Source organism: Cervus canadensis, chromosome 10 (genome assembly GCF_019320065.1).
Source record: "Cervus canadensis isolate Bull #8, Minnesota chromosome 10, ASM1932006v1, whole genome shotgun sequence".
Taxonomy (NCBI): Eukaryota; Metazoa; Chordata; class Mammalia; order Artiodactyla; family Cervidae; genus Cervus; species Cervus canadensis.
In genome coordinates, this window is record NC_057395.1 from 20,916,401 (window position 1) to 20,988,489 (window position 72,089).

Genomic DNA, 72,089 nt, shown 5'->3' on the forward strand with positions numbered 1-72,089 from the left:
AACATGGAAATACAGACTGGTTCAAAATCAGGAAAGGAGAATGTCAAGGCTGTATATTATCATCCTGCTTGTTTAACTTATAGGCAGATACATCGTGAGAAATGCTACACGGGATGAAGCACAAGCTGGAATCAAATTGCCGGGAGAGATATCAATAACCTCAGATATGCAGATGACACCACTCTTATGGCAGAAAGGGAAGAAGAACTAAAGAGCCTCCTGATGAAAGTGAAAGAGGAGAGTGGAAAAGTTAGCTTAAAACTCAACATTCAGAAAACTAAGATCATGGCATCTGGTCCCATTACTTCATGGCAAATAGATGGGGTAACAATGGAAACAGTGACAGATTTTATATTTTGGGGCTCCAAAATCACTGTGGATGGTGACTGCAGACATGAAATTAAAAGATGCTTGCTCCTTGGAAGAAAATTTATGACCAACCTAGACAACATATTAAAAAGCAGAGACATTAAAATAAATGACCCAATCAAAAAATGGGCCAAAGAACTAAACAGACATTTCTCCAAAGAAGACATACAGATGGCTAACAAACACATGAAAAGATGCTCAACATCACTCATTATCAGAGAAATGCAAATCAAAACCACAATGAGGTACCATTACATGCCAGTCAGGATGGCTGCTATCCAAAAGTCTACAAGCAATAAATGCTGGAGAGGGTGTGGAGAAAAGGGAACCCTCTTACACTGTTGGTGGGAATGCAAACTAGTACAGCTGTTATGGAGAACAGTGTGGAGATTTCTTTAAAAACTGGAAATAGAACTGCCATATGACCCAGCAATCCCACTCCTGGGCATACACACCGAGGAAACCAGATCTGAAAGACATGTGCACCCCAGTGTTCATCGCAGCACTGTTTATAATAGCCAGGACATGGAAGCAACCTAGATGCCCATCAGCAGATGAATGGATAAGGAAGCTGTGGTACATATACACCATGGAATATTACTCAGCTGTTAAAAAGAATCCATTTGAATCAGTTCTAATGAGATGGATGAAACTGGAGCCCGTTATACAGAGTGAAGTAAGCCAGAAAGATAAAGACCAATACAGGATCTAACGCATATATATGGAATTTAGAAAGATGGTAACAATAACCCTATATGCAAAACAGAAAAAGAGACACAGATACACAGAACAGACTTTTGGACTCTGTGGGAGAAGGCGAAGGTGGGATGTTTTGAGAGAACAGCATCGAAGCATGTATATTATCAAGGGTGAAACAGATCACCAGCCCAGGTTGGATGCATGAGACAAGTGCTCGGGGCTGGTGCACTGGGAAGAGCCAGAGGGATCGGGTGGGGAGGGAGGTGGGAGCGAGGATCGGGATGGGAAATACATGTAAATCCATGGCTGATTCATGTCAATGTATGGCAAAAACCACAAAAATATTGTAAAGAAATTAGCCTCCAACTAATAAAAATAAATGAAAAAATAAAAAGCAGAGACATTACTTTGCCAACTAAAGTCTGTCTAGTCAAAGCTATGGCTCTTCCAGTAGTCACATATGGATGTGAGAGCTGGACTATAAAGAAAGCTGAGCACCGAAGAACTGATGCTTTTGAACTGTGGTATTGGAGAAGACTCTTGAGAGTCCCTTGGACAGCAAGGAGATCCAATCAGTCCATCCTATAGGAAATCAGTCCTGAATATTCATTGGAAGGACTGATGCTGAAGCTGAAGCTCCAATACTTTGGCAACCTGATGCTAAGAACTGACTCATTTGAAAAGACCCTGATTCTGGGAAAGATTGAAGGCAGGAGAAGGGGATGACACAGGATGAGATGGTTGGATGGCATCACCAACTCAATGGACATGAGTTTGAGTAAACTCCTGGAGTTGGTCATGGACAGGGAAGCCTAGCATGCTGCAATCCATGGGGTCTCAAAGAGTTGGACACGACTGAGTGACTGAACTGAACTGATGAGTTACTGATTAATCATTCTTCCTAACATGGTTTAAATTAATGTAGAACAAATACACAGGACAAGGTAAGAATTCAATCTGGTATCACAGTTTTAATGTCCAAATGGAGGATTCCTGGTATTCTGTGTCTGAGGAAGATGTGGCTTGGGCTTGAAGGCAAAGGGGAGCTGCACACTTATACCTTCATGCCCTCATCTAGAAAGTGCCTGCGGTAGGCCTGGGTTTGTAGAACTAAGCAGATGCAGTGGTAGTCACTGCCTGCCTGGCTCACATCCCATAGATGAGCCCCCAAATTTCTAGGCCTTTTGCTAAAAGGCCAGACCTACCTGACTTGCGTCATGTGTGCTTGCTCTAAGGAAGCAAAACCAATCAATGGGCAGCTGTGAGCAGGGACATGCTAGAGACAGATACAAGGACCCAGTGCACACAAGGATCCAGACCACAAGGAGGGCTGACTTAGCCCCAGCTCAACATTGACTCGGTCATTCCCCTCCCGCCCCCACAATGGAGGGATTAGGGAGGAGTCAGGGGAGAAAGGCAGAAGCTTTCTCTCCATACTTTCTGAGAGGGCAGAGTGTTCTAGTTAGGGTCTGAGAGAAGACCTGGTGAGACAAGAGCTGTTTTCTAATTAAGGGCAGACATGTGTCTGAGTAGTGCAGTGGCTCTTAAACTTGACTGAGTATCAAAATCACCTTAATGGCTCATTGAAACACAGATTCTTGGGCTACACCACCTGAGTTTCCAATTCAGTAGGTCTGGGACAGGGCCAAGAAATTGAATTTCTAACAAATTCCAAGTAATCATGATGCTGTTGGTCCAGTATGAGAGGTGTGATACAGGGCATTTCACAGTTCAGAACATCAGCATACAACTTCTCTCATCTAAATCTCATATGATTCATCATTGACAGGTGAAGGGAACCAAGGTTTGCGAGGACTGAGGGTCTCACCCAAGGTCACACAACGCTAACCTAAGACTGAGGCTTCACATCCAAATCTTTGGACACCAATTCAAAAATTCTTTTCACTGAGATATAATTTTTTACAGGAATAGAAGCAAGACAAACAGAGAAACCCAAGCATCCTTTTGTTGTTGCTATTCAGTCGTTAAGTCATGTCCTACTCTTTGCAACCCCATAAACTGCAACACACCAGGCTTCCCTGTCCTTCACTAACTCCTGGATTTTGCTCAAACTCATATCCATTGAGTCAGTGATGCTATCTAACCATCTCATCCTCTGTCATCTCCTTCTCCTCCTGCCCTCAATCCTTCCCAGCATCAGGGACTTTTCCAATGAGTCAGCTCTTAGCATCAGGTGGCCAAAGTATTGGAGCTTCAACATCAGTCCTTCCAATGAATATTTAGGGTTGATTTTCTTTAAAATTGACTGGTTTGATCTCCTTGCCATCTGAGGGACTCTCAAAAGAGTCTCCAGTACCATGATTAGAAAGCATCAATTCTAGGCATTTAAAAATCAGAGATGAGTATTTTGTGTACTTATCATTAACTTTTTTGGTAATTTCTCTAATTTTATGGTTTCTCTAATTTTATGATTGCTTTTGAAAATTTCAAAGGGTCTCACATATTTTGAGAAAAAGAAGGCAGGGAAATGGTATGTGTTTGCTTTATCTCCACCTAGACCAGCAGAAATAAAGAGTTGAATGCCTATAGAAACAGCCATGGTTGTGGTAACAACCACTATCTTGCTTGTAGACTAGGTAAAATTTGGCACCTTTGGAATAAGTAGTGGGAGTGTTGACTAGTTATGACTGGTAACTCTTTTAAGAAATGAGCACTTTTTTTTAAACAGATGAAAAGACTTAACCAAAATGAATTAATCTATAATAGAGCTATTCCAGACAATACTGGGGGAGACATTTTAAAGAATGAGGTCTGTCTGTTACCTTTCATATTGCTCCATTTGGATTGCAACCAGGACAACAAACTCTTCATTCGTTCTGAAATCCTCTTAATTAACTTTTTGAAAAACTAGGGCCTAAAACCAACTGGTATGAGGGATCAATGGAGATCATATACTGACAAGTTCAGTTTTCCATGTTTCCTTTCTCATGCTGTTTTCTCATGAGGACAAGAACCCTCCCAGGCATTTCATTTCCTAAGATTTATACCAGTTTTTATGATACACGATTATTTAGTTATCACAGGCACCTCCACTTTCAAGTAGGCCCTGATGAGATGTCTAGTACACCTCAGTCTAGTGTCACCATTACTTTGGCCTTCTTGACGATGACTTGTACTGCTAGGCATCTGCTCCTGCCCCATAACCCCATTTTATGAACCACAGTTGATAGCATGCCTGACCAACCATTTTTCAGTTCCTGTGATGTGTATATGTACCTGTTTGAGTATGTGTGTGTGTGTAAATCAGGGTGAGGATTGAAAATACAAAAGCTTTATTAATTTTTAATACCCATTATTGAATGATAACATACAGAAAAAGGACACAAATTATCAAGTGCAGACATTGATAAATTTTCACAAACTGAATACACCTGGGTAATCAGATCAATAAACAGTATATTACCAGCCCCATGGAAGCTCCTCTCATTACCTCCACAAAGGCACCCACTATTCTAACTTCTAACACTATAGATGAGTTTTAGAAATATATAAAAATGTATCCTATGTTTTATATTCTTTTGTACCTGGCATCTTTGGTTCAAACATATGGATGTTTATGAACTATCCATATTTTTATGTGCTGTACATGCTTATATATATGTGTGTGTATATATATATACATATATATCCACTCTCATTTATTTATCCATTCTACTGTTGATGGATACTTAGATAATTTTCTGTTTGGGGTTACTATGAAAAGCACTGATATGAGCATTCAAGTCTATGTCCCTTGCTATACTATGTATGTGTTTCTACTGTACATAAAGCTTGAAATGGAATTGCCAGATCACAGGTTTTGCATGGGTTATGCTTCAGTGCATACTTTCAAACAATTTTCAAAAATGGTGGCATCAATTTATACCACTGTGTGCAGAATGAGAGTTTTGTTTGTGCTACATCCTTGCTGGAACCAGGTATTGTCAGAGTTCTTCATTTCACCTGTTCTGGTGAGGGTCTGATGGTAACTCCTTTTAGTCATGGTCTGTAAATGTTGTATATTTGAATATTATCTTTGTGAAGTGCCAGTATTTCACAAAGGATACTTTTGTAACTGTCTTAACCTCTTTTTTCTGTCCTCTCTACCCTTCTCTCTTTGTAAGACTATGTCCTATTCCTATTTCTAACAACAGTAAATAAATAAATGGATATGGACACTGTGGCATAACCACACACTGAAATACTCCCTATCAATAAAAATAAATGCTATCTGCATACCCATAACATCACTGAAATTCAAAAACATTGTCCTAGGCAAAAGAAGGTAGATGAAAGGAAACATACTATATGACTCTATTTGTATGATATTCTAGAAGAGGCAAACTCATTAATAGAGACAGAAAACAGATTGGTGGTTTTCCGGGGTTGGAAGACAGTACTGACTGAAAGGGGGCCTGAAGGAATAGTTTATGGTGATGGAAATGTCCTGTCGTGACTTCAGTCGTGGTTAGATGGATGTATACATTTTTCAAAACTCTTTATACTTTTAAAATGGGTAATTTAATACAATTAAATTATACTTCAATAAAATTGATTAAAAAGAAAACTTTTACTGAGCCCTACCACGTGTAACCCATAGAATATTGTCAAATTAGGACTTTTCTCTGGCCATAATGATCAGTCAAGATGCCCAAAGATCCACATGTACCCCAGTGGAGAGCCTTGTCCCTCTAGAAGGAAATACAGGGTTGCCAACATCTTTTGAAATAACTGTTTTGATTGAAGACATCACAAAAGACTGGTTCTGGCTACTTTGGCCACCTCATATCCCACAAATGTTTCAGTTTCCGCTCACTTAAGGCTTCCTGCCAGTCACCCATCCAGTCAGCCAGCTGGCCCATCACCACATTTAAAATATACAAGGAGAACACAGGCACGTCCAACCTTGGGCTGAGGAGAAAAGCCTTCCCAGCTAGTTTTCCCAACATTTCACTTTGCAGGAGCCAAACTCTAGTTGATTTTCTTTTTTTCTTTTCTTTTGACTGTCAAGAGACTACCTGACAGGGACCACATTTCCAAAAGCTCCCTTCCCAGTAGAGAACCAATGCTGTGATATTTTAATAGCTTCTCTCATCCCCACTCCTGGGAACATGCTATTTTGTGATAACCATTAGTGATGGGCAAACTTCACTGGGTTTCCAGATTTGAGTCTGTGCCAGAAGTTGAAAATTCCTATTGATGACTGCAAATCATCCTCGTTTTCTCCTACTTATTTATTTATTTATGTCTTCTTTACTTTGTTTCTTCTTAAGGACCTGGGCCTACTCTCCAACCTTTTACCTACTTTTCACAGTAGAAAGGAAAAAGGGAAGGAGATGAGGTCAGCAGCATGAGTTCCCTCACATTTCTGCACCTGGCAAGTATACCATCACTCTCCATTTATGTGCCTGCCCTGGGGCAAACAGACTGCAATCAGGCCCAAATTATTAGCATAGCCAGAAAAAAATGATGAGACACTCATGGGCCCACAGTCGCACTTCGAGGGGTGCCCAATGAATTTGTGAGTGAGTAAAGAATGAGTCTTTTTCTCAGAAGGCCAAGAGACATAACTAACAAAGGCCTGCCAACATAATCTTAAAATAGTACTCTTAAAACTGAGTAGCCAAGACCACAGGAAAAGGGAGCATTAAGAAGTTACAAAAAGTGGGAGATGGGAGGGAGGTTCAGAAGGGAGGGGACATATGTATACATGTAGCTGACTTGTGTCGATGTGTCATAGAGACCAACAGGATATTGTAGAGCAATTGTCCTTCAATAATTGTATTTTATTCAATACTTCTCAATATTATATAATATTGTATAATCATATTTGATAATTAAAAAGTGCAAAAAATAAGCTGCAAAAATATGTTAATATTCTTCCTTGAAGGCAATAATTTCTGTTTCCAGAATATAAGAATAATTCATTAAATTCATTCTATTTAAACTCAAACACTCCTATCAGTTATCCCTGTCTATATTTTTCTCTTTTATAAAATGAGTGTTGATATTTAAAATTCCATGAGTTATTTTGTCAGGTAAGGATTCAAGCAGAGCATTGAATTTATAAATTAGTGATTATTTTCAGATCCGTAGAGTCCTGATCATAGGACTGGAATTCAAAGCCTGCACTTAATACTAGCCCTGCCAACCAGGGACTTAGAGGATCATGGAGACAGTGGGGACATGTAGTTTCAAGCCCTGCCCAGCTTCCATTAGAAGAATCCCAGAATACAGCATGTCCTGTGACCTTGTAGAAGGCTGGGAATGTCCAGGTCAGAGGCAGCAGCTGGCCTAGGAGGGCTGCCAGAATTTCCAGGACACTGATGCATTCAGAATAGGAGAAAAAGGAACATTGGAGGGAGTGTCTATCAGATGAAGGAGAAGGGAAAGACAGCATGGGAGCCCTGAGCTGGTAAATTCAGATTTGTGTATTTCACTCAGTCTGAAAACACCGATGAGTCACTTATGCTAATAATGTATTTTCTCTTTAACACATTTTCCCCAGTTGGTCTGAAACTATACTGTGTTTACTATGAGTAATCTCACACAGTCACAGCACAAAATTTGCTTTTCTGCCCAAGGAGCAGCCACTTGTTTTTTGAACCAGATTCCCTCAATGTGTAGCTAAATTGGGGAGAGTGTTTCTGCCATAGTTAAGGTCTTTCCACTGCTTTCTGTGAAACTTCAGTGACTGTACATGTTTCTTAAGGAATTTTTCTAATAGACCAATGAGATTTGTGTCCTATTAATATTCTTAATTCTCTTTAATCAATAATTTTGATTCTCCCTGAACCTTTCTCATTCTGTATTGCCATCTTTAGACAATCTCACATCAAAGAAAAGGAAAAATGAGTGAGAGGAAATAAGCTTTCAAAGTATCAACTGTTTTCAATCTGTCCTCTTATGATTGCATTGATTTTATTTTCGAAGTGGTTTGACAACTGGAAATTGATGGAATGTGATACAACAGTGATATCAGAAATACAGAAAATATCTAGGTCAAGTGAAGTAATCTCCAATGCTGACTTCATCGATTGGTAGTGATTGTTGACAGTACTGTACTCAGAAGGAACCTTAAGCCACTTTTAGACTCAGCAGGAAAGAAGGCCTGCAGTCCATTAATAATGTCTGCCACAGTGGTGTATTTGTGAGGAGTAGGGAAGGAGATGGGCAGCACGGTGTCAGCACAGACATGATGAATTTACCTTTCTTGATCTCTGCAAAATGTTCATTCAAACAATTAATATATCAAGTGGAGCTCTCTAGTAACTGACTACATTGAATAAAGACTCAAACATTTTATTCAGAGGACATAGTGGGTCAAGTACAACTCTGGGTACTTCTAATCCAATTATTCCTCATCTCTGTAATCATGTTTTAACCCTGACAGAAAGGGCCTGGAAGATTGTCTTCTAGTTTAAAGCATAAACAATGGAAACATATTTATAATTTTTTTCTGGAATTGCAAGTCTTTCTCATGTAAACACATTCAACACCTCCCTACTCCCCTGTCCCCTTCTATGTTCTTTCTCCTCTGTGTTCTTTGTGTGTACAAAATAGAAGTTGTGTGACTGATGCTCAGAGGAAGGTGTTTAAATGAGGAAATGATGGTGTCATTCTGATTTGAGTCTCTTGTTTACCTAGGAACCAGATAGAATATTGAGCAAAGAGATCTTTGGTCTCAGCCAGGACTGAGAAAGCAAGTCTAATTAATGAGTCAGAAGAGAAACAGTGACGCTTCTTTTGCATGCATAATCTGTGAGTGCATGGTCTGTATGAAAAGATCTTAGACAAGTCTTAAATCTTTTAAGCTTTAATAAATGTGGTTGTTGCACTAAAAAATATCTTTTAGTGTTAAATAGTCATTTTTTTCATATGTGATAAGAGCCTCAATTTTTCTAGCCATAGGGGATGTAGGCTAAAACAGGCCAAAGGATTATCTTACATTGGGATCATAAATAATAGCATGTTGTATTAAATATTCATGTGCACGCATGTGTGCTAAGACACTTCAGTCAAGCTAAAAAGTGTGCAGATATACACAATTGTGCTAAGAAAATATTTGCTTTTCAGGATTGTATTAGTCAGTTCTCGCCACCATAAAGCTGTGTAACAAAATATTCCGAATCTCCTGAGCTTATAATGGCATTTAAATTTCTCACTCTTGGATCTATAGGTCAGTTGAGACTGTTCTGCTTTAGGCTGGGGGTTAGCTTGGCTTGACTTGGGCTTTGGGTTGGGTTCAAATCTATTATATGTGTGACTTTTGAGGAGCTCAGTTATATGAGGTTGTTGCTACCTGGATAGTGTTTTTCTCATTGTGGTCACAGGACCAGAAGGGAATGAATGAAACCACCTTTTCTGTAGATGGCATGCAGTCATTTCCACCCAGATTTCACTGATTAAAGCTCATCAAGTGGCCAGCTCTACTATCAAAGGATAAAGAAATAAATTCCACTTCCAAAAAATAAAATGCAAAGTTACATGTCAAAGGATGTGAATATAAAATTCTAAAATAGGAAGGGTACGGGAACTGAGACAATGAACCAATTTACAAAAATACCAAAAATTTAATCTAAAACATCAAGTAGAAAATTATTACAGTGAGGTTTTAAAAAAAATCAGACTTTAAGGATCAGCAAGATATGAGTTTGGACCTTAGGTCCATTTGTTTCTGTGTAACTTCAACAACAGGGAAGAATGCTGGACTAGAAAAGTGCCCATCAGCAAGACTTTATAGAAATCCTTGTGTTCTGCCATGAATTGGACTTCATTTCTTTTTGCTTGTCTCTCTTTTTTTTTTTTTTCACTTAACTGACTGCTTTCCATATTTGGAGTTCAAATTCCTCAACTATGTCATCAGTTTGACTCAGCCAAAAGACACTGTGCCAGTTAAGGCATATATTTTTACAATGGATCACATCTGGTGCCAGTGGTCAGTCTGTGACTAGGGCAGGTGCATGCCCTTGGTTCAGTCAGCCATGGCTTGTGGGAAGTCACACAAAACATAACTTTCTCAAGGAGAAATGACTAATTGTCCACCAAGTCATACTTTTACAGCAAAGGTGCTGTTAGGCTGGGAAGTGCATTCTTAGAAAGAAGCCACAACTCCCAGTCTCTCTTGAGTATCTCTTGAACTGGGCCATGTGACTAAGATTCCCCAGAAAAATCACGTGTATTACTTCCAAACAAAAGAGTTAAAATTTTGGTCCCTTCTCTATGGTCTAATTTCCTGTCCAAGATCCCCAAAATGGCAGTCACAAGATGGAAAGAGCCTGGGTCACTGACTGATAATGTGGAAGGATTTCTGTGAGTAAGAAGCAAATATTTAGGGATGAACATTTGGGGCTTGTTTTGACATCAGTTAACAAAGACTATTCATTCTGCAGGTTGGAAGAGATCAGTTGTCCCTAAAAAGAGGCTGATGGCATAGAAGTCATTGAGATTAGGTTGTGGAATGGAGCAAAGCATAAAAGGCTAACAACTGAGCAAAGACTTCAGCTGGAGAGGTCTGAATGTTCAGGGTAGGATGACCTGGGGTGGCTTCACTGATACACACTCAGCCTAGAAGACTGAGTTCAATAAGGAATCAACTGTAACTATCCAAGAGCATGGCCTTTAGGAAGGATGAGCTCCAAATCCAAAATATCGTTCACACTAAACGCTCACGCGTTAAGAGAGCTTTCCTTGAACACAGCGAAGTGAGGATTTCCTTTGTGGGCCTGTTTCTCCCCTGGATATGGTTTCTGAAATATCTTTCTTAAGGACTAAGTATCTCTCTCTTTCTTTTAGTGACTCTTCTCACCCAAATCCACCAGTTTTAACAAACTTTGAAAATCCATCATCTCTTTGATGAATACACACTTCCCTCTTAGCCTACATTAGGAAGCAGTATTGGTACAAACCATACTTACACTCACGATGGTGAGGAGAGGAAGCTCTTCCCTCATTTCTCACTGTACTTTGACCCCAGTCTCAAGACTGGGACTGTTGCGGGGAGATAGTGGTGGCTTGAGTCAGATGACTCTGCTGAAGGAGGTCCATCTTGGACTGCAGGGTATTCCAAGGCCGAATAGAAGTTAGGAAGAAGAAAGCTCAGTTCCATGCAGCTCTTTGTCTCTCTACTCTCATTCTTCTTCCTGACATAAATCCAGTTATCTGGTTGCTGCCTGCCTCCCGCTGGCACGCTACCCATGTCAACTGAACTTACCCCATACCCCACATTTTCTCTGTGAGCTGCACTACAATTGCTTCTGCTTCTCTGGTTAAAGAAGGTTCCACTGGATCTACACTGGATCTACACTTCTCACCTCTCGTTAGTAGAGTCCAGCCTCAGTCTATATGTTGCCTTCACCCCATGTATCCAGTTCCTCTCCTTTCCTCTAATAGAGTCACCTTTATCCTGTGGGGCTGACTTCCTTCGGATCCCAATAGGCTGCTAGCTTTTTAGCCTCTGGTCCTGAGAACAAAAGCAGAGACTCCCTTTTAGATCTTCAACAAGAACTCTGCAATACCAGTAGTAGACTGGGGGCCATTCAGCTTCAAAACAAAGGCTTTATTCTGAATCTTCCTTTCTCAACTGATAACCAGTCTGTCACCACAAGAGGGAAGGGTGGGGGTGGCAAGGCATTGAAGAGAGAGGAGGAGGGTGTAGAGCAGCAAGCTTATTAACCTTTCCAAGAGGCTTGTGATTCAAGCTTGTGGAGCTTAACATTTTTTTTTTCTCTCCCAATTATTTTAATGATGCTGCAGAAAGTCCTAAATTCTGTGCTGAGACTGTGTTGCTACCACAGTCTGGGCTGATCACATGGTAACATTCCGACCCAGGCTGGGTCACCCCGTAAGAAAAATCAGCTTGGGAAAACCACTCCTCCTGCTGCTTACATCTCACTCACTCTCTTAAGGGAGGGGGGAAAGCCTCCTTTTTAAGAGCTTTGAAGCTTAAGTCTCAGATGTGAGCTTTTGCTTCAGAGTTTATTAGTTACTTTTTATCCCTATACACCACCCTCCTCCAAAAAGTTTATGTTCACTCAGGATGGCAATTATTTGACTCTAATTCAAACCATTTTTGTGTCATTTAGATCCAGGCACATTGCTTGATCTCAATAATAAGGGAGCATACCAAATATTTTTGTTGCTAGAGGAGCTATAGTCATATAAGCCAGTTCATCAATCATGTGTTTTTTCCTTTCACAGTCTTAATGTATTCCTCATTTCATTTTGACCAAGAAAATTAAGCCTATAACATAAACTTAAAAGCCAACTACTGTAGTCTGTACTTTGAACCCAGATACAAAAGAAAACATTGCTTCCTTTAGGTTTAGATCAAGATGTATTGATTTAGGAGGTTAACTAATACTTAGCAGGAGACTGATTAGAGGTTGGAAATGTGGGAGGCAGAAGGCAGGGGGAAGAAGAAGAAGAAATGGATTTTCTTCTTATATATGCACACATGTACTTATCTGCAGGCATTGCTAGATTTTAAGTAATCTACCATGAACATCTTCTTGACTGTGGGATTGTGAGGATGGAAAGCAGCTTTCTGCAAGGTCAGCCTCCCTCCCCACTTAACAAGAGCAACTAAACACGTTCTAGTTTGCATTGTCATCTCCACATATATGAGTTTTTTTAGTTTTATTGACATGTCATCCATACTGGAGAACTATATATACTAAAGGTATATTTTGATGAGTTTTCACAAACTGAACACACTGTGTAATGAGGCCAGATTATGAATGAAACATCAATAACACCTAGAAGCCACTCACAAACATTGCTGTCTACTTGCTATCTCACCAGGATATCCACTATCCTAATTGTAATACCATACTTTAATCTTTTTCTTTCAGGTTTCTATAAATGGAATAATATAGAACTTCTTCTTTTATGTCTAGGTTCACTCAATATTATGTTTGAAAATTTTACCTTTGTTACTATGTGTAGTTTCAGACTGTCTACTCTTTTTGCTATTGATATTCATTGTGTGAGTATACCAAAACATCTGCATCTATTCTACTGCTGATGGGTTTCAGGGAAGTTTCCATTTGGCTATTGTGAATAGTGCTGTTATGAATGTTCTAATACATGTCTTTTGGTAAACATGCAGTATGAAAAGTATGAAATCCATGAACAGTATGAAAAGGCAAAAAGATAGGACACTGAAAGATGAACTCCTCAGGTCAGTAGTTGCCCAATACGCCACTGGAGATCAGTGGAGAAATAACTCCAGAAAGAATGAAGGGATGGAGCCAAAACAAAAACAACACCCAGTTGTGGATGTGATTGGTTATAGAAGCAAAGTCCAATGCTGTGAAGAGCAATATTGCATAGGAACCTGGAATGTTAGGTCCATGAATCAAGGCAAACTGGAAGTGGTCAAACAGGAGATGGCAAGAGTGAACACTGACATTCTAGGAATCAGCGAACTAAGATGGACTGGAATGGGTGAATTTAACTCAGATGACCATTATGTCTACTACGTGGGCAGAAATCCCTTAGAAGAAATGGAGTAGCCATAATAGTCAACAAAAGAGTCCAAAATGCAGTACTTGGATGCAATCTCAAAAATGACAGAATGATCTCTGTTCATTTCCAAGGCAAACTATTCGATATCACAATAATCCAAGTCTATGCCCCGAACAGTAATGCTGAAGAAGCTGAAGTTGAATGGTTCTAGGAAGACCTACAAGACTTTCTAGAACTAACATCCCCCCCAAAAATGTCCTTTTCACTATAGGGGACTGGAATGCAAAAGTAGGAAGTCAAGAAACACCTGGAGTAACAGGTATATTTGGCATTGCAGTACAGAATGAAGCAGGGCAAAGGATAATAGAGTTCTGCCAAGAGAACGCACTGGTCATAGCAAATACCCTCTTCCAATAACACAAGAGAAGACTCTACACATGGACATCACCAGATGGTCAACACTGAAATTAGATTGATTACATTATTTGCAGCCAAAGATGGAGAAGCTCTATGAAGTCAGCAAAAACAAGACCGAGAGCTGACTGTGGCTCTGATCATGAACTCCTTATTGCCAAATTCAGACTTAAATTGACAAAAGTGGGGAAAACCACTAGACCATTCAGTATGACCTAAATCAAATCCCTTATGACTATACAGTGGAAGTGAGAAATAGGTTTAAGGGACTAGGTCTGATAGACAGAGTGCCTGATGAACTATGGATGGAGGTCTGTGACTCTGTACAGGAGACAGGAATCAAGACCATCTCCAAGAAAAAGAAATGCACAAAAGCAAAATGGCTGTCTGAGGAGGCCTTACAAATAGCTATGAAAAGAAGAGAAGCAAAAAGCAAAGGAGAAAAGGAAAGATATAGCCATTTGAATGCAGAGTTCCAAAGAATAGCCAGGAGAGATAAGAAAGCCTTCCTCAGTGATCAATGCAAAGAAATACAGGAAAACAATAGACTAGGAAAGACTAGAGATCTCTTCAAGAAAATCAGAGATACCAAGGGAACATTCCACTCAAAAATGGGCTCAATAAAGGACAGAAATGTTAGGACCTAACAGAAGCAGAAGATATTAAGAAGAGGTGGCAAGAATACACAGAACTGTACAAAAAAGATCTTCACAACCCAGATAAGCAGGATGGTGTGATCACTCACATTCACCTAGAGCCCAGACATCCTGGAATGTGAAGTCAAGTGGGCCTTAGGAAGCATCACTACGAACAAAGCTAGTGGATGTGATGGAATTCCAGTTGAGCTATTTCAAATCCTGAAAGATGATGCTGTGAAAGTGTTGCACTCAATATGCCAGCAAATTTGGAAAACTCAGCAGTGGCCACAGGACTGGAAAAGGTCAGTTTTCATTCAAACCCCAAAGCAAGGCAATGCCAAAGAATGCTCAAACTACCACACAATTGCATTCACCTCACACACTAGCAAAGTAATGCTTAAAATTCTCCAAGCCAGCCTTCAGCAATATGTGAACTATGAACTTCCAGATGTTCAAGATGGCTTTAGAAAAGGCAGAAGAACTAGAAATCAAATTGCCAACATCTGCTGGATCATCAAAAAAGCAAGAGAGTTCCAGAAAAACATCTATTTCTGCTTTGTTGACTATGCCAAAGCCTTTGACTGTGTGGATCACAGTAAACTGTGGAAAATTCTGAAAGAGATGGGCATACCAGAGCACCTGACCTGCCTCTTAAGAAACCTGTATGCAGGTCAGGAAGCAACAGTTAGAACTGGACATGGAACAACAGACTGGTTCCAAATAGGAAAAGGAGTATGTCAAGGCTGTATGTTGTCACCCTGCTTATTTAACTTTTATGCAGAGTACCTCTTGAGAAACGTTGGGCTGGAAGAAGCACAAGCTGGAATCAAGATTGCCAGGAGAAATATCAATAACCTCAGATGTGCAGATGATACCACTCTTATGGCAGAAAGTGAAGAAGAACTAAAGGCCTCTTGATGAAGTGAAAGAGGAGAGTGAAAAAGTTGGCTTAAAGCTCAACATTCAGAAAACTAAGATCATGGCACCTGGTCCCATCACTTCATGGCAAATAGATGGGAAAACAATGGAAACAGTTTCTGACTTTATTTTTTTGTGCTCCAAAATCACTGCGGATGGTGATTGCAGCCATGAAATTAAAAGATGCTTGCTCTTTGGAGGAAAATTTATGACCAACCTAGACAGCATATCAAAAAGCAGAGACATTCCTTTGTTAACAAAGGTCTGTCTACTCAAGGCTATGGTTTTTCCAGTAGTCATGTATGAATGTAAGAGTTGGACTATAAAGAAAGCTGAGCACAGAAGAATTGACGGTTTTGAACTGTGGTGTTGGAGAAGACCCTTGAGAGTCCCTTGGACTGCAAGGAGATCCAACCAGTCCATCCTAAAGGAGATCAGTCCTGAGTGTTCATTGGAAGGACTGATGTTGAAGCCGAAACGCCAATATTTTGGCCACCTGATGCAAAGAGCTGACTCATTTGAAAAGTCCCTGAAGCTGGGAAACATTGAGGGCAGGAGGAGAAGGGGACGACAGACGGTGAGATGGTTGGATGGAGTCACCAACTCAATGGACATGGGTTTGGATAGACTCCGGCAGTTGGTGATGGACAGGGAGGCCAGACCTGCTGTGGTTCATGGGCTCACAAAGAGTCAGACATGCCTGAGCGACTGAACTGAACTGATGGATTTTAGGAAAGTTTCCATTTGGCTATTGTTAATATTGCTGTTATGGATGTTCTAATGCATGTCTTTTGGTAAATGTATCTCCTTGCTTTGTGCTTCCCTGGTGGTTCAGGTGATAAAGAATCTGCCTGCAGTGCAGGAAACTTGGGTTTGATCCCTGGGTTGCGAAGATCACCTGGAGAAGGAAACAGCAACCCACTCCAGTGTTCTTGCCTGGAGAATTCCATGGACAGAGGAGCCTGGCTGGATAGAGTCCACAGAGTCGCAAAGAGTCAGACATGACTGGGTGACTTTCACTTTCTACACTTGTCTTCCTGGGCTTACTCCTAGGAAAGGAGTTGCTATATGTGCAATGTACATGTGATTAATTTTACTGGAAACTGCCAACTGATAATTCTTGCTAGCACTATATAAGAGTTCCAGTTGCTCCATATTTTTGTGAGTACTTGATGTGTTCAGTGTTCCTTTTAGTTCTTCTGGAGGGCATTTAGTGATATTTCACTGTAATTTTATTTTGCATATTCTATATCCATTAATTTTCATTTCTATGCTTCAGTTAATTTCCAACCATCCCTTAACCTTAGCAAGAGCTGACCTGACAATCCAGTCTCCCCTGTGCCAAGTCTCCCCTTTGCTATAATGATATATCCACATCACCTCTTCCACCCACTAACATGGACTTTTCCTCCGTAAAACTCTTACTGAATTTGTACATGGAGTCACCCCATGTATACTTGATTAACCACTGGGTAGTGTTAGGCTCTAAATGTTTCTCCTGTGTTAGTCTGTCTTTCCAATTGGTGGCAGAGTCCCTTAAGGACAGTGTCCAACTCAGCAGTCCATGTGTACTCGTACAAATCCACCGGGCTAAGTTCAGATGAATATGGGCTATGCCTTGATTGGACTGAACTTTGCACTTTTTGCCCAATCCTTATCATGCCCAAGAGCTTTATCTCAGATGGCTGATATTGATAAAACCACTCAAGACTCAAGTCATCAAATAGGACAGGAAGTTGAATAATACGATTTTTTTTAAATGGTTCTTGGAGTTAGAACTGTATTTGAAACTCACACAGACCAATTTGGTTCTTTGCAATCTTAAGAAGTTAGTTTATGATTCTGAACCTCAGTTTCCACATATACAGATAGAGGCTAGAAAGAGAAGAATAGAGAGGACTTAACAAGAATAGGTAAGTGTCTGGCATGTTGTAGGTGCTGGAAAAGTCCATTCTGTGCTCCCCACACTATTCTTCTTTGGAGAGGTCTCAATCTCTCAGTCTTTTAAGAGGATAAAATAAAATAGCTAAGTGGACCTTTAGTTTGATCTGGATTCACCAAGCCTTCTTTGTCAGCTTCTCTGAAATCAAGCAGTATCCTGAATTAGGTGGTAAATTTTGAGATAAATTTAATAACATTTTCCAAAAAATAATTTTTTTGAACTAAAATTTGGGAGAATATCTTTTCTGAAATATACTAGATCCCTTAACAGCAAAATAGTCTTTGAGGCAAGGCTAGTTACAGCTTTATATGCAATCTCCATCTTTCCGTTTGCTCAGCTTACTAAATAAAAGTACATTAAGTACAAATGATGCAATTGCCATCCATCTCTACCCTTAAGTATGTGATTAAAGTTCCAGCATGTCTACTTTCAGAAGGGCTCTTAGAAAACTGAATAAGGAAAGGGTTTGTCTTAGCACTTTCTTACTCTTCCATAAAGGTTTTTGATAGCTTTTCTCATTGGGCAGGCAATTTTTGGAGTCACATATTGACTTCGTTCCTTAAAAGTGACTTAGGACTTGGTCACTTTTCTTATAGAGAATTTAATACCTAGACCATGTGCAGAAGAGTAAAGATAGTTGGATAGTCAAGGGAACAATTAAGGGCTTTTAAGATACCCAGGGGCTTCCCAGGTGGTGCTAGCAGCAAAAAACCCACCTGCCAATGCAGGAGACATAAGAGACACGGGCTGGATCCCTCGGTTGGGAAGATCCCTTGGTGGAGGGCATGGTAACATTCTCCAGTATTGTTGCCAGGACAATCCCATGGACCAAGGAGCCTGGCAGGCTACAGTCCATAGGGTCACAAAGAGTTGGGCACAGCTGAAGTTACAAGTACATACACACATGCACAAGTTACCCAGAGTCCACCAATGGGAAGGAATTTTTACCATCCTAACTCTGAAGGTGAAAGGAAAACTGCACAGAAGCTATTGCATAACATAGGACCATATCCACTCTCAGAAATGAAGTCCAGAAGGGAGTCCAAGAACAAATGCTGTAATTTCCCCACCTTCAACCACCTGTCAGTACCTCTCAGACACCAGAAGTCCAAGGACACAAGGATGGATGATTATATCCACAGATATCACTTCATAGCATATAAAGCAGGCTTGAACAAAGAGGAACATGGATTGGAGGTGGGGTGGGGTAGGTGGCTGTGGGAACAAACATAATAGCCAACAAGCATTTGAATTTTCAATCTTAAATTCAATCTATAGAATCTAATTCTTTTTCCTGTATAAGGTCCAGACTAAGAAATTGTATGAAAACAAAATAGTCAAGAGTGGGGCAAGTGTGTTTGGTTCTTGGGCTTACATTGTGCTTTAAATTTGATGTGGTGAACTGGGAAAAAAAAATATCTAGATCTGGGATTGGCAGAATGCCTATTATTATAATGTGATTTTAGTGTTGCTTCAAATCCCACCCCGCACCAGAGAGAAAGGTCCCATTTTACCTTATTGATTTATATAATCTCATTTAGAGTTTGGTCTTTTCCAGTGTGTGCCTTTATTTCTTTCTCTTCAAAAATGTGTCTGGTAAATGCCAATGCTGATGTCTGTGCATGTGTATGTTTCACATTTTAGGGGCTTCAATTGTTCCATTCTAATAGTGTTCCCCTCCCCTTTGAACTACCTCTGTAGTCTATTACAAAATATCTGCAGGACTTGAAATGTATTAAAGTTCTCAGATTTTCCCAGTACAGTGTTTCCATCTGTTTTTTAAAAAAAGACATTGTATAGCTCTGGGAGAGTCACTTAAGAATCCCAGATACTGAGGCAGCACGTGCCCCTGTGTGCTGAGAAGCCTTGACTGACAAGAACAGCTTCCCTCTCACCTGGCCTCACTAAACCTGTCTGATACTAAGGAGTCAATGACTCTTTTCTCAACTCATTCTTTATACAAAATCCTGCAGTTATGCATGCAATTCACTGCAGGTAGTATCACTTACCCTTTAAAAGCTGTTTCCAGAAATCATTTTTTTTTTTTTTACAAAAATAAAAGCAGGGGCTTGATGGTTCAAATAAATCCTAATGATCTGAGGAGATAAATTCTTGAGCCCAGTCACCTCATATAATTTGGTGTCTAGATTCACATGCTGTCTGCAGAACAAGATGGAAGTGATGACATGCTCCACAAGACATCATATTCATACCACAGATCAACCACTGTCAAATTGTCATTTGCACCTTCTAGTATAAGTAAGTATAATTCAGGCTCTCAAACTCAAATGCCTATAGGAGCTATGAATGTAGCAAAACAGGCACAAGGAAACATTCCTCAACTTGCACAAAGGCTCTCGGTCTGTTTCTGTTTCTTAAAGTTGATAGAAATGTTCATACAAAACATATGATTTTGTGAATATTGTGAACGTGTTGATAAATGGCAATAGAAGCCAAGGACCATAGGGAAGTAGTGGGTTCTGTGAAAAACTGGGGAGTACATATCTTTGGAGAGACACCCCACTATGTTGGTCCAGCACACTGAGACTATGTGGAAATGAAGACCTGGTATTTTCAAATCTCTCTGTTTTAAAAAGCTGGAATTGTGAGTTTTTATGGAAACTTTTCTAAATTTTAGATATTGGCAACAAATTGCCAAAAGTTAAACTATACTTCATAGGCCAAATCTGATACTTTTTAAGCTAGGTATCACCTATTAGCCACCAGTTAGCAGCTACTAGACTCAATGAGTTCATGAATGAAGTCACTAGGCAGAGTTTTATATGGTATAAGAAGAGGGCTGGCTGCTCCAATTTCCTTCTACAAGATGAAAGTAAAGAAATCATAGAATGTTCTAGAAGTCACTAAGAAGGCTGTTGCTGTTTTTCAGTCACTAAGTCACATCCAACTCTTTGTGACCCCATGGACTGCAACACACCAGGTTCCTCTGTCTTTCCCTGTTTCCTGGAGTTTGCTCAGATTCATGTCCATTGAGTCGGTGATGCTATCTAACCATCTCATCCTCTGCTGCCCCCTTCTCCTTTTTCCTTTTGGAGCTTCAACTTCAGTAATAATCCTTCCAAAGAATATTCAGGGTTGATTTCCTTTAGGATTGACTAGTTTGATGTTCTTGCAGTTCAAGGGACTTTCAAGGGACTTTCAATAGACTTCCAGTACCACAATTCAAAAGCATCAGTTCTTTGGCACTAAACCTTCTTTATGGTCCAACTCTCACATCCATCCACGACTACTGGAAAAACCATAGCTTTGACTAGATGGACCATTGTTGGCAAAGTGATGTCTCTGCTTTTTAATAAGCTGTCTATGTTTGTCATATCTTTCCTTCCAAGGAGCAAGCATCTTTTAATTTCATTGTTGCAGTCACTGAAGTGACTTTGGGACCCAAGAAAATAAAATATGTATTGCTTCCACTTTTCCCTCTTCTATTTGCCGTGAAGTGATGGGACCGGATGCCAAGGTCTTAGTTTTCTTTTAATGTTTCCCATTGACAGCAACATAATGTGTGCTAAACATGAGAGAATCTTAGGATTTCACAATCCATTGATCTGGTAAGAAAATGTGTCTAAGTTATTGCTTATCATTGTGCAGATAAAGGCTTTTCAAATGAGGGCTCAATATAGGGGACTGGGTATGCCAGAAGATATTCTTCAGTCCTTTAAGGCATTTCAGACCAAGCCTGTGGCTCCTGATCCTAACAGGGACATTTTATAACCCTACAGCACCTAAGTCTTGCAAGGAAGCAGGGTGACTCTGAAAGTAGCCCATGTGCCAGTCTGCTGCCTCTATTTCCCCTCCTACTATCTCTGCACTGTCTGATTGGGGCTGTTATGGCTCTGTCGTTGACCTGCTGGCTGGAACTCACATCCTCTGGCTTTCTGAGATGGTCTGCATCCTGTTTGCTGCATTTGCTTTCCTCAGGTTCTGCTGTCAGTTTTTCCAACCAAAGTGCATTAACTTTGAACCCTTGACTTCTTTGCTAAGAGGATGCTGTGCCTGACAGCATGAGGCCAATTTCCCACCCCCTCCAAGAGTATCTACCTCATGGAAGGATACACAAAATTTTTCCCCTGACAACAACCCTTCTTGCCAGACACCATGCCTTGGAAACCCTGCCTGAACACTGCCCATGGTTTGCATTGAGTTACATTGGCTGACTGCTTCTGCACAAGGACATACCAGAGTCACAACATTGGAAATATTATTTTATGTCTTTCCTTTTGGTTTGAAAAAGAAATTTTAAAAACCAGTTCCCTAATGAACAGAAAGCATGACGTTATTGACCTGAAAATAAAAAAGGCAAATGCTTATTAAGGCATGTTGGTTACTATGTGTTAGAGGACAGGAATTCCCAGTGATGCAATCTGCCTCATCCAGAAAGTGAGCACAGAAAACCTTTTCATATGTGCTAAGTCTGCAGCTGCAATAAAGCCTCCGTGCAAACAGTCAGCTCTGCCTGCAGATTAGTAACCTGTCTACTGAGGTTCAGATCCCTGGGGATGTACTGGCATTTCCTGATGGAATCCAGCACACACGTTCTATATCCAGGTCCCCAAAATGATACTTTGCAAGAAAAAAAAAAAAAAAGCGGTCTATGAGGAGGTACTGCTACCAAGTCTTGGTGGCCCTGAGGTCAATACAAATATTATTTGAGGGAAAAAAAATCACCAATGTTAAAGATTAATTATCTGTTAAGTCATGGAGGTGAGAGTAGCTTTTTCTAATGGGTGATGAGCTTTTATGCATCACACATGAGGTATGAGTTTGAAGTACTGCACACTAGACAAAACTGAGAATGTACAGTGAAGAGCCCACAGAAAGGTAAATTAAAGAGAATTTGATTGCAACTGAGTATGTAATTCGGGCTTTACAAGTGGTGCTAGTGGTAAAGAGCATGCCTGCCAATGCAGGAGATGTAAGAGACATGGGTTTGATCACTGGGTCAGGAAGATCCCCTAGAGGAGGAAATGGCAACCTACTGTAATATTCTTGCCTGGAGAACCCCATGTACAGAGGAACCTGGAGGGATACAATCCATAGCATCACAAAGAGTCAGACATGACTGAAGCAGCTTAACGTGCATATAATTCACTTTCTTAGACAACTCAACTCTCACGTCCTTTAAATGAGCAGCTAGAATTACATCCATGTGTGCCATCTCTTCATGGGAAATAGATGGGGAGACAGTGGAAACAGTGTCAGACTTCTTTTTTGGGGGGCTCCAAAGTCACTGCAGATGGTGATTGCAGCCATGAAGTTAAAAGATGCTTACCCCTTGGAAGGAAAGTTATGACCAACCTAGAAAGCATATGAAAAAGCAGAAACATTACTTTGCCAACAAAGGTCTGTCTAGTCAAGGCTATGGTTTTTCCAGTGGTCATGTACGGATGTGAGAGTTGGACTGTGAAGAAAGCTGAGCGCTGAAAAATTGATGCTTTTGAACTGTGGTGTTGGAGAAGACTCTTGAGAGTCCCTTGGACTGCAAGGAGATCCAACCTGTCCATCTTAAAGGAGATCAGTCCTGGGTATTCATTGGAAAGACTGATGTTGAAGCTGAAACTCCAATACTTTGGCTACTTCATGCAAAGAGTTGACTCTTGGAAAAGACCCTGATGCTAGGAAAGATTGAGGGCAGGAGGAAAAGGGGACAACAGAGGGTGAGATGGCTGGATGGCATCACTGACTCAATGGACATGAGTTGAGTAAACTCCAGGAGTTGTGATGGACAGGGAGACCTGGCGTGCTGCAATTCATGGGGTCATAAAGAGTCAGACACAGACTGACCAACTGAACTGAACTGAACTGTACCAAAAACAGCTCATTCAACTCAGACGAATATAAAAATTAGTGTAACTGACATAACATCCCTCATATAAGCAAATGGCAGTCTGTCTATAAAATGTTAGGTCAATAAAACAACCCTATTCCTGCATGTTTCATATCAGAAACATTTTTTTAAAATCTGCTTATAGGTATCTGGGAGAATTCAGTCAGGAAAGCTGGAACCACTCTAGGTGTTTCAAACAGAAGAGATTTAATAAAGGAACTTGATGACAGAGATGAGGAAGAGTTAAGAAGCCCTACAGAGGATAGTGAGGCAAACCAGAGATTAATAGCAAGAAGCAGATACCGTTCCTAAGGTTAACAGAAGGAAAAGTAATCCCCAGGACCAGAACCTATGTGCACCTCTTGGAAGCTAGAATTCATGGTGAGGTCTTCCCAGTGAAAGCTGAAATCACAGCAGAGATGATGAAACCTGAAGAAAAGGGAGTAGAGGATAGATGTTCTGGCTTCTGCCATCTTCCATCCCCCAGTCTTCCATCAAAGTATCTTTTTGGCTGAACATTATCAGGAAGCCAGGGTGCAAAAGAGCCTGGGAAATGTAGTTTCCAGAACAGAGTGTGGGAAACATTGATGACTAGCAAATGACTAGCAAATTTGGCATCTCTGAAAACATGCATATTTGTATATTTGCTTTAGCTAATTGACCTATATCTTAAATGGACTTCGAAGAGCAAATTTTAGCTCCCTATTCACTCATTTTCTTTCTAAAAAATGAATGAAGGAAAACCACAGATGATCACACTGTGATGTGCTTGCCAGTAATTTACCCTGCGAGATATCTGGTGAGGTCTCTTTGTACCCATATATCTTCATTTCTCCTTAAATGTTCTTTGCTGTCTCCCCAGTTCCTTTTTTATTTTAGCTTTGGGATTATCCAGTAAACAGGAATGATGATTTCATTCATTTTTATAACCTAAGCCCTCACAGGGTGAGGCAAGCTGTGGAGAGGGGGAGTACATGCTGGTAACTATTTTAGACTTGTAAATTTTATAAGTTCAAATATCTTACTCAGTGTTAGAACATGAGTAGGGAAATGCCTGGTTCAATGATGTAAACACAGCAAATATCAGCCTAGAATTTAGAAAGGGAAATACAAGCCAAAGAGTTTTTTCAGAAGCATCCCTGCTTTTCAGACACTAGCATTTTCTTTGGGCTGAATTGCTCAAGTTCATTAGAGCTTTAAACAGCCTTTTTACTTGCCACCATGGGGATCTGATTTTTTGTGCTCCAAAATCACTGCAGATGGTGACTGCAGCCGTGAAATTAAAGGACGCTTACTCCTTGGAAGGAAAGTTATGACCAACTTAGAGAGCATATTAAAAAGCAGAGATATTACTTTGCCAACAAAGGTCCATCTGGTCAAGGCTATGGTTTTTCCAGTGATCATGTATGGATGTGAGAGTCGGACTGTGAAGAAAGCTGAGCGCCAAAAAATTGATGCTTTTGAACTGTGGTGTTGGAGAAGACTCTTGAGAGTCCCTTGGACTGCAAGGAGATCCAACCTGTCCATCCTAAAGGAGATCAGTCCTGGGTGTTCATTGGAAGGACTGATGCTGAAGCTGAAACTCGAGTACTTTGGCCACCTCATGCGAAGAGTTGACTCATTGGAAAAGACCCTGATGCTAGGAGGGATTGAGGGCAGGAGGAGAAGGGGACGCCAGAGGATGACATGGCTGGACACATCACCGACTTGATGGGCATGAGTTTGAATAAATTCCAGGAGTTGGTGATGGACAGGGAGGCATGGCGTGCTGCGGTTCATGGGGTCACAAAGAGTCAGACACGACTAAGCGACTGAATTGAATTGAATTGATGGGGATCTGTTCTCTGAAATTAAAAATGCAGAATGATTTGTTTTTGAAGTCTATTAAGTACAATCTGCATCAAAAAGATGTGCATGTTTTATTTACTAAATAATTCCATTTTTGTCTATTATTTGCCAGCACTATTCTAAGCTATTAATTCATTTGGTCTTTTAAACAACTGTATAAGATACAGATAAGAGGACCCCGGTGTTGTACCCCAGACTATTACTTCTTCTCATTTTATAAATGAGGATACTGAGGCACAGAGAGATCAAGTAACTGTCCCGAGGTTAAACAGCAAGGTACAGCCAAGATTTTTCAGATTGACTTCTTCTTGGCATGTCTGGGCTCCAGGAGTGAGTGCTTTAGTGACCAAGGTGGAAGCTACCTGGTCTTTTAGGATTTAGCCTCAGAAGTCACCTAGTGTAACTTTCCCTGTCTCTTGTTTGGAGCAATGACAAGTCTGATAAAACCCAGCAATGCGGGAAGGGTATCCAAGTGTCAAAGTGTTTGCAGCCATGTTTTGAAGCTTTCACCGTGAGCAAAGTACCAGCAGCAATGACCACAATATATAATACCAGATGGTGGGTTGGTTTTTATTTGCTGAAATGACCTTATGGTTTCCTATATTTGGCCCTCACTTATCTACAACAGGAAATGGAAGGAAATAGAGCCTTTCCTTAAGGCAGTTTTCTGTTCCAATCGGTATTCTTCTAACGCCTCCCTTTACTCTGACAACCTTCTAAATGGCATCGGACAAGACTTCCACTGACTCAAGTTTCATTGATGTAGTTGTACCCAAATAGAAAATGTTCTGTTGCCTATATTCAAAACACATTGCTAAGCCAATTTTCTTTAAATTCCCCTGAATTTCCTCCCCTGGGAGGATCATACAACTGCCAAGTTTGAATTTTAAACTTTCAGATACTTTTGAAAAATACTTAGTGTAGGGGAAAAAAGCATTTGGTAAGGTGATGTTGGTGTGTGTGTGGGTGTGTGTGGGTGTGTTGTACTCAGAGAAAATGCAGGTTTTCTATTTTAACTGTAAAACACTGAACTAATTTAGCTCAAATCTTTTGAAAATAGGTTCACTTTATGGGGCCAATGACTATCAAAAATTTTAAGTTGAAAAATATTGGAAAAACCACTCAACTCACCAGAAATTTGCTTTTGATTAAAATCTGAGTTTGTGACCAAGTGTTGCTTTTTTTAAAAAATAGCTCTTGTGAATGCCACAATTAAAGTATTCAATGACATTTCTTTATGATGTATCCTGAGGGAACAATTTGATTGGTATACAGAGAAAATTTTCAGAAAAAGAACATTTCCTTCTGTACCATAGTATTAGACAGGAATTGTACATGCAAAGAGGAAAACACTGGATGATCTGACTGGGTCAGCTGTCACACCTTCAAGGCCAATGTTAGTTCTAATTACGTGGTTGGCTGCCAAATGTGTTCTTTCCTCCCTCACCAAGGCATAAGTAGACAAAAGATGGCTCACTGCAAATAACAGCTCACTGTTACATTTTCTTTGACAACCTCTAAATGTGCAGACAAAAATGTTAAAGGAGTTATCAATAAAACTGCTTTTATTGATTAAGGATGAGTCAATATGAAATTGAATCATCCAATCAATTCAACAAGAACTTCATACACCCAGTCAACAGGAGTATTGTACATGGAACATGTAAATGAATGGATGGAATTGACAGAGTTGACTTAAGTAGGAAGCTAACACAGTCTTCCTAGAATGACCAAACCTCTTTTAAGTTCACACGTGAAATACAGAAAGCCTCATGTGACTTGGCAGTATAAAGAGAAAGTGAAAGTCATTCAGTCGTGTCCGACTCTTTGAGACCCCTTGGAATATGGAATTCTCCAGGCCAGAATACTGGAGTTGGTAGCCTTTGCCTTCTCCAAGGGCATCTTCCCTACCTAGGGACTGAATCCAGGTCTCCCCCACCGTAGGCGGATTCTTTACCAGCTGATCCACAAGGGAAGTCCACCAATAGTGGATTGGGTAGCGTATCCCTTCTCCAGAGGATCTTCCTGACTCAGGAATTGAACTGGAGTTCCTGCATTGCAGGAGGATTCTTTACAAGTTAAGGATTAAAACCACCATTTCTGGAACTGTATCCCCAAGGTTTGAGTACTAATTTTACTAGGAGCTGGATAGCTTTGGACAAATCACTTTAACATCCTGCACTTTTTATTTTCCCTCTATAAAATAAAAACAACTAAAGTTAATACTTTATAATGTTACTGTGAGGATCAAATAAGTTCCTTCATGCTCAGTGTCCAATAGAGTATCTTGCATACTGTGTGCTCATTAAACATGGCTATCATGTATGCTATTGTCTGCTTCTGATATTCCTACCAATTTATTGACATACTTTCTCTAGCCACCACAACTGAGAAAGCAGGATAAGTCCTACCTTCAATTTTATCATCTGGTGGCCATGGGGAAGTCATTTGTTGTCACTGAACTTTGTGGGATTTTAAGGCTATTCTTACATAGTGGCATCTGCTTTTAAATCAAGCAAACTAAAACACATGAAATAGCACATGGTAAGTAAATAGTTGACATGCAGAGTCCAAAGTAAAATGGCAGAGTGGTACAGAACAATAAGTTTAAAAAAATAAAAAGAATTAGAAAAAAAAAGGAGGAAATAAATATACTGCATAGAGGAATCAATCAAAGGAAAAGGCACACTACTTAAAAGAATGCCTTTCAAATGTAACAGTCAGAATCAGAAAGAAATGAGAAACTCTGGCCTCCCCCACCTCCCAAATGGCGCTATTACTTCTACCCAACCTTAAACAGATGGAAGAAAGACTGTTAGTGTACATCTATTTCCAATTTGTAGGAATGCACACTCAGAGGATATGAAGGCAGTCCATAGAAAATGTGAATAAAATTCATAAAGAAATCATGGGAGACTTCCTGGTGGTCCAATGGTTAAGAATGCACCTGCTAATGGAGGGAACATTGGTTCAATCCCTGATCTGGATTGAACTAATGCCATATTGCAACTAAGCCCATGCACCACAACTATTCAGCCTGTGCTCTAGAGCCCATGCTCCACAACATGAGAAGCCACCACAGTGAGAAGCCTGGGCACCACAATGAAGAGTAGCCTCCACTCGCTGCAACCAGAGAAAGCCCACATGCAGCAACAAAGACCCAGGACAGCCAAAAATAAATAAGTAAAATTATTATAAAAAGAAGTCATGGGGATGCAAAGTTCAGAATGTAGTACTGATTACAATTTGAAAGTTATTGAGACAGTAGATCTTATTAAAAGTCTTCATTGAAAAAAGCAAATAAAAGTCTTCATTGCAAGAAAAAAATGTAACTATGTATGGTGACATATATTAACTAGACTTATTGTGGTGATCATTTTGTGATATATACAAATATTGAATCATTATGTGGTCTACTTGAAATTAATATAATTTTTATATCAATTATACCTCAATTTTTAAAAGTTAAAATTTTTTGAAGAACCCAATAGTTAATCTTAATAGGTAGAAGAGAGAAGGGGATTAAAACATGCATAAGAGAAAATGTCACCTGAATGAAAATGATTTAAATTAACAAATCTATTAAACTGACTATAAAATCTATTCTAAGATAAACCAATAAATAATGGCAAGCACAGATACATCATGCTAAATTTTGAACATTAATGATCAATATGATTTTCTTCAGGAATACAGATAGAAAAAGCAAGTTGAGTACAAAGGGTAAAAATCAAACTGTATCTACTGTCTTCAAGTCATTTGGGATGGAGGGGTTGGTAAAAAATTCTAAACCAAGCCAAAAGGGCATACAAATTTAAAGTCAAGTAAATTATATGCAAAAGTTCAGGAACTATACCTTTTTGTGAATAAGCTAATATTTGAAAAGTACTTAGAACAGAGCCAGGAAGATACTAACAGAAAGCACTATGTAAATGTTATTTAACTCATTAAACAAGAATACAATAAATCTCATTAAATCCATAACCTCTTTTCAATAAAACCTATTTTAGGAGAAGCCCTGATCAGACTACATATTGATGCATCAAACACATTTACACATAGAACTAAAATTAAATCAATGTGAGAAATATGATTTCAGAAGATCCATATTCTAATTACTGAAACTTAAAAGATAACAATAAAGCAACAGGAAATCCAGAGTTGAAGGGCAGAGCTAAGGAGATTAGTCAGTGTACTAATACCCTATTTTTATATGGACCATCAGTAGATTTTATATAATGTTGATGAATGAAGAACTAGAATTTCTTGTTATTTTTATGTTCAACTAGTATTTCTGAGAAACCACTATGTGTCAGGGACTATTCTAAGTGGTGTGGATTTAACTACTAATAAAACAAAGGTCCGTCTAGTCAAGGCTATGGTTTTTCCAGTAGTCATGTATGGATGCGAGAGTTGGACTATAAAGAAAGCTGAGCACAGAAGAATTGATGTTTTTGAACTGTGGTGTTGGAGAAGACTCTTGAGAGTCCCTTGGACTGCAAGAAGATCCAACCAGTCCACCCTAAAGGAGATCAGTCCTGGGTGTTCATTGGAGGGACTGATGTTGAAGCTGAAATTCCAATACTTCGGCCACCTGATATGGAGAGTTGACTCATTTGAAAAGACCCTGATGCTGGGAAAGATTGAGGGCAGGAGGAGAAGGGGACAACAGAGGATGAGGTGGTTGGATGGCGTCACCGACATAATGGACATGGGTTTGGGTGGACTCCGGGAGCTGGTGATGAACAGGAAGGCCTGGCGTGCTGCGGTTCATGGGGTCACAAAAAGTCGGACACAACTGAGCGACTGAACTGAACTGAAGCCATGTAAGATCCCCATTCCCTCCTTCATACTTCATATTCTAATAGGAAATGATTATACCATGCAATTAGATAAGAAAAAACAAAACAGATGAACAGATCAATGAAAGAGTCTCAAATATAAATGGGCAATTACATGATAAAGATGTCATTTCAAACAAGCAACAATAGACGGATAATTCAATAAATGTGATGGGAAACTGACAAGCCAAAAAGAAATTCCAGAAAAGTCAAAGATTGAAAGGTAAATACTGAAATTCATTAAAATATTATAACAAATAATCAGTGAATTTAAGATCTTGCAGTGCGTAAAGTCCCTTTGAAGTAAGACATAAAGCAATGAAAGTCACAAAATTAAAGATGAATACATTTAGTTACAAAAATATTTGAAATTTCAATACAGAAAAAAATGCATCATAAAGTCAAAAGTCAGTCAAAGGATGGAATAAATGTTCATATCAGAAAGGACTAATTTCTGACAAAGGACTATTTTCTTCAATATACAAAGAACTTGTACCAATTAATTAAAGTTTTTAAGTGTTATAATAGTATTATAACATTCTATTTGCTTGCTTTTTAAGTCAATAAGAAAGAGACAAGCAGTCTAGAAAAACAGATAAAGAATCTGATGAATTGATGCTTTTGAACTGTGGTGTGGGAGAAGACTCTTGAGAATCCCTTGGACTGCAAGGAGATCAAACCAGTCAATCCTAAAGGAGATCAACCTCAATATTCATTGGAAGTACTGATGCTGAAGCTGAAGCTCCAATATTTTTGCCACCTGATACAAAGAGCTGACTCTTTGGAAAAGACCCTGATGCTAGGAAAGATTGAGGGCAAGAGGAAAAGTGGGTGACAGAGGATGAGGTGATTGGATGGCATCACTGACTCAATGAACATGAGTTTGAGCAAACTCAGGGAGATAGTAAAGGACAAGGAAGCCTGCCGTGCTGCAGTTCATGATGTTGCAAAGAGTCAGACGTGATTTAGTGACTGAACAACAACAACAAAGCATAAGGTAAAACTTTTCAACCATCAGTTCAGTTCAGTCGCTCAGTCGTGTCCGATTCTTTGGGACCCCATGAATCGCAGCACACCAGGCCTTCCTGTCCATCACCGACTCCCGGAGTTCACCCAAAAAGGAAATAGAAATGATAATGTAGTATTTGTACCTAATCATTTTACCATCAGTTGATGGTACATAAGGTTGATGAGGATTCTGTTGATTATAGAATAAATCAGTATATATTTTGAGGGACAGTTCAACTATATGTTTTCAATATTTTTTAAATAAACATATTCTGATTCAGAAATTTTATTGTTAGAAATGCACCCTCTGAATATTCTTGCAAACTTGTACTTGAATTTCTTATTAAAACATTCTTACAATAGCAAACAAAACAAAACCTGGAAAATAGCTAAATGTTTATCAGGAGAGACAAACGAAAGAAATCAAGTAATTAGCCTCCAACTAATAAAAATAAATGGAAAAAAAAATAAATAAGAACAAACAAACAAATGGAAAAAATAAATAAATAAGAAAAAACAAACAAAAAGAAATCATGGCAATAATACTAGTCTGATAGTAAGACAGATCTATGTGAACTTTCATATAAATATATATATACACACACGTATATATATGCATATTTCTCCATGATATTTGGATTTTAAAAATCAAAAGATATGGATATCAGAGTGTGTGATATCAGTCTTCTGTGCAAAATGTTTTTTCACAAATACAAATACACAAATGTATGTGCAAATGCTAGAGTATATGTAATGTCTTGATTTCTATAAGATTACATTTGCATCCTTGAACCCTGGTTGCCTTTAGAAAAGTCATTTGGGGTAGAAAAGAAGGAAGGAGACCTTTATTTTCATTTAACACATTTTGGTAATGTTTAATTTTTTAAAATAAACATATGGATCATTTTTTTAAGTTAACAGGAGTTATCTGGGTAACAGAATCATGAATCATCATAAATTTCTTTCTTTACTTTTCTCTATTAAAAATGCTTTGAAATATTATTTAAAAGAAAATGTGATTTCATCATTATTAAATTTTTAGTGGTTTATAAACATGTTAAAAGGAAAGTGATTCCCCTAACGTATTCAGATATTTTGTAAACTGGGAGCAAGTTTTTCAGTTTATAACGTGAAGGGTGGCCTGGCGGCTAAACAAGGCTATCATTTGTTATTAGCATTCTCCTTGTCTCCTAGTGGTTTCCTGGTCCATACAACAAGATAATGGCTTCATCCCCTAGTTCTCCTTCCCCAACCCTGGAACCTTGCCTTCTCCAAAGTGAAACTTTTAAATTCCATTAAAAACAGATATCACTGGAGGGTTTCCTATTACGTGAAATTGGAACAGAGACCACAGAGCTCAGAAAACAGTATGAAGTAAAAAAGAAAATGTAACTTAGAAGACACTTCTGAAAGTGTTCTTTAAAGCAGGATTTCATGGAAGAATTAATTAGTCATTCATTTTTTATTTACTTTTTTTTAATTGAAGGATGATTGCTTTACAATTTTGTGTTTGTTTCTGTGTTTCAACAACATGAATCAGCCATAAATGTACATATGTCCCCTCCCTCTAAAGCCTCCATCTCACCCACCCTCCATCTCACCCCTCGGGGTCATCACAGAGTACCAGTCTGAGCTCCCTGGATAATACACTAACTTCCCACTAGATATCTGTTTTACACATGGTAATGTATATATGTCAATGCTACTCTCTCAATTCATTCCACCCTCTCCTTCCTTAGGAGTCAGTCATTTTTAAGATCCATTCACCTTATTCAAGTTATCTCAAAAAGAGGAAGACAGCCAAAGAAGAGCTGATACCATTCAATTTCCACTGTGGCTTAATTGAAGGTAGAAGCCAAATGAACAAGATAGGAAAAGCATCCAATTTTGATTTTTAATTATTGACATAGGGCATGAAGCAAGAGTCAGCTGATCTGAAAGTTTGTTCCTATCTAAAAGTGCTTCATTTGTTTATTGTTGAAAATGAAGGAGGACATATGGGGATGCAATTCAGACATCTCTTGGTTGTATCATAAAAAAAATCACTTAGCATACAGAAATGAAATAAATTACCACAAATATACTTAAACTGAAATTAGCCAAATAGTTCCGGTTCTGTCTGATTCTATGTTTGGCACTTTGCGATACTGTATCAACTCTCTAGCTAAAATCAATAAGACTTAAACTTACTCTGAATTCAAATACTAATAACAAGAACATTCAAACAACCAGAGATATTTACCCCCTTATATTAGTTTCATGACAAATGAATGAAAAGCAGATAGAACTAATTTCTTTGACTCTCCCTTCCTCCCTTCCTCCCTCCTTTTTCTTCTTCTTTCTTTGAAATACCCACGCCATAGTGTCTCAAATGGTCAGGACAAATATGATGTAATTTCTATGTATTATTTTTTATTAATAGCTGATACAAGGATAATACTTCGTCATTATCAAGTAGTATGGTGCTGAAGTTTTCATTATAGAAACCAAAGCAAACAAAATTTTCAAAAACAGATTGTGCTAAGTGACATTTTCTTATGATTACTTGTAATGTATAAATAAGTAAAATGTAAAATTGCAATTTGATTTCACGTTTGAAATGTTCCATATGATAAGTCCATTTATCTGCATATTAAAATAACTCCCCTTAGTCTCAATCTTTTCTGTATACAATTTTTGTTTACTTGTCTAATAAGATACTTAAACAGTACTTTACTGAGTTGACAAAAATTAATTGTTAGAAAAGAAGGACTACTTTAATTTTCAAGGCATGTAATGTAATGACTGTTTTCCTTAATTTTCTTATAACATTTTCTGCCCTGGATTAGACCACATATTGCACATCTATTAGCTACTTCATGCATGCAAATTGATCTTTATTAATTATTCACACACGAAATGGCACCCTAATAGTTTAAAATGACTTTGTTTCATGTGTATTTTAATAGTTTAAAAGTAGACAGTTTACTGCGAAGTAAGGATGTATACTTACTGACATGAATGATCTTGAGAGAATAATCTTGAGGACATAATCAGCAATAGTCACTGATATGTCAAGAACATAATCATTGATAGTTTGGAATTGAAATTTTGGATTCTGGAAGTCACATAGGTTTTTAAAGAATTTTCTCAATCTCTATTGCATGTTTTTAAACAAGGTTTTCTGCACTTCCTTTTTCATTCATCTTGGGCAATTAAGGGCCATCCAATTTTATCTTTTCAGTCTCCTATAGCCTTCTTTTTCATCCCATGCTTCTGCTGAGTTCAAGGATGCCTGGTTTCTTGCTTAAATAATTAAAACAGCCTTTTAATTTGTTCGGGAGAACAAGAAGCACCTTCAATCTGGCGCTACTCCAAGCCATTCATGCTCATGTCTACCAAAGAGATTTTTCTCAAAGTAGATCTTATGGCGAGAAGTCCAAATTCCTTTGCCCAGTAAAGTGCAGACGCCCTTCTCTCCTATTCTGTTCAGACACAGTCAGTCGCCAACCATTGCTTTAATGCATGTTGATGTTTCACGCTTTCCTGCCTTTACCCCTGCTGTTCCCCCTGCCTGGAATTCCCTTCCCCCTTTCTTATCTTCTCAACACCTGCTCAGTTTCCATGATTCAACTCAAGTATTATGTCCTCCCAGGAAACCTCTTACCTACAAGGGAAGGTGGTAACTCTATTCTTGGTTCACATTTTGGACCATATGTAAACTTCTATTTGATCAGTTTGTGTATTTTACTGTATTCATCCTTGCAGCCTCAGAAACTTAGCAGTGTCTGGAAAAGTGAAAGTCACTGAATGAATAAAATTATAAGTCATTGAACAAAGTGCAGGAGGCAGGTTGCTAAAGCCAACCATTGTACTTCATTCATGGCAGAGTGCAATTTGAATTTGAGGGGTTATCTTAGATGGGTAGAAAATCCAGGGCTTATTTGAAGCCCCTCTAGAAGCTGACACTAAGACAAGGGTTTTAGTCTAAGCAGATTACAGGAAGGTGGAGAAAACATAACTAGGGAAATGGGGAAGTGAGGCAAGAAGGAGGAGGCAAGTAACATGTGCAATATATTCCAGTTAGCTCTGGGGGTGACAGGGGCCATGGGAAGTTGGATCACACACCTCAGAGTCATCCCATCCAGTGATGTGAGAGAGGTGAGGTGCTCACTCACCAAGGCCCATTGGTCATTGGTTAAGGGCTGCTCCTGGCAGGTATCAGTTCCCTAGCACACCTGGCTAGTAGCACATGTAGGCAAAGCAAACTCCACCAGATGGTGGAATTTGGCAATCAGGGGTATACTGGTGTGGTCAGGGTTAAGTGGCTGCGGTGAACATTGCTATGTGGGCTGTATCCAGTTTTTGGTGACAGGGAGTGGTCCTTGTAAACATGAGAGGATAAAATGCAATATTTCCCAAAATGTCTTAGGCCACATAGACCTCACATTATTTTCTCAACAAACAAATTCTACATTAATTAGGGCAGGAAGCAAAATCTTTTGTGTCTAATTAAGATTATTTGTGACATATGCCCAGGATGAGAATATCCCTTAAGAATCACCAGTCAGAGTGATTCTCTTGGATTCTTATTGTTCATAACAATACGAACTTTATCATTATTTTAAAGTTGCTGCCCTCAAACACCTTTTGCCTTTGAAACACTTTCTTACTGAACTTGTAGGTAACCAAGATGAAAAGGGTTTGCAGTTGGGCCTATGAGAACCCTGTGGAGAGATGAACGTGACTAACAGTGCAGGAATAACTATGTCAGGCTTCCCAGGCTTCATGCACTATCAGATACTGTGAAAGGTACAGAAACACGCAAATAAAGTTTTAAGTAGATGAAGAATCTCTAGGTATTAATTATAGTGTTAGAATATACTATTCCCCTGGGAGATTTATTTTTGTAAAAAGCAAATGACCACACAGAACCTCTCCAATGAAGTCAATTATAAAAACATTGCATTGATTTTATTAACAGCCCCAGACAACTTCAACTATTTAATGAACTATTTGGAGATACTCTTCACCTACTGATAATTTCCTCTCTTTCACTCATTCACCCAGTCTCCTCAGTTGACTCCTACTCCAGTTCCATGCAGCCCCCTCCCTACTTCAGTTCAGTTCAGTTCAGTCGCTCAGTTGTGTCCGACTCTTTGGAACCCCATGGACTGCAGCACACCAGGCCTCCCTGTCCATCACCAACTCCCGGAGTTTACTCAAACTCATGTCCATTGAGTCGGTGATGCCATCCAACCATCGTGTCCTTCATCATCCCCTTGTCTTCCCACCCTCAATCTTTCCCAGCATCAGGGTCTTTTCAAATGAGTTAGTCAGTTCTTTGATTTCTTCGCATCAGGTGGCCAAAGTATTGGAGTTTCAGCTTCAACATCAGTCTTTCCAATGAACATTCAGGACTGATTTCCTTTAGGATGGACTGGTTGGATCTTCTTGCTGTCCAAAGGACTCTCAAGAGTCTTCTCCAACACCACAGTTCAAAAGCAACAATTCTTCTGCACTCAGCGTTCTTTATAGTCCAGCTCTCACATCCAGACATGACTACTGGAAAAACCATAGCCTTGACTAGATGGACCTTTGTAAACAAAGTAATGTCTTTGCTTTTTAATATGCTGTCTAGGTTGGTCATAACTTTTCTTCCAAGGAGCAAGCATCTTTTAATTTCATGACTGCAGTCACCATCTGCACTGATTTTGGAACCCAAAAAATAAAGTCTATCACTGTTTCCGCTGTTTCCTCATCTATTTGCCATGACGTGATGGGACCAGATGCCATGATCTTAGTTTTCTGAATGTTGAGTTTTAAGCCAACTTTTTCACTCTCCTCTTTCACTTTCATCAAGAGGCTCTTTAGTTTTTCTTTGCTTTCTGCCATAAAGGTGGTGTCATCTGCACATCTAAGGTTATTGTTGTTTCTCCCAGCAATCTTGATTCCAGCTTGTGCTTCATCCAGTCTAGCATTTCTCATGATGTATTCTGCATATAAATTAAATAAGCAGGTGACAATATATAGCCTTGATGTACTCCTTTCCTGATTTGGAACCAGTCTATTGTTCCATGTCCAGTTCTAACTGTTGCTTCCTGACCTGCTTACAGATTTCTCAAGAGGTGGGTCAGGTGGTATGGTATTCCCATCTCTTTAAGAATTTTCCACAGTTTGTGGTAATCCACACAGTCAATTGCTTTGGCATAGTCCCAGAGAAAGGCAATGCCAAAGAATGCTCAAACTACCACACAGTTGCACTCATCTCACACACTAGTAAAGTAATGCTCAAAATTCTCCAAGCCAGGCTCCAACAGTACATGAACTGTGAATTTCCAGATGGTCAAGCTGGTTTTAGAAAAGGCAGAGGCACCAGAGATCAAATATCCAACATCTTTTGGATTATCAAAAAAGCAAGAGAGTTCCAGAAAAACATCTATTTCTGCTCCCTACTTCACTTTTCTTTTATACCTGTTATCTAAAAATATGTCCAGGGAGCTCTTGTTAATTCCTAGTCTCTGAATCATCCTCTAGTCCTCATCAGCATTAAGACTGTGGATCTGACTCCTCTTCTGAAAGCTCTCTTTGAATGAATTCTAAGACAAATTACTGTTTTTCACTTCTCTGAACATTTTCATGCAATATCTATTCCCTTCCTTGGCAATCTTCTCCCAAATGTTCGTGTGTGCTCAGATGCTCAAGTTGTATCTGACCCTTTGCAACTCCATAGACTGTAATCTGCCAGGTGCCTCTGTCCATAGGATATCTCAGGCAAGATTACTGGAGTGAGTTGACATTTCCTTCTCCAGAGGACTTTCCAAACCCAGGAATTGAACACATACCTCCTGCATGGCAGGTGGGTTCTTTACCACTGCGCCACCTGGGAAGCCCCCATATGGTTAAGCCTTAGCTAAGAAATCCACAACACACTAATTCTCTTTCTGAACTGTGGGCCCATGCCTAAATACCTGCTCTAAACTTCTATGAGAATATTAAACCAGAGCCTCATAGGTAATTCCAAAAAGAACCACCCTTGTACCACTCAGCTTCTGCCCACACTCCTTTCTGTTAAGGGTGCCACTAGTTGTTGTCACCTAGATTTCAAACCCAACAGATATCACTGATTCTTCCCCTACCCAACAACACTGTCTTTTTCTTTGTATGGCTTTCAAGCTCCTATTACTATCTTGTCCCTTCACCTCTGATTTTTTCTATACTCCTTACTCCTTCCATGACACTCCATCAAAAATGAAACTGGTTTTCCTAACATGCATCTCTAATCAGAGCATTCCTTTGGTAAAATTCTTTCACAGTGATCCACAGTGACTAGTACTCAGGAGCCCCAAGGTCCTGAAGTTTGCTTATGTTTCAAAATATACCATGTTGGCTATTCTCTCTTTGTATCCCAGATCCACTCTTCACCTTGTTTTGTGCCTGAGAGGCAGGTCTCTATGGCTTCATGGACTGAGATTCTCAGCCTCTACAGAATCCCCTCCTTTGAGTATGACCTGGGTCTATGATATAATGGAGGGATATCACTTCCCTTATTAGGTTATGGCAATGATTGATGGGAATTTTTCAGATTTAATTAATATTTAAGATTTAATTAAGGTCCCTCATCAGTTTAATTTGAGTTATCCAATGGTGAAATTATGCTGAGTAGGCCTAGTATAATCAGATATGTCTTTCAGAAGAGAGTCTAGTAGTCAGAGATTTCTCCTGCTGGCATTGATGGTCATGAGTGAGTTCTCCAGCTATAAAGACATGAATTCTGCCAACAACCCCATAAGCTGAGTACCCTGAGCCCAAATGAGACTGCAGCTCTGGCTACCATTGTGACTGTAGCCTTGTGAGATCCTTGGTAAGGAACCAGCTAAACTGCTCCTGGATTTCTGACCCATGTGAGATAAGAAATAAGTGTGAAGCTACTAAGTTTTGTGGTAATTCGTTACATAGCAATAACTAACTAATATACTTATCAACCTGGGCAAATTAGGTCAATAGGAGAAATCAAAGACTGTTCAGAGAGTAGGATGAAGGAGAGCTTGAGATACTTATTCTCCCTGCCAGTTCCTTCTCAGCTGACACTCTACCAGAGCTCCTGCTGCCCACCAACTTCTGCCAACAGGTTCTCTTTAGCTGCAGCCAACTGTTCCTCCCATGTCCCTGTAGACCTAAGGCTGGTAAAGCCTCTGGTTTGGATTCCTAGTGTAAAATCAGAGTACTTCACTATCCCTAGGTATTTTTCTTCAGCTTTGCCCACATCTTGAGGGAATGTCCCTTTGTTAATCAAATTCTTTTTTAAAGATTGTGCTATTGCCTTCCAGCTGGGACCCTACCTGAAGAGTAAATTTACCTCCTAGTATCCTATTCAAACCCACTTCCAAATCTGAACTACCAGCCATGTTGCACAGAGCACAATACAACACCTTGCCACATAATGTCTTGTCATTGGATTTCTCCTACTGTCTGGAATCTAGAGACCATTGGCATGGTGGGGGAAGAAAACCCAAACAAACAAAAATATGAATATCAGAACAGATTATTGACAGACAACTCCTTGCGACCTGTGTAACCTTAAGAAGCTGTCTTAACCTCTCTAGGTTAAGACATCTGTAAGGTTAATTTCATCTTTAAGATGGGAATAATAATACCCACTGAGTAAGGGTCTTATGCTGATTAAATGAAAAAATAAATGGAAAGCAGCTAGTACGTGAAACTCAGTAACTAAAGGTGTTGGTGTAAATACTGCTTCTGTTAACATATACATTCATAAAGACACCTACTAATTCTACTGAAATTTTACTCCCCCTGAATTTTTCTCTCAAGTATTCTCACTTCCATGAATTTAATGAGTCCACATTTCAGAAGTGAGATCACTCCTCCATTGAAACTACAGCACTTGTTTCTCACTTCTCTTAAAGTTCTTACTTCGAATGTTTTATATTTGTTATATTTACCTGAAAACATGCCCCATCTCTTCTGCTGAATTATAAATGCATTATGGGAAAAGACTTCTTAACTTTGTATTTCCTGGGCCTTAAGTGGATAGAGCCATGGCTATAATAGCTGCTCAAGAAATATCTGGAGACTAGATACATTAAGAGAAATATTATCATTGACTTTTCACAATATAATTAATATGGATCAAAGCATTTTAATATCATTGACAAGACATATAAATATATTGATGTTAGTATAATGAAATAATACTTAATAGACATCTAAAACCACCTATTAATCTCCAAAATATACAAGCAGCTCATGCAACTCATTACCAGAAATATAAACAACCCAATCAAAATGTAGGCAGAAGACCTAAACAGACATTTATTCAAAGAAGATACCAATGACTAACTCATGAAAAGATGCTCAGCATTGTTCATTATTCAGTTCAGTTTAGTTCAGTTGCTCAGTCATGTCCGACTCTTTGCGACCTCATGAACTGCAGCACTCCAGGCCTCCCCATCCATTACCAACTCCCAGAGCCTACCCAAACGCATGTCCATTGAGTTGGTAATGCCATCCAACCATCGCATCCTCTGTTGTCCCCTTATCCTCCTGCCCGTCAATCTTCCCCAGCATCAAAGTCTTTTCGAATGAGTCAGCTCTTCGCATCAGGTGGCCAAAGTATTGGAGTTTCAGCTTCAACATCAGTCCTTCCAATGAACACCCAGGACTGATCTCCTTTAGGATGAACTGGTTCATTATTAGAGAAATGCAAATCAAAACTACAATGAGGTATCACCTCACACCAGCCAGAATGGTCATCATCAAAAATCTATAAACAATAAATGCTGGTGAGGATGTGGAGAAAAGGGAGCCCACTTACACTGTTGATTGAACTGTAAATTGATACAACTATGGAGAAGTCTCAGTTGGTAAAGAATCTGCCTATAATGCAGAGGACCCAGGTTCCATCCCTGGGTCGGGAAGGTCCCCTGGAGAAGGGAATGGCAACCCACTCCAGAATTCTTGCCTGGAGAATTCCACAGACAGAGGAGCCTGGCAGGCTATAGTCCATGAAGTTGCAAAGAGTCAGACATGACTGAGCGACTGTCACTTTCACTGTCATGGAGAACAGTATGGAGATTCCTTAAAAAACTAGGAATAAAACTACCATATGACCCAAGAATCCCATTACTGGGGATATATCCTGAAGAAACCAAAATTGAAAAAGGCACATGTACTACAGTGTTCTTTGCAGCACTATTTACTATAGCTAAGACATGGAAACAAACTAGATGTCCATCAACAGATGAATGGATAAAGAAATTGTGGTTCATATACACAAAGGGATATTACTCTGCCATAAAAAGGAACACAAGTCAGTTCTAATGAGGTAGATGAACCTAGAGTGTATTATACAAAGTGAAGTAAATCAGAAAGAGAAAAACAAATATTGTATATTAATGCATACATATGGAATCTAGAAAGCTGGCACTGATGAACCTATTTTAGGACATCAATGGAGATGCAGACATAGAGAACAAACTAGTGGACACAGTGAGGAAAAGAGATGATGGGATGAATAAAGAGAGTAGTACTGAAATATATATGTTACCATATGTAAAATAGATAACTGGTAGGAATTTGCTATGATGCAGGGAGCTCAAAGTCAGTGCTCTGTGACAACCTAGAAGGGTGGGATCGGGTGGAAGGCTGGAGGGAAGTTCAGGAGAGAGGGGCCATATGTATGCCTATGGCTGATTCATGTTGATGTATGGCAGAAACCGACACAATTTTGTAAAGCAATTATCCTCCAATTAAAAATAGATTAATAAAACAACCTATTAGAAAGCTTATTTGTCAGAAGTGTGAGTTCACTTAACATTGACTTTTGGTATCTACCAAGTACAATAGAAAATAACATAAAACAAAATCAATCATCTAAGAACTAATGACCTTAATTTGCATGTGTGTCAGTTCAGTTCAGTCACTCAGTCATCTCTAAGTCTTTGCAACCCTATGAACCGCAGCACGCCAGGCCTCCCTATCCATCACCAACTGCTGGAGTCTACCCAAACCCATGTCCATTGAGTTGGTGATGCCATCCAACCACCTCATCCTCTGTTGTCCCCTTCTCCTCCTATCCCCAATCTTTGCCAACATCAGGGTCTTTTCAAATGAGTCAGCTCTTTGCATCAGATGGTCAAAGTATTGGAGTTTCACCTTCAACATCAGTCCTTCCAATGAACACCCAGGACTGATCTCCTTTAGGATGTTCTGGTTGGATCTCCTTGCAGTCCAAGGGACTCTCAAGAGTCTTCTCCAACACCACAGTTCAAAAGCATCAATTCTTCTGTGCTCAGCTTTCTTTATAGTCCAACTCTCACATCCATACGTGACTACTAGAAAAATCATAGCCTTGACTAGACGGACCTTTGTTGACAAAATAATGCCACCTCTTCTTAATATCTTCTGCTTCTGTAAGGTCCATACCATTTCTGTCCTTTATTGAGCCCCATCTTTGCATGAAATGTTCCCTTGGTATCTCTGATTTTCTTGAAGAGATCTCTAGTCTTTCCCAGTCTATTCTTTCCTCTATTTCTTTGTATTGATCATTGAGGAAGGCTTTCTTACCTCTCCTTGCTATTCTTTGAAACTCTGCATTCATATGGGTATATCTTTCCTTTTCTCCTTTGCTTTTCACTTCCCTTCTTTTCACAGCTATTTGTAAGGCCTCCTCAGGCAACCATTTTGCCTTTTTACATTTCTTTTCCTTGGGAATGGTCTTGATTCCTGTCTCCTGTACAATGTTACAAACCTCTGTCCATAGTTCATCAGGTATTCTGTCTATCAGATCTTGTCCCTTGTAGTAATTCAAATTTGGCAACATTTTTGTTGTCTTGACACATATCCTCTCATTTATTTATCAATACAGCTCTGTGAGGAGATCAGCTATTAATCTCTACTTGTTATTCATGAAGGAGCTAAGACTGTCCCAATTTGCTATTGCCTTAATCAATCTAAGTGGTAACCTTTCTGAATAAATACCCACTGTTAGGCAACCTGATAAAAACTGTTAGAAAAAAATGAAGAAGAAAGGCATAATAGTCCTATCTTTCAAAATCAGGCCATAATATTTCAGGCAGAAGGCCAAGAAATACATTTAAAGATACATAGAGTAAGTAGCAATCAGAACCTTGTGTTTGTGTGGCACTTTTTACTTCAAGTTCACACAGGCTAAGCATTTGACCTTTATCATGCTATCTGGCATCACCGACTCGATAGGCTTGAGTTTGAGTAAACTCTGGGAGTTTGTGATGGACAGGGAGGCCTGGCGTGCTGCGATTCATGGGGTCGCAAAGAGTCGGACATGACTGAGCGACTGAACTCAACTGAACTGATGCTATCTGAGGCAGGTAGAACATATTTATTTACCCTGATTAACAAATGAGGCCAAAAGATGACCATTTTAAAATCAGCCATCCATAGCCAAACTAGAAGTAGAATGTAAGTCACCCAACTATGTCTTGGGCCGTAAGCAACATGTGCATACAGCATCTACTGTGCGTAACCTACAATATGATACAATCTGGTTAGATACATAAAATTCGTTGTCTCTTAATTTTTAAGAAGAAGTCAGTATTTGCCTGAAAAGAATAACCCAGACTCCTGAAACTAGGCCTTCTAGTATGGCTTTACCCCTTATCACTTTATCCCATCCATGCTTCCACCGTATCTAAACATGTGAAAGTGGCTCAGTCGTGTCTGACTTTTTGTGATCCCACCAACTACACAGTCCATGGGATTCTCCAGGCCAGAATACTGGAGTGGGTATCCTTTCCCTTCTCTAGGGGATCTTCCCAACCCAGGGATCAAACCCAGGTATCCTGCATTGCAGGTGGATTCTTTACCAGCTGAGCCACAAGGGAAGTCCAAGAATACTGGAGTGGGTAGCCTAGCCCTTCTCCAGGAATCTTCCCAACCCAGGAATCCAACCAGGGTCTCCTGCATTGCAGGGGTATTCTTTATCAACTGAGCTATCAGGGAAGCCCCCACCATATCTAATTATACATCAAATAGGTAAAAGTTTGACCAGATTCTGCGCTTTGCTGTGGCTCATGGTTCCTGTGAAAGAACATCATCCAGCTGATGTAAGTAAAACTGCTATTAGGTGCCACTCTAGTAACAAGCTGATAGGTGTGCTGCCAAGCCTAGAGGTTTCTCTGAGGAGTTGCTGCAGGTTTTGGTGGAATGACGATTACAAGGTAGATGTATCATTTCATGCCTGCTGTGACCTTTACAATATGTGAGGCTCATGATTTTAATGTTAATTTGCATAATGGTAGGCCTGCAAGAACAGTGGTGAATGCTAATAGCTGCAGGATGCAATAAAACTAAACATCATCTGGGCTGAACTGCTACAGGAAAAGTTGCCAAAGTATGACTCTTTAAGCACTTAATTTCATCCCAGGTCGTGTCCACATACAATTAAATGAGATTTCTGGTATCTCTTGAAAAACTGGCAAGAAGTGACTGGCAGTGAATAGCAGCAACCTCCTTCATATAGAACCCTAAGCTGATAGGCTTTACTTTTTCATGTAACTTCCTCTCACCACACCCCACATCTGGCAGATAAACTAAACTTAATACACTAAGAAAGAAAAAAATCTCACTTTATGGACTGAAAAATTTGTAATGAACCTTTGAAAAGGGTGGCATTGGCCATAGCTAGCAGCAAATGATATTTTCAAAGGAAATAGATACTGTCAGCTCAAACTAGTAATCCTACATTTTGAGTTGCAGGTGGGAAGAGATTAAAAAGAAGTTGTCCATTTAGATTTATTGTTTTAAACTATTTCTGTTGCCTGGAAAATAGGTAGGTATGATTATCCTGAACTTTGCACCCCAAACCAGTCTCTGGAGCTTATTTATTAATGTTTACTTATGTATTTACTTATTTATTGGCTTTTCTCCCAAGTGTTCGAACTCATTTTCACCACAAGAGGGCAGCCATCTCTAAAAAACAACCAGAGAGCCTGGCTCTTAGGGGAAACAGGGCCAAAGTTTAGGAAGTTGTGCTTGGGAAAGGCAGCCCCATGTAATCAGGTATCACATATATAAGAGATTCTGTGATGGGCAACACTGAATGGGATAAAGTATCCAGAAGTGCCAATTGTCCCTGCGATTCTTGATGATCAAAGATTATTTCACAAACTGACAAACCTCCCAATTTATGAAGGGCTACAGCTGTGAGACATCCTTGATGTCAACACCAGAGATTTATTTTTCATCCTCACTTGAGGCATGTTCAATAGCTGTCAACTTTCTCCTCCTCTTTAGAAGCTACACACTGATTTAGGTTTCATATAAGTTTTGTTTTGTTTTTTAAATCTCACTGATGACAGAAACAATTGTTAACTCCTCAAACTTGATAGGGAAGGAAATAGTTTCAAAAGCACAATAAACATTTGTGACTTAAAGTGCCTGTGAATAGAATATGTTCCCTTGCCAAGTTGTTTGGTGTCCAATGATTCAGAGTGGCAATCAGCTTCCATAGCGTTTCATTTTCGGGGGAAAAAAAAAGTACCATGTTCCTGAATATTTTGTACCCCCCTCCCCAACTCATTTATTTTCCTGGTAGGCAGGCTTCCTCAGAAATACCTTATTTGACCTTTATACTTTCAGAAACAGCTAGGGCCTAATTCCCCCTCTGTGGGTTGCTAATCCGATTTACGTGAGCGGAACCTACAATTATTTTAGCTTCCCAACTGAAAAAATAATACACATGGATAATAGATTGCTATAAGCTCTTGCTTCAGACTTTTTCTGCTCTACAGGCTGAAGGTTCTGCGCAGGCGAGCTTGATTTTGTCCATCTGGCCTTTTCCAAAACTTTTCTGCTTTTGGCTTCTGGGATCATTCCGGTAAACTGGTTGAGCTGTGCATGGGGGATCCTGGGATCCTGGAAAGGACAGCAAGCCTTGGCCTTGGGACTTGCGGTACAGCAAACTGTCTCAGCTGAGGAAAACAAGTCACTTGACCACATGTCACAGACCTGCCGCTGGGACCTGGTGGAAGTGGGTGGGGCAGAAGGTTCTAAGGTCTCAGACCAGAGTTGTTCTGTCCCCTCGGCTCACACTGTGCCATTATTTTACCTTCCTCTGCATTTGCTAATGGCCTGCCCCTGAGCTAGGCGAGATAAATAGAAGGCATGAAGTGATTTCTACGGTAAAAAGAAAGAAAATCCCTCTCATCCTCTCTTCATACACACACACACACACACACACACACACACACACACACACCACGTTGCGCATGTCACGTATAGTAGAAGGAAATCCACTTCACACAGACATATTTATAGAAACCTGTGCTTTGGTAGCACAAATTTACATATACGGATATATTTATAGAAACACACGTGTGTATTTGTGTATTAAACATACATTTATTGGAATAAAAGAGCGCATTTATATAAATGAATTTACATATGTAAATGCATACGTCTCTCAGTGTTAAAGTTTAAGTTACACGTAAATCCAATCTCTAGTTTTCTTTTAATTTTCCTCTCACCTCGGGTAAACACAGAAAAGTGTACCCCACGCCTATGCCAAGATGCTTTGTAACTTGGTTGAGTTCTTCTTTAATCGTCTATTACGGAGTATCTTCAAACTGAAAGCTAAATAACGGGCCAGGAGGGGAAATAAGGCCCGACCTGGCATTCGTCGGAATTTCGTCCTGGGAGTCCCAGCCAGGGCCAGGCGCTCCGACGGATCTCCGCTTTGAGGGCAGGGGCTGGAGGCACGAGCGCCCCCCCGGCGGCCGCGGGTCCCCGCCCTCGGCCCCACCCCACCGCGGCTGCCCCGGCTGCCCCGGCTAGCCGTCCACACCCCTGCACACTGCTCCCGCCCGCTCGGGGATCCCCGGCGAGCCGCGCCACCGAGGGGGAGGGTGTTCGGCCTGGGCCGGGAGGGAGACGGCAGGCGGCGTCCCCTTTAAAAGCCGCGAGCGCCGCGCCACGGCGCCGCCACCGCCGCCGTCGCCGCCAGAGTCCTCGCCCCGCCGCGCCGCGCTGCGCCCGGCTCGCGCTGCGCCCGCCGCTCTGCTTCCCACACCCTACCCGGGATTGGCAGCTGCCGCCAGACATCAGCCGCCGTAGGCTCCGCCGCCCACCGAACTACCTCGGGGCGAGCGCCTCGCGGATTACTGGGGACTCAGAGGCACCCGCGCCCGCAGACCCCGCTCTGGTTAGAGCGCCCGGCAGTGCGCGCCGCTGCGCCGTGGCCTCGGCTGACCGGGCCGCGCCGGAGCCGAAGACCGGCGCGCTGAGCCCGAGCGCCGCGATGCCGATCACCTCCCACCGGAGCTCGGGGACCTGGAACGCGCCGACCGAGGTGTGATAGGACCCCAGGCTGGCCACAAAGGGTGCAGTGGCTTGGCCTGGGGGCGAGGAGACCGAGGGAAGAGTGCGGCCACCCGCCTCGGCGGCCCGATACTCGGCTCGACTCGCCGGAGAATGTGCCCGAGGACGCCGGAGCGCCGGAGCCGCGGTGGTTTCAACTGGCTAGCGCTAATGGGGGTGCGCTGGAGGAAGGCAGAGTGATGCGGGGGGGCAACTCGCCCGGCACGGAGATCGCCGCTGCGCCCTTCCCCGGACCCGGCGTCGCCCAGGATGGCTGGCCCAAGCCATGGGCCGTGGCGGAGCTAGCGCCGAGCGCCCGACCCTCGCCCCTAGAGTCCCGGAGCCGGCCCCGCGCGGGGCCACGCGTCCCGCGGGCGCTGGTTCCTAAGGACGACGACAGCACCAGCTTTTCCTTTCTCCCTTCCCTTCCCTGCTCTGCACTCCTCCCCCTGCCCGCTGTTGTTGTGTGTCAGCACTTGGCTGGAGACTTCTTGAACTTGCAGGGAGAATAACTTGCGCTCTCCACTTCGCCCGGGTGCCTCTGCCCCAGGGGACCAGCCTCACCGCCTGCGAACCCCGCCGCCCCTGCCACTTCTCCGCCGGGCCCGACCCGAGACGCCGTTCCCTGCGTGCTGGGAGGGACTGCCTGGCCGGCACCCGGGAGAAGGAAGAGGAGAAGGAAAGGAACCCGGTCCCCGCGCCAGGTCCTTCAGCCAGAGCTTTTTCCATGTGGAGGCTCTTTCAATGGACGTGTCCCCGCGTGCTTCTTAGACAGTCTGCGGTCTCCTAAAGGTGACAACGTGGGCTGGGGCCGGGGCTGGGGGTGGGCGCGGGTCTCCGGCAGCCACAGCAGCTGAGCCCCTCCCGGGGCCAGGCCTGGCGGGACGTAAACAGAAGAGGTCCACGTGCAGCCGAGCCGCTGAGGGGATACCCACATCCTACAGCCCCTGGCGACCTTAGGCTTTGCCCTCCTGGCTCGCACTCTTCCGCCCCTCCTCCCTCTCCTTCTTCGGGATTTTATTAGGGCTGTTAACACTTGGATGATTTTTTTTTTTTTTTTTTTGTTAAAGAAGTCCCTTCTAGAGGGTGGCCCGTGGACTTCACCCGTTAGCTGCCAACCTGTACGTCCTGCCGTGGCGATCCGTTTTAATTTCAAGTTTCTCCCGGAGAACTGCTCTCTCTACTCAGAGCCGCGACCCATTTAGGAAAATATTATACGTTGGGATTCTCCCTGTTTTTTTTTTTTTTTTTTTTACCATGAATGCAAGGGGGGCAGTTATTTCGTGCCACCTTGAACTGACACGTGAATTAGTAGACATTAGCCATCTACCTAATAGGAAGATACCTGTGTATATTTACTGCATAGGAGGGGGCGGTGGTGGGGTGGGGTGGGGAATGGAGTGGCCTGCCCTGACACTTCTGAGGTTAGGTTCGGGTCATAGGTTGTGAGTGATTTCGGAAGTTGTGTCCTTGAGTTTATTCGCTCTGGAAGTTACAGACCCTGTGTGTATCGGGAAGTTCTATACAGTGCCTGTAAGGCAGTCACATGCACCATTTGTGTGTGTTTATATGCAAGTGAGCGCTGTGTATTTGGGTTAGGTTAGGGGACGGAGAAATGTGAGACTAAGCGGTGGTTTTCCCAGCTTCCCTATACAGCTGTCAGCGTGAGTGTCACAGAAAAAAAAAAGTGACAGTCACTGACGCGGGGTGGGGTGGGGGGGGGGGGACAAATCTTGACGGGTTGAGAATGGGATGGGAGCGGGAAAAAGCCATCTGGCGCAGGGACTAGGTATTCTTCCATTCTCCCAAACGTTTGAGCTTCAGCTCCTCTGCAGTATCCCCGCGAGTGCTGTCAGCCAGGTGGGCACCCTGGAGGAGGCGGCAAATGGACGAAGCGGGAGCCCGCGGGGGCGGAAGGGGTGAGGACTGGGCGGGAAACTCCGTGACTAATGTCGGCCCTGTCCGCAGGTCGACCATGGTGGCCGGGACCCGCTGTCTTCTAGCGTTGCTGCTTCCCCAGGTCCTCCTGGGCGGCGCGGCCGGCCTCATTCCCGAGCTGGGCCGGAGGAAGTTCGCGGCGTCTGCTGGCCGCTCCTCATCCCAGCCTTCGAACGACGTCCTGAGCGAGTTCGAGTTGCGGCTGCTCAGCATGTTCGGCCTGAAGCAGAGACCCACCCCCAGCAGGGACGCCGTGGTGCCCCCCTACATGCTGGACTTGTACCGCCTGCACTCGGGCCAGCCCGGGGCGCCCGCCCCGGACCACCGGCTGGAGAGGGCAGCCAGCCTCGCCAACACCGTGCGCAGCTTCCACCACGAAGGTGAGGCGCGGGGCCGGAGCTTGGGGGCGGAGACGGGGGCGGGGAGTCGTCCGGCAAAGCGCCCCGCCGTGGGCAGACTGCAGGCATCCCTGGCAGGGCAGCTTGGCCCGGGCGCTGCAGACATTTCCCTGTTTGTAAGAACCTTTCCGAACCTGGCTTTCACGCACTGCCTGTGTGGCGGGAGACCCAGGGATTCCCTTTCGGTAAATCGGCACTCTTTTCCTGGCTTGGAGCCAGAAGAGCGACTCCTCCTCCAGGAACTGGAGAGAAATCAAATGATGGGGAAGATGAGGGCAAAAGGCATGCCCCTAGACTGCGAAACGTGTAAGAATTCCTTAGGAGAAGAATGAGAAGGAGGGGGGCTGATTGGGATCTCTCCATGTCTGTTTGGAAGCCTTTGCTCTATAAATCTGCTTCTCTTGCTTAAGCCAGGGTTTCAGGCATGACAGCGCCACGGGCAGAATTTTCAGAGATAGTATTGAAAAATCAAAGCCCAGGGCCCCAAAGTCTTTCTAATTTACAGTAGATCTGGGCCTGGTTTGGAAGATTTCAAATCCCTATCTAATCCTCGTGGGAGATCAATTCCCCAATCAATCTTACTGTTTCCACAATGACTTTCTTGTCTTCTGCTTAAATCTGAGATGAACTTCCTAACAGAGACAAGGCTAGCCTTCAGATGAAAGCTTTTGCAGCAGCTAGCTGCTTGTTTTCCTTTTAGTACATTGAAATGTGAATTTTTTTTTCTTTTATGATATGGATGTGGTTTTTCTAAGGTAGGGTATTTCTGCTTGTTTCATCAGAAAGGCATTTAGTGGATTTGAAATGTCTTAGAGCAACTTTTGAGATCTGTTGTACCCAAGTTCTTAGGGCAATTACTCAAAAATACGTTCCACTGCAATTCTTTTTTTGCACTTTTAAATGCTCCTTTGGCTTAACACATTCTAAACAGAGCCCAGGTTCCGTCAAGTTCTAGAGGAGGATCCAAAGTTGTATATCACAGAGCAGCCACTTGTAGAGTATTGGAGAACTAGGATATAGTTCCCTTTTTCTTACCTTGCCCTGCCGAGGTGGTCGGTTTCAAATGGAAATCTGTGCTCTGATATAAGCAAATCAGTAGAGTCACGGGCAGGCATTTCCTCCCTGTGTGGAGGACTTACACTGTGAGAACAGCAGTTGATAGTGGGAAGGGGTTGTAAAGGCAGGCTACATTACTTCATCAAGGCAGCTATACCTCATGAAGGGGACATTGAATTGATAATCAGTTCATTTTTCAGCACGTTTCTAAGTGAGGTGCTCTCTGCTAGCAGAAATTAGGTTTGGAAGGAAGAAAGATCTCATATTACTCCTTCAGGTTTCATCTACTGAAAGCACAAGTTGTCTGTTGTCATGTAGAAATGTTTTTGTTCATGTACATTCTATCATCACCACCTTGGAGTGATTATAGATCCAGCTCACCATTCCCAACTGATGCTGATTAGATTTGTTTTTCTGGATAGAAAAGTAATACAAATTGCTATTTTGGCTACCTCTCCTGGAGATATAGCAAGGAAATCATTCTTTATTTTTAAGGCCAAGAAGGTACCGTGTGTCTCTTGGAACTTAAAAGGAAGATAGATCATTTAAAACATTTGACACCTAAAAATACTCAATTGCATGATGATCCCATCAGTGAAGTCTCCATATTTCTCCTTCCTCTTGAAGTGCCTTGACCAAATCTAAACAGACAAACTTAATATAGTGTGTTATTTTAACTTAAATAGCATACTTGAGCTTACAAGTCAGAATGTATGTCTTTAAACATGTTAAGTGTTATGTGCCAAATAGTACAGAAGTTACCAACTTGCTTAAAATCAATTTGTAATAACTTCAGATTTTAATGCAATTAGATGATAGGAAAAAGCTATGTAATGTTTGCCCCAAATTTCAACAAACCCATTTCTTTTCTTGTTATGACTAGCATATAATCAGTATGCTACAAGTTGCCCTTCTTTTGAAGACCAGTTCATTTTTATATAGCCCAGAATTTGGCTTTTGTAAATATTCTTGTTTATAAAACATCCATGCATGACACTAAAAAATCTTTTAATAAATCATGTGATTAAGGCTTAGGGTTTAAGAGCAGAATTTGGTTCCTACAGTCTTCATAGGTGTTTATTTATTAAAGGATCAAAGGATCTGATTACAAGAATTACCTGTTGGTTTTATTTGTGGGCAGAATCTAGGTGATTTGGTGAAATACAAGACAAGAAATATCATGGTGGCATTCTTTCAGCCAGTGTGAGAAGATAATGGATCCACATCGTAGGTGCTCAGTCACAGAAATGATCAGTTGTCATTTCTCCTATTAAACTTTCTCTAGTACTTTCTACAGTGGCTTTTATTTGGGAGAGCCCAAGTACTGCAAAACATTTTCTTCTTTCAAAGTTGTTAAAAAGTACTTCAGCCTCATAGGCCTTTCAGAACTGCCACTGAGGATAAAAAATCACTTCTTTTAACTGGAAAATGTTCTGTGCTTTGCTTATAGTTAAAAGCATATTGAAACTGGTTGACTTCTTTGGCCCTGCAAAAAATCTTTATTCTTTCCTGTCAGATTGGAAATATGGAAGGACCACATGCTTGCTCTCCAGACTCTGAAGGACACAGTTCTCTTTTTGCCTGAAATAACTGAATTATTTGCCCCTATGGCTAAAGCTTTGAATTAAACATTAACCTTTTTTCTACAAATGTAATTTTCATGAAAATACCCAATTAAAAGGAAAATTCAGGGAAAAACTACTGCCCTGTGAAGGAACACTGATTCCCAGTACAACACTGGGATTCCCAATTAAACACTGACTCCCAGTTTGAACACAGATTCCCAGTACAACCAAAGGATTTGGACACATATACTCACCAAACCAGTGTTCACCTGGGGATGCTTCCTAGGTGTCCCCAGGTATTTGAGCGTGAACAGGAAAGCCCCCCGCCTCCTTGTGTGGAACAGGCATTCTGTTGGGAAACGCTCATAGATGGAGCCTTTGGTGCCCAGAGAGTCCTTGTACTAATGTTTTACATGCTGCTTCTTTTTTAGTGGCTCCTCTCTGTTCCCTGTTGATCCCTCCTCATTGAGCTATTTTGTCTTATTTTTAAAGACTTGGCCTTTTGTATCTTTCACCAGGTAGGCCACTTATAATAAGAGGACCCTGGATCATTCCACAGGTGTTGGAGTTAAGGGTGTGCAGAGGCCAAATCAGAGTTAGTGAATGTGACCATGTTCTCTCTTTTAGCTGCCATCTCCTTTGTTGTCTTTAATTTTTAACTGATTGATTTGAACCTTTTGTATTTAATCATGTTTTTCTCCTTGATGCATTAATTTTCTCCCTCCCTCCCTCCCTCTCTCTCTCTATATATATGTGTGTGTGTGTGTATTCTCTAATCATTATTTTACATTTTGGACATGATTATTTTTATTCTCCACTACTTTCATTTTATTTCAGGGTAATACTTTCCAACCTTACTGACTAGCTAGAACATTTGCAGGTTTTCATTGTTGTTTTCTTAACGAACATTTTTTATTCAAAGATTGTTGCAAAATTCTCAAAATGTAATGACAACTCACTTTTTGCTAAAACTTATCATACTGTAGGAGAAAAAGATAGCCACAGAATATCAGTGGTTCCAAACAAGATCTGCATGTCCCAGTGCCTGCCACTTTACTTTTCTGCTTATTTAGTCCTGTCTGCTTCCTCCATCATTTTCTATTCCTTTAACTGGGACAGAACTCACCCTGCAGATATATTTGTATTAAATATAAATCTGCCTCTGTTGGTTTTGACTTTTGCTTGAGTTTTTGACTCCTCCCCCATGTTAGATGGTGCCATCTAGTGGCCAGAAACCTGGGGCCTGCAGTAGGCTCAACTGCATAGCTATGCACTGTGACCTTAGGAAAGTCACATAACCTCTCTGAGTTCCACTTATTTCATTTCCAAAATGGAGTTAGTAACAGTTTCTCTCTAATTGATCTGTCATAAAGTAATTCATATTACCCTGGTAATTCCCTGGTCTAGGGAAGAGGAAGTCAAATTGAGCGTAGGCTAGCTGTGGGAATTCAGCCTTATCTTTGGATTATTTTGATATAGATGAATAATTGACAGTGTAGATGATTAAGTTAGAACTTTGCTTTTGGGAGAGAGGTTGAATGTCATTTTTACCTTATTTTTCCTTATGTTCCCACATTTTTGCAGCCATAGCTCTGTTTATTTGATTAAGAACTTAGAAGTTCAGGGACCCACATCTAAAATAGTCTGGAATCCTCAGATCCCTTGGCAAGTGCAGCTTATTCAATAAAGATTATTTACATATACCTCAGAGAAATGTACATTACCTACTTAGGTAAGTGCCCCGTTATTTTCAGAATCCCCAGGCTTGATGTGATTTGTAACTTCTTTACTTCATTTCAAAAAGTTCAGATTTTTTTCTACCTTCTAGAAAAAATTCATGTTCCCTTGCAGATCAAAGGAGAGGGTACCCTAACTTTGGTCAGTTTTCCTGGGTTTGGGGATTCCTGTGACCTTCTGATGTATCTCTGTGACCAGAGTCTGCAATCAGGGGTCTTGTTGTAGAGGCCTTTGAATTAAGAAGGGATAGTGGTTCAGTAGGGATTAGGTTGACTGAGATGAAGCTACAAAATTGGAGAAAGATCTTCACATTACTAGTTAATATTTAATAGTGTAAGTTTTTTCCTTTGCTAAGTGAGCCTTCTTTTGCCACTTATTAATACCTCCAATGAGATTTTGCAGCACCTGATATTGCCTTTTAATAGGCTATATCCAGTTGAATTGTGGGAGTTTTATATAATTCAGTAATACATTGGTTTTTTGGAGGGTTATTGTTCTATTTGGGCTTCCCAGGTGGCTCAAGGTAAAGAATCTGCCTGCCAATGCAGGAGACACCAGTTGGATCCCTTGATTGGAAAGGTCCCCCTGAAGGAGGAAATGGCAGTCCACTCCAGTATTCTCAGCTGGGGAATCCCATGGTCAGAGGAGCTTGGTGGACTACAGTTCATGGGGATGCGAAGAGTTGGATATGACTGAGCATACATTCATTATTGTTCTATTTAATGCCTCTTTTATACCCATCCTCCTGGCTTCATTTACTCGGTTCTCATGCTTACCTGAGAGATTGTTCATCTTCTTCCTGGCTGTGTGTGATATTTCTCAGGGCTTGTTTGTCAATACAGCTGTTCCACAAAGGCCCCAGATAATGTGACTTTCCTTCCCCTCTTTAAGAAGAGCAAGAAACTCATATGTGTTCTGAGATCAGCGAAGTCAGTTGCTTGGGGCCAGGTCTGGCTTTGGGTCATTGTGTCTGGAGGACACTGCTGATTTTTACATCACTCCTGTTTTCTCTGGTAGCTTCTCTGCTGAAAGTGGAAACATCGGAGGGCTCCTGAATTGCAGGGGGTAAACACAATCCTTGATATTGAAGGAGGGCTCAGGTTGATTGGTGGGAGGGTTATTTTAAAATAGTGCCTGGTCTGAAGTACCATTAGCCAGGCAGCAGAGTTTAGAGCGCTCCCAAAGGTAGCCCTTTGGTGTGGGTTAGTCCGTGTCTAAGGAAAGGAGCTTTAGATCTACTCATCCATGTCTTCAACTCTTACTCCTTGGCCGACACTAATGGTTCTTCTGTTCATCTTTATAAAAAAAAAAAAAAAAGGCACTTTGTTTCTGGCAATTATACTTGAACATGAAAAGCATTCTTTAAAACCTTTAGGTTCAAAGGGCAATTCCCCAGCTTCCAGCATTCCCTCACCTGGGAGCTGCTGGAAATACTGAATCTCAGGCCCCACCCTAGACTCACCAGTAGAATAAGAATCTACATTTGAAGAGTTAAGGTGTCCTAGGTGATTTGCATGAAGGTTAAAGTTTCCAAGCATCCCATTAAAGCATTCCTCCATAATTTAGTGTAAACCACCCCTGTTGACCTTAGCTTGCAGTAATGACTGTTGCTTTGATGATGAAGGTTTATAAGGTAGAACCTTTGAGTGAATGATCTGATTATCCTTTGCTAAGATATCTAGATTTTGTGAACAATGAATAGCTATTTGGTTTAGGAGAAATAACAACCATAAAATTAATGAAAAATGATTTCCTCTTATGGTGATGACATGGAACTGTGGCTAAATTGATTTTGCTGGCACTCAGGTTGGATCCTGAATGAAGCAGGTAAAATTTGTTGACAGTGAAATGACAGGATGTGGTAAAGCTGGATGAAAGTAAACCCAAATATCTCAAAATTCCAGTGCTTTCACTATTAATTTAATAATAATGGGTACTTTTTATGAATTGCAGACTAAACATTCAAGGTGCTATGTTACATTGTTTGTTCAAAAAGCAGTACTTAAAATTGAAATTCTAAGATTTCAAATCAGGAAAAATTTTCTACATATAGCCCACTTAAATGACTATTTTAAAATAATGATAATAGATACAAAATGATTATTCTGTACTTAGATTATCTCTTACATCATGAATATCATAATGGCATTTCTGTAGATTTTCATAAATTTAGCAGGGGGTTTGTCTATATCCTATAGCCTATTATTGGGTGTGTATATATATATTGTTTGTTTGTTTTTAAGATAAAGGAATTATAAATAGAAGAGAATTATTTTTTCCCCAAAAGCATCTGAAATGAGATTTTTATTTTTGAGGTCATAAGGAGGTGAGAGAACAGACAAAGTTGGCAAGTTAACTTCTCTTGAAATTGTCCAGCCTTAATTACAATAGTGTCCTAGTTCCACCCTTACGTTTCCAAAGAAGCAGATCCCTTGTAAATGCCTTTGTTTCTGGACTTTTGAGTAAAATAGTAGGGTGTACTTTGCAAAATGTCATCGTTGATGTTGAGTTTCAGAGTCTTTAATTAGGAAACTGAAATCTGTATATCGAGATTTGTAAATCATCTAAATTGCAGAGTAATGTTTTAGAATACCGCTTAAGGGATTGACATTAAAGCCTTTTTCTTTTTAAGAAATGCAATAATTTCCTCAAATCCTCACTCATTAGGCCTCTACTAACTACAGTGCTGACTTTTTTTTTTTGCCCTAAAGTCTGTGAATTCCAAAGAAATGCTTCACCATTCCCCCCATTATTATAGCCACCTGGAAGCAGTATTCACATATTAGATTTAAAAAAAAAATGACAATAAATTGCGAAATTTTGTTTCATGGTGTGTATATTGACATAAATATATGGAAAAGGGAGGATAGTTTCTTTATCTAAAGGGGAAATTGTAATTTTCTGGTTGCAGACTTTACATGGGTTGAATCAAACCCTGCAGTGATGTTTATAAATCCTTATATACAATCAGACTGTCTTACTTGCCTTACTGAACAATTTTTCTTTTTTTCCACTTTTCCATATCAAATTAGAATCTTTGGAAGAACTGCCGGAAATGAGTGGGAAAACAACCCGGCGATTCTTCTTTAATTTAACTTCTATCCCCACTGAGGAGTTTATCACCTCAGCAGAACTTCAGGTCTTTCGGAAACATATGCCCGAAGCTTTGGAAAACAATAGCAGTTTCCATCACCGAATTAATATTTATGAAATTATAAAACCTGCCACAGCTAACTCCAAGTTCCCTGTGACCAGACTTTTGGACACCAGGTTGGTGACTCAGAATGCCAGTAGGTGGGAGAGCTTCGATGTCACCCCCGCCGTGATGAGGTGGACCGCCCAGGGGCTCGCCAACCACGGGTTCGTGGTGGAGGTAGCCCACCCAGAGGACAGCTATGGGGCCTCCAAGAGGCATGTGCGGATTAGCAGGTCTTTGCACCAGGATGAGCACAGCTGGTCACAGATAAGGCCCTTGCTTGTCACTTTTGGCCACGATGGGAAAGGACACCCTCTCCACAGAAGAGAAAAGCGGCAAGCAAAACATAAACAGCGGAAACGCCTCAAGTCCAGCTGTAAGAGACACCCTTTATATGTGGACTTCAGTGATGTGGGGTGGAATGACTGGATCGTTGCCCCGCCGGGGTATCATGCCTTTTACTGCCACGGGGAGTGCCCTTTTCCCCTGGCCGATCACCTGAACTCCACGAATCATGCCATTGTCCAAACTCTGGTCAACTCAGTTAACTCTAAGATTCCCAAGGCGTGCTGTGTCCCAACAGAACTCAGCGCCATCTCCATGCTCTACCTTGATGAGAATGAGAAGGTGGTGTTAAAGAACTACCAGGACATGGTTGTCGAGGGTTGTGGGTGTCGTTAGCACAGCAAAATAAAATAAATATATATATATATATATATTTTAGAAAAACAGCAAAAAAAAAAATCAAGTTGACACTTTAATATTTCCCAATGAAGACTTTATTTATGGAATGGAATGGAGGAAAAAAAAAAAAACAGCTATTTTGAAAATATATTTATATCTATGAAAAGAAGTTGGGAAAACAAATATTTTAATCAGAGAATTATTCCTTAAAGATTTTAAAATGTATTTAGTTGTACATTTTATATGGGTTCAGCCCCCAGCACATGAAGTATAATGGTCAGATTTATTTTGTATTTATTTACTATTATAACCACTTTTTAGGAAAAATAGCTAATTTGTATTTATATGTAATCAAAGGAAGTATTGGGTTTGTACATAATTTTCCAAAAATTGTAGTTGTTTTCAGTTGTGTGTATTTAAGATGAAAAGTCTACATGGAAGGTTACTCTGGCAAAGTGCTTAGCACATTTGCTTTTTTTTTGCAGTGCTACTGTTAAGGTCACAAGTTCAAGTCCAGGAAAAAAAAAAAAAAGTGGATAATCCACTCTGCTGACTTTCAAGATTATTATATTATTCAGTTCTCAGGAATGTTGCAGAGTGGTTGTCCAGTCCGTGAGAATTTACATCCTTATTAGGTGGAATATTTGGATAAGAACCAGACATTACTGATCTAATATAGAAACCCTTCCCCTAACCCTTAATTTGCAGAAAGAGTAAAGCAAGACCAATAGAAATAATTAGGAAAACGATGAACCTGCAGGAAAGTGAATGATGGTTTGTTGTTCTTTCCTAAACTAGTGACCCCTTCAAAGGAGCTGGACTGGCCAAAGTATTAAATAAAATATAAGATTTCTTCATTATTGATATCGTGATCATGTATATTTCAAATTGATATCTAGTGGCCCTCATGAAGAGTTGGAAATCAATTTGTATTTCACTTTTACCTCACCGGGAGCTCTTTATGCTCAGAAGGACTCAATTTTCTAACTTTGCCCCCCACACAGCAAAATTGTTTTCTGCCTATCCCAGTTCTCTGTTCTATCAGCTTGTTTTTCTTTCTAAGGTTATGTGTTTAAACACATTTCTCCAAATGTTAAACCTATTTCAGATAATAAATATCAAAGTTCTTTCATTTCATGCTATAAAGACGAACTTGCAAGAAAAAATGGTGCATTTGTACAGTGTTCACAAAGTTACCTTACATTTGCTTACACTTTTGCTTCTGAGGCTACTCATTTTGGAGGGAGGTAGGAAGAAGGCAAGGAGCTGTTGGAAATTTGCAAGCAAGTCATTGGCTAATTCTTAGGAATTGATCAGTGCTTTAGTACTGCACATACACTTCTTTGGAGCAGGATTATTTAAGAGAAAACCAAAGCTATAAAATAGACAAAACCTGGGGAACCCAAGATAAAGTTTCAGAGATGATATTCCATGCAACTGAGGCAAAAAATTAGAAAGGGAAAGTGTCTAAGATCAGCTTTTACAGGGTCATCTGCCAACTGGACTGAAGCCCAAGCAGAATGAAGTCAAATTAGGCCACTCAGAATGAACACTTACAAGGGACAGGGCTTCTGTGTTCTGGGTTGAAATTAGACCCAAGGAATGGTTGGGTGGGTATGCTTATATGGCCAAGGGTCCCACAACACCCCATAATTTTACTTGAAGTATTTTAAGGTCAATTTTCTAGGACTTTGTCACCTCTGGTCCTACTGTGATTGGTCAGGTCTTGTTCTAATTTCCTTTCCTAGCCCTGCCTTGGAATTGGCCAAACAAAAGAGTATGTTAGTAAAGGAACACTGTCATCATCAGATTCTTCCCAGGAATTTACCTGTGATGAGCGTGTTACATTTTGGATTATGTTTTGGGTATGATAGGTTTGACCCTGTGTTTTGAGATTATGTAGGCAGATTTTTTTTTTTTTTTAAAGAAAAGTAGTGTTTTTGTTGTTGTTTAGCCCCTAAGTCATGTCCTACTCTTTTGCAACCCCATGAACTGCAGCCCACCAGGCTCCTCTGTTCATGGGATCTCCCAGGCAAGATACTGGAAAGGGTTGCCATTTCCTTCTTCAGGGGATCTTCTCAACCCATGGATCGAACCCACATCATCTGTGTCTACTTCACTGGCAGGTGAATTCTTTACCACTGAGCCACCTGGGAAGCAACAAGTTTTGAGATTATGTAGATCATATTTTTTTAGAAAAATTACTACAAGTTATCTTTTACTCCTTCCACTTTTAAAATCTTTTAGTTTCTTTTTATCCCTATCCTATTGCTCTTGCACCCAACAGAAGGCAAGATCATCTCTGTCCCTCACACTCTTCTTCCTCTCTTGCCGTGGACATGAGGGGCAGGCTGCACAGTCTTGACATCTTAAAAAATAGTAATCCATGTTCTGTCATTTCCAAATATTCCAGATGACGGTGTAAAAGTATATAGCCCAAGAATTTCCATACATTTGGCAGTTTCATCCCTTTTTACACCTCTGCTTAATTGGTTCTGATTTTATTAGTGAAAATGATTCTCAAGTGTGTTCTCTTGCATAATATATATGTGTAAATATATATAGACATATATATGTGTAATAAATGTAAATATATGTGTATGAATATACATACAAATGTATAAATACATATAAATATATACACAAATATATGTGTAAATATATAGAGACATATATGTAATATATAAATATACATATAAAGATATATGTGATAAGTATTACATATAGGTAGATGATGGTATTTTCAGTTTAGTTCCAGAGATTTTGTAATAGTTGAGGACTCTGACCCTCTTGGCAGTTGAGTAGAGAAACAGAATATTCTTACATATATTCTACATTCCTACAGACATTTTGGCTCACATTCTTCATTCTGAGAAAAAAGAAGTGTCATAACTAACCCCATGACACTGAATGTTTTCAGGTTTCAGTCTCTATTCTGTAGGAACCTTTGAATCCTTTTAGAATTGGCTTTCAAAAAATGCAAGTTTCTGAATTTGGGGAGATCACCTTTCAAAATTGATTAAGTTGTGTCATCTGGTTTTGTGCTTGTCTGGGCTGTGTCCGCTTCCTTGGCATGGTTTTGACTTGTATGGCAGGTCCAGATAGCTCTGTTCATTTTTTTGCCTTCAAAATTGGGGAGGAAGAAGATGAGTGGTTTACAGATTTCTCTATGCTTCCATGTTTTTCATAACTTCTACTCCAACTGCTGCTTTATATTGTACCTCAAGAGGCGAAGAATGGAGAGATTATCTATCAGTCTGGTCTGTGTAACAGGCTACATCATTATGGATAATCTAAATGTTCCACATTTTTTCCTTAGTTTTTTATCAGAGGTGGAATAATCATTTGTGCAAATCAAAGCACTTTTTAAAATAGTGTATTTCTATTCTTAGCTCATGTTAAGCTAATGATTAATGTTAATCATTAATGTTAAGATATCAATTCACTGAATGTTAGATGCTACAGCCCCCCAATCTATAATAAAGCAAAAAGAGCACAACCTTGCAGTGAAGAACAATTTAAATGTAGAAATAAGTGTGACATAGATGGGCAATCACAAAGAAGTAGGACTGCCCTGGAACTATTCTGTTCCTTTTCTGCTTTATTTATTTTTTTTTTTTTGCAGGGGGCAGGTAGGGTGAGGTGAGATGGAGAATAAATGCAGGTCTACTTCACTCAGTAAATTGCTTTTCCTCTTTCCTCCACCCCACTGGGATAAATTATACCCTTATGGTATTCTCCAGGGCAGAATTTTCTGACCATCTCCCTGCCCTGCAAACTTCAAAGTGAACTTCTACCTAACAAATGATGCTCTAAATAAAACTTCTTAGATTTTGTTGTACATGGGAATCACCAGTATCACTTCTAGGAGAATGCAGCCTTGAGGCATCTACAGACCCTTTGGGATCATGTTACATCCGTTTTGTTTCCATGAATCTGGGATAGGGCCTGAGATTCTACATTTCCATCATGTTCCCAGGTGTAGGTTCTGAGAATTCTCGGTCACAACAGCAGAAAGTCAGACCAAGTTTAGGCCCCTCATTAAGAAGCAGCACTTAAAAGAAAAACAAAACAACCAAACCTATATACAGGAAAGCATTTAGATACATTTTATCTGAAATGATGCCCTATGTATTTTTTTCAAAGGCATTCTTTCCCCCACAAGATGACTGGCAATTTTGTGTTCTAGCCACCCTCAGACATGAAAACACTTGGTTACTTATCTTGTAAAATCTGCTCAGCTTGCTTGCTTGGGCATGTAGGTAGTCAGTTTAGTCAAATACGTGTCAGTACATCTATGTGGATGGGGGAGCAGGTGCAAGCCTTTAACGTACTTTTAAAAAGTTTAACACTTAAGTCAGTCCATGGAGTTGATCCCGTGTGATCTTAGTGCCAAGCATCTGAGTTAAAAGTTTTCCCTTTGAAGGCAGCAAATAGATGTCATACATTTGAAGCACTTGTTTATACTAAAAATGATGCTTGATTTTTTTTTTTTTAAGTTCTAAGACAGCTCACTGTACAGCACCACTGAGCCTAGAGGGTGATACAAAGCTTCCCAAGCTGGTATTTGACATTTGACTTAATGGATACTGGAATTTGTAATGCTGCGGTTGGCTTCGAACAAGGTGCTGAAGTGAATGGACTGGCTAGAAAAAGCAAAAGGAATTAAGTTCCCTCAGCAAAGAAGGAACTTTGTCTTGACCCCTTTTTTGTAGCAAGATGTCTTAGGAAGGTCATCTGTTTACTAGACTCATTTTACTTTTTGGGGGAGCACTTTGAAGGTTTCTTGCAAGCAATTCAGTTTGGAATATTTGTGGAAGTAATGCTGAAATGAATGAATCCTAATCTCAGATACACTCTTTATATATATAATGTTGACATATACATAGATATAGATACATACACACCGACACAGACATACACATATTTTTTCTCTTGCAGGTATACATAACCCAGGGGGATAATCTTGGTTTGTTCCTGTCTGGGGTCCAAATGCTGAGTGTGGGGTGCCTAATTTTGTATCTGTTGGGTCTATCATTTCTTTTAGGTCTCCACACTTTGGACTGAGTCTCTCTGAGGTGCATAAGCAGTACGCCAGACAGCCAGACACTGGCTTGAATGCCACTTCCAGCCTGTGTTTGCCCCAAGCCCTGGGCCCCGCTCCAAGTCATGCCAGAACTACATTCATGCTGCAGTGTGTCTTGATCTGCAGCTTTCCTTGCAAACTGCCCATTGCTGAAAGTTCCCCTCGTGAGGAGCAGACTCTCATCTGGTCTGCATTTACACTGGAACTGCTTGGCCACAAGACGATGAGAGAATAATTATTGAACTATTTTACTGTACAACTATTTCCAAATTGTTGATTTTTTATTGATTTCAGGAGGCAAGCTAATTGCCCCATGGCAACTTGATGTGAACATTTAATGAAGATCAGGAAACAGAGTTTATGAAAAGCTGTTGTATAGTCACTGCAAAGTTTCAAGAACTGTTTTATACTTCCTGACAGTGCTGGGCCGAGCTTAATGGTTTGTTTTTATTACTTAAGAGTGTAAACCTTGCTTTAGCCCGGTGTGTGGAAACTATACCCTCATCCCACATTACGCATTTTCGAGTTGCTTTTTCCTCACTCCTGACTTCCTTTCCTGCTATCTACAGTCAGAACTTTTTCTGTTTTAATTGTCTGAAAGTGAGTTTCTAGCTTTGCTCCCTGAGAATCTTAATACACACACGCACGCACTCCTGAAGCTAAGTGTCTGCATTGTTTCACTTTGTTTTGGGTGGAGTTTCTTTTCGGCACTTGGTTGCTAGACAACCAAGCAGACAAAAGTTAAAGATTGAAAAGGCATTTTTAAAGATGTCGAATCTTGGCTGCTTGAACTGTTTTATCTTTGTCTTTATATGGAAAGCTTAGTTCTCTTACCAGGCTACTCTGGTCTTTTGTTGCTGAGATGGCTGATAGAAGATTTGTTGAAGTATAGCTCTTAAAGCATTATCTGTTTGAGAACTTTCTTAAGTGTTGTTCCCATTTGCTGGAACATGCTTCCCACCTGGATGGGCAAAAAAAGCCAGCTTAGTTTCCAAGGGTGTATTTTAAATCACTAATAAAGTGTGTGCCAGCCCCCAGCTGCTTCAATTGTTGCAAGGCAAAGAGGTGGAGAAAAGATTGCTTTAAAAAAAAAAAAAAAAGATTACTTTTTGAGGTAACATTCAGAAAAACAAGACTTCAGTTGGTGCAGAACAGGGTCACCAAGAAGCTGCATTTGGTTTTCAGTAGATAGTATTGGAAATGTTTTTAAAAATTCTTAAAAAGTCTAATTTTAAATCAAAGTCACTTAAATCATCATTTCAGTAAGATGTTTCAGGAACACGTTATTAATATCCAATCTTTATACATCTGCCAAGTTGGACGTGTGTTCACAAGTTCATGTTGCATGTGTACACAATTTGTAGCTGACATGCTTTGCTCACTTCAGGTCTGCCCTTTTCCCTCCTCCATCCTCTGAGATGCTGTCTTTCCTCTTCGCAGGGTTCCCTGTGCTGTAATTCAATCAAATCCATGGAAAACTTTACCAACTTTACTGAATCATTTATAGGCAGGATTTCCTGGCATGAGGATCAAACAGGGAGCCCTGAAGTTTGTTCATCGTAGACTGTTTTGGAAATTAGGATCTTCTGAAGCTCATCTGGCCCTACACATAAATTTGATAAAATGTTCTCAGCTGAAGAAATCTTGCATGTGCATGCTTAGTTGTTAAGTTGACCCCATGGACTGTAGCCCACCAGGATCTTCTGTCCATGGGATTTCCCAGGCAAGAATACTGAAGTGGGATGCAATTTCCTTCTCCAGGGGATCTTCCCAACCCAGGGATCAAACTCACATCATTTGCATCTCCTGCATTGGCAGGCAGATTCTTTACCACTGACCAAGTTAATAATGGCAACCCACTCCAGTATTCTTGCCTGGAAAATTCCATTGACAGAGGAGCCTGCGGGCTATAGTACATGGGGTTGCAAGAGTCAGACACAACTTAGTGACTAAATCACCATCACAAGTTAATTCTGACTTAAACATTGCTCAGTCACTTGACTTCACCAGTAAACCTATTGTCCTCACCAGTACTTTTGTCTTAACAGTATTAGGAGGCACAGCAATAATGATGCTTAAACATCAAGGCCCAGAAATGAATCTGACTGCAAATCTCATGGCAATCAATGAGCGAGCTAAACAGAAATAGGAAAATAGGCCCAGGGAAATTCCAGTATTTTCTAATCTCAAAAGATTTGCTGTTTGCTGTGTGTTTATTACCGGAAGATCACTTGGCTGAATAAAAGAAAATGGGGAAAACTGGAAAAGTTAAGGGTTGTTGTAGTTAGAAAATTTACGTATGTGAGTGAGATCCATGCAGCTTTTATGAGCAGAGAGGTGAATTTTTAAATACACTGTGGAACAGTAACTCCTTCCATGATGATGCTATAGAGTATTTGACCTGTATAGAGAAGGCACAGAAGTGATTTTGATAGCTCCCTTTATATTGAACCATGGAGAAACAAGAACAGTTGTTAACTGAAAAAGAGCTGAAGGCTAAGAATTCTAGAATCCTCTTACCAACATCCGCAAACCAAAGGAAAAGACATTTCTGCCTTGTTGGGGAATAATGTCTAAGTGAGCTCTAGATCCTCTTTCTTTTTTGTGAGCATCTTTTATGCCTGAATATCATTTTCCACTGACTGGGTAGGGTTGAGGCCTGGATGTCCCTTTGTTTCACCATGTACTCATAAATTTGCTAAAGTAATTTTTTTAAATTAACTTTTAATATGAGGAAAACTGCTTTAAAGTTTGTGTTGGCTTCTGTTGTACAATATGAATCAGCCATAACTATATATATATGTTTGTATGTATATCCCCTCACTCATTAGCCTCCCTCCCCTCTCCCTTTTCCAATCCTCTAGGTCATCACGGAGTGCCAGGCTGGCTCCTAGTGCTCCAGCAACTTCCCACTAGCTATCCATTTTACACATAATAGTGTATGTATGTCATTGCTATTCTCTCAATTCACCCTACCCTCTTCTTCCCCATCTAAGACCACCTAAGTCCATTCTCTATTTGGACTTATCTCCATTGTTGTTTGTTCAGTCACTAAGTCATGTCTGACTCCTTGCGACTCCATGAATTACAGCATGCCAGGCTTCCCTGTCCTTCACCATTTCCTGGAGCTTGCTCAGACTCTTGTCCATTGAGTCGGTGATGCCATCCAGTCATCTCATCCTCTGTTGTCCCCTTTGCCTACTGCCCTCAATCTTTCCCAGCATCAGGGACTTTTCCAGTGAGTTGGCTCTTCATATCAGGTGGCCAAAGTACTGGAGTTTCAGTTTCAGCATCAGTCCTTTCAATGAATATTGAGGGTTGATTTACTTTAGGATTGACTGGTTTGATCTCTTTGCATCCAAGAGACTCTTGCATCACATTTTTTTTTTCATTTATTTTTATTAGTTGGAGGCTAATTACTTTACAATATTGTAGTGGTTTTTTGCCATACATTGACATGAATCAGCCATGGATTTACATGTGTTCCTCATCCTGAATCCCCCTCCCACCTCCCTTCCCATCCCATCCCTCTGGGTCATCCCAGTGTACCAGCCCTGAGCACTTGTCTCATGCATCCAACCTGGACTGGCGATTTATTTCACACTTGATAATATATATGTTTCAATACTATTCTGTCAGATCATCCCACCCTCGCCTTCTCCCACAGAGTCCAAAAGTCTGTTCTATACATCTGTGTCTCTTTTTCTGTCCTGCATATAGGGTTATCGTTACCATCTTTCTAAATTCCATATATATGTGTTAGTATACTGTATTGGTGTATATCTTTCTGGCTTACTTCGCTCTGTATAATGGGCTCCAGTTTCATCCATCTCATTAGAACTGATTCAAATGAATTCTTTTTAATGGCTGAGTAATATTCCATGGTGTATATGTACCACAGCTTCCTTATCCATTCGTCCGCTGATGGGCATCTAGGTTGCTTCCATGTCCTGGGTGTTATAAACAGTGCTGCGATGAACATTGGAGTGCACGTGTCTCTTTCAGTTCTGGTTTCCTCAGTGTGTATGCCCAGGAGTGGGATTGCTCAGTCATGTGGCAGTTCTATTTCCAGTTTTTTAAGAAATCTCCACACTGTTCTCCATAGCGGCTGTACTAGTTTGCATTCCCACCAACAGTGTAAGAGGGTTCCCTTTTCTCCACACCCTCTCCAGGATTTATTGCTTATAGACTTTTGGATAGCAGCCATCCTGACTGGCATGTATTGATACCTCATTGTGGTTTTGATTTGCATTTCTCTGATAATGAGTGATGTTGAGCATCTTTTCATGTGTTTGTTAGCCATCTGTATGTCTTCTTTGGAGAAATGTCTGTTTAGATCTTTGGTTCATTGTTTGACTGGGTCATTTATTTTTCTGGAATTGAGCTGCAGGAGTTGCTTGTATATTTTTGAGATTAATCCTTTGTCTGTTTGCATCACAATTTGAAAGCATCAGTTCTTTGGCACTCAGCCTTCTTTATGATCCAACTCTCACACCTGTACATGACTACTAGAAAAACCATAGTTTTGACTATATGGACCTCTGTAGGCTAAGTGATGTCTTTTGCTTTTTAATATGCTCTCTAGAGTGTATTGCTGCAGTCACAATCCACAGTGATTTTGGAGCCCAAGAAAATAAAATTCATCACTGCTTCCACTTTTTCACCGTCTATTTGCCATGAAGTTATGGGACCAAATGCCATGATATTAGTCTTTTGAATGTTGAGTTTTAAGCCAGCTTTTTCACTCTCCTCTTTCACCTTCATCAATAGGCTTTTTAGTTCCTCTTTGCTTTCTACCATAAGGGTGGTGTCATCTGCATACCTGAAGTTATTGATATTTCTCCCGGCAATCTTGATTCCGGCTCTCTAGTCATCCAGCCCTGCATTTCACATGATGTACTCTACATATAAGTTAAACAGGGTGACAATATACAACCTTGTCAAACTCCTTTTTCAGTTTTGAAGCAGTCAGTTGTTCCATGTAAGGTTCTAATTGTTGCTTTTTATCTTGCACACAGGTTTCTCAGGGGACATGTAAGGTGGTCTGGTATTTCCATCTCTTTAGGAATTTTTCAGTTTGTTGTGGTTCATAGAGTCAAAGGCATTAGCCTGTTCAATGAAACAGAAGTGGGGTTTTCTTTGAATTCCCTTGTGTTTCCATTCCTTCCCTGCAAATATGTACATCAGTATCATTTATCTAGATTCCATATATATGTGTTAATATATGATATTTGTTTTTCTCTTTCTCACTTACTTCACTCTGTATAACAGGCTCTAAGTTCATCCACCTCACTACAACTGAGTCAAATCTGTTCCTTTTTATGGCTGAGTAGTATTCCATTGCATATACGTACCACAACTTCTTTATCCATTCATTTGTCAATGGACATCTAAGTTGCTTCCATGTCTTCACTATTGTAAATAGTGCTGAAGTGAACATTGGGGTACATATGTCTTTTAGAATCATGCTATTATCAGGGTATAGGCCCAGTAGTGCTTTTGCTGGCCATATGGTGATTTTGCTTCCCAGGTGGTGCTAGTGTTAAAGAATCCACCTACCCATGCTGGAGACATAAGAGACTCGGGTTTGATCCCTGGGTGGGGAAGATGCCCTGGAGGAGGGTATGGCAACCCACTCCAGTATTCTTGCTTGGAGAATCCCATGGGCAGAGGAGCCTGGTGGTCTAAAGTCAACTCTGTCTGGGCTACAGAGTTGGACACAACTGAAGAGACTTAGCATACATGCATGCAAGCACATGGTAGTTTTATTCCTAGTTTTTTAAGGAATCTCCAGAGTATTTTTCATAATGTCTGTATCAGTTTACATTCCCACCAGCAGTGCAGGAGAGTTCCCTTTTCTCCACATCTTCTCCAGCATTTATTGTTTGTATATTTTTTTGATGATGACCATTCTGATTGGCATAAGGTGATACCTTTTTGTATTTTTGATTTGCATTTCTCTAATATTGATGTTCACATCTTTTCATGTTTGTTGGCCATCTGCATGTCTTCTTTGGAGAAATGTCTTTTAGGTCTTCTCCTCAATTTTGATTGGGCTGTTTGTTTTTCTGATATTATGCTGTTTGAGCTGCTTATATATTTTGGGGACTAACCCTTTGTCAATTGCTTTATTTGCAATAATTTTTTTCCTGTTCTGAGACTTGTCTTTTAATCTCATTTATTACTTCCTTTGTTGTGCAAAAACTTTTAAGTTTAATTAGGTCCCATTTGTTTATTTTTGTTTATTTCCATTATTCTAGGAGGTAAGTCAGAGAATCTTGCTGTGATTTGTCAGAGTATACTTCCCATGTTTTCCTCTAAGAGCTTTATAGATTCTGGCCTTACATTTAAGGACATGACATGAAGGAGCAGAGCGGGGCTTGCTAGATATTCCTAGTATGCAGGTATAGTCTCATAGCATCAGGGGTAGTCTCAAAGATCCCCTTTCCCAGAACCATTAAAGTTAGGACATTAAAACTATAACACTGCTGTTAATCTTGAGGAAATTTATTAAGGAAACTTGTGGGATGGGAACACTTCCACGTATTACTATGTACCGTTTCTAGGAAGTTCAGGGAGATGCTGGTGTTTCAGCCCCAGTGGTGTAAAAATAAGAGCCTTCCTCCATAGCAGCTGTTGCCAAAACACAGCTCTCTGGAAAGCTCCTGCCAAGGGATCTATGGTGGGGGTTGGGGTTTGATTTCTGAGTCCCAAACAACATTGCAGTCTGTCTAGTAATGGGGTAAGTTAAGTGGTGGTTCTTGCTTAGCAGGAGTGGAAATTGGTATCTTTATTTGTCCCATCACTTACCTAATCTTCAAAAAACCAATTAGAATTTTCCTATACTTCTATTTGCATCCCATTCTCCCTGTGTCTCTCTCTTCTCTTTGTGTCCCTTTCTCCCTTCTGGGTACCAGGGAAGTCTGAGGAAATGCATTTGGGAAAGAGGAGCTAGAAAACCTAAGCTTATCTGGTACCAAAGGAGAGGGAATTGGTCCTATGTTGTTACCAGTCTGAGCGTTTGCTGAACTAAAATATCACAATGCCAGAGATCTCTTCTGAGATGCCAGCTTGAACAAGGAGCAAGATCCTATTGTGATTTACTTTTTCCATGATTGTGGGACTGAATTTGGGGAAAGGAGTAACTCCATGACCTTTCCTGGTGGAAAATGCTCATGATGGAGGAGGAACTGCCCTGCTCTCTCTTCCGTAACCCGGCCTGTGGGATGCTGGGGGGAAAGGCCAGTCCAGCAGGCGGGGTGGGGTGAGGTGGGAGGGAGCTGGCAGCCCATTGGCCTTCAGCATAGCATAGGCCCAGAGCAAAGGCTTCTGCTTAGCAGCCAGAAGCCATGATTCATTTGACTTTAATTTTGATATTAGCATTTTTCTCATGACTCTGATAATTTCACATGAAATTTCAAAAGCTAAAAGAGTTATTTACTCTTTAGGAACTTAAACACTCACTGGTGAAATATACTTTCCTCCCTCTGAAACAGAAGTTGGATGAATGCTTCCATTAAGAAAACAAAGACAAGGGGGAATTTCTGGGGCTAATCACCTCCTGGCTCCCACTCACTCCTCTTCCCCAGGTCATCTTCTCACTAAGTTGACCAACTGTCAGACGGCCTATCTCATCTTAGTGTTTCTCTTATCTTGAATTCCTTTCACCACTATATGGAATGTTACTGTAGGTATTTTTGAAAAGACGTTTCTTTATCAAGTTGAAGAATCCTTCTTCTATTTCTGTGTTTTAAAAGTTTTAAACACACACAAAAGATGCATTTGGTGCTTCTGTTGCTGTGATTACATGATTTTTCTCCTTTCCTTTGTGAATGTGGTAGGTTACATTGGTTGATTTTCAAATTTTCTACCAGCATCACTGGAATAATCCCAACTTGGTCATGGTATTAAATATAATTAAATATAATGTTTTTTACATAGTGTTGAATTCTGTCTGCTAATATATTTTTAAGGATGTGTGTATCCATATTCATGAGGACTATTGTTTTGCATTTTTTTGGTGCTATCAATATTCTTCTCTGGTTTTGTTATGAGGGTAATAATGGCTTCACAGGATGAATTAAGAAGTGTTCTCTCTTCTTGAATTTTCTGGAAAAAATTGTATAAAATTGACATTAATTCTTTTTTGAGCATTTGATAGAATTCTGTGAAACCATATGGGTTAAAGATTTCTTTTCTGGGGATGGTTTACATTATGAATTCAATTTCATTTTAAAAAAATAATAGGGCTGTTCATATTATCTATTACATATTGAGTGACTTATTCTTGCTCATACTTCTCAAGGAATTGGTCCATTTAAATATTCCTTTATTATCCTTTTATAATATTTTGTAATATTCCTTTATTATCCTTTTGATGTCTACAGAGTCTGCAGTGGTGTCTTCTGTTTCATTTCAGATAGTATTGTGTCTTCTCTCTTTTATTTTCTATCATTCTTGCTAGAGATTTGTAGAGTTTATTGGTCTTTTCAAGGAACCAAATTTTTTTTCATTGATTCGTTGTTTTTAATTTCATTAGTTTCTGTTTTTTTGTTATTTCCTTCCTTTTCTTATTTGCGTTTATTTTTGCTCTTTGTTTTCTAATCTCTTATGATGAGAGCTTAGTTTATTGATTTGAGACTTTTCTTCATTCTTCATCTAGTGCTACAAATTTCCCTTTCAACACTCCTTTATCTGACTCACACATTTTAATGCTTTATTCTGTTTTTTTTCCATGAGACTTCCTCTTTGACCTGTGGATTATGTTGAGTATGTTGTCTAGTTTCCAAGTGTTTGAATGTTTTCACTTTGCCTTTCTGCTATTGATTTCTAGTTTGATTGTATTGTGGTCATAGAACATACTCTATTTGATTTCAAACATTTTAAATTTGTTGGCATTTGTTCTATTGCCAAGATTTGGTCTATCTTGGTATATGCTATGTGGGTACTTGAAGAAACTGTGAATTCTGCTGTTGTTGTCTAGAGTGTTCTGTGAATGTCTTTAGATGTTAAACCTTTTTGATTGATAGTGGTGTTGAATTCTTCTCTATCTTTGCTTTCTGTCTAGTTATTCTCTCCAGTTGTTGAAATAGTCAACTAGAGTTGTG

General features: G+C 40.3%; 1 protein-coding gene across 1 annotated transcript; it reads left to right on the forward strand.

Moving 5' to 3' along the window:
* The first annotated feature begins 46,943 nt into the window (after window positions 1-46,943).
* On the forward strand, window positions 46,944-59,028 carry BMP2 (bone morphogenetic protein 2). The gene is made up of 3 exons (XM_043479410.1): window positions 46,944-48,114; window positions 49,291-49,640; window positions 57,049-59,028. Exons 2-3 carry the CDS (start codon window positions 49,298-49,300, stop codon window positions 57,891-57,893), a joined length of 1,188 nt encoding a protein of 395 aa, XP_043335345.1. The 5' UTR covers window positions 46,944-48,114; window positions 49,291-49,297; the 3' UTR covers window positions 57,894-59,028.
* The last annotated feature ends 13,061 nt before the right edge of the window (window positions 59,029-72,089 follow it).

Coding starts and splice junctions, on each gene's coding strand:
- BMP2 (XM_043479410.1), top strand. CDS start 49,298: ATGGTGGCCGGGACCCGCTGTCTTCTAGCGTTGCTGCTTCCCCAGGTC. Junction 49,641..57,048: donor GCGCAGCTTCCACCACGAAG/GTGAGGCGCGGG, acceptor ATATCAAATTAG/AATCTTTGGAAGAACTGCCG.